This window comes from Megascapheus bottae, chromosome 15 (genome assembly GCF_031878675.1).
Source record: "Megascapheus bottae isolate mThoBot1 chromosome 15, mThoBot2.hap1, whole genome shotgun sequence".
In the NCBI taxonomy this organism is placed as follows: Eukaryota; Metazoa; Chordata; class Mammalia; order Rodentia; family Geomyidae; genus Megascapheus; species Megascapheus bottae.
Genome location: NC_143523.1, coordinates 61062 through 131461, shown reverse-complemented (window position 1 = coordinate 131461; position 70400 = coordinate 61062). Strand labels below are relative to the sequence as shown.

The following is a 70400-nucleotide window of genomic DNA, read 5'->3' as shown; positions in this document are numbered from 1 at the left end:
CTTGAGAAAGCCCAAGGACAGTGCCCAGGTCCTGATTTGCCCAAGGACAGTGGCTAGGCTCTGAGTTCAAGGCCCATAACTGGTTAAAAAAAAAGAAAAAAAAAGAAGTGAGTGAACTTAAAGTAATCCCAAATAAAATCCACACACACCAAAAAAAGGAATGCAGTTCACTGATGTGAGACATCAAGGAGTATGCCAGAGGAAGCTGCTTTCTGCTTCCACATCTGGCTGCAGCTGGCTCTGTAGCAGATTTCACAGCCATTTGAAATTTTGAGCATTCCATACAAGCCTTGTATCCATTTCTTATCATTGACCTTTTTCTTTTGTTATTTTTAGTACTATTGAAGAAATTCATTCTGTAAAATTAGTGAACTTTGCAAAAATTGAACTTGATTAATCCTGAGGACAAGAAACCCTATTCTAGATTTGACTTATTGCCATTAAGTAATGTAACTGTTGACAGTTTTCCATGATTATTCCTATCAATGGGGAAGTCAGGGAGAGGGAGGGTGGGCTGTGGCTGCGTGTGTGCTGGTGGTGGGGGTGCAGTGAACATACTGGGCTTCCACACTCTGACCTCAGGACCACCACAGATACTTCCTGAGGTCACCAGATCTCTTACAAAGAAGGGGGCCCTGTTCCTAACGCTTTCTGACAAGTGAGAGTGAGATGTAGGCCAAATGCAGAATTCCTCTCCTTTCCATTGCCACTTCCTGATTTGTACAAGGCTGCACATCCTCCTTACTGCATCTGAGCATCTTCTTGAAATGTGTTTTCTTTGGCTATGTTTATTTTCAATTCATCTATGACTGTTCAACATGCTTGCAATCATGTCAACATACTTTTAGTTGTCAACACTACACCTACAACCATGTCAAAGCACCTGCAACTAAGCAAACCCTAAGGTCATGCACAACTCCCTCGTGATCGTGCTTGTTCCTGAAGTACTGGGACAGAGCCCTCTTTCAGGGCTAGGGGAAACATCCCTTTACCTGGTTTACACATGAGAGGCCTACACACCTCAGTAGACATATGGCAGGCACTGGGTTCAAAGGACACGTACAATGGGCAGAGGAGATTCAGCTTTATTCTGAAGAAAATAGGAGCCAGAATGGAGAGAGACCAATGGAGCTAGTCAGCAGTCCCAACTCATGCATCCAGTCCTCAATGCTAACCTTCATTCCTTCCAGGACTGAGTCTTGGAGGGATTCGAGTAGAAATGACACCTGGGAACCCTGACATGTCTTTGCTTGGCTCTCTTCTTGTGCAACTACATGAACTTCAGCCCGTCCCAGTAGACACTCCTGCTTTCTGTTCTCACCTCAACTGCTTCTCATAGCCAGGTCCTCATCTCCAACAGTTCAGTGGCTTGACTGACTCTCCTGGCTGCCAGGTGTGTTATAGCCAGTATCTTGTACCTAATACACCCACCTGGCACTCCAAGTTTAGGCTCCATATTGAGGTGGGATCTCATGAACCTTTTTGGTTAGCTGACACGTAGGGTGTGATTCAGACCATCGTTTACCTAAGGCTGGAATTTGAGATAGAGTTGTCACAAATACATCATTTGTGAATGGAGAGAGGAATGGTGGGTGAATCCACTCACAACACTCACTGCACATGTATGTGTGTATATGTGGAGTTTGAAATGAGGGAATCTAAGGGATTGGAATAGACAGGGGTGGATAATGATATAGAGGAAACAATGATCAAACTGCCTAACATTCATAAATTAACATGCTGAGTTGAAACTCCTTTGAGCAACTGCTTGAAGATAACATAAAAACAACACCTCCCCAAGCTCAAAGTGTCAGTTTATTAGACATGTAAGCATTTGTTGGGAAGGTGTTTTTGATAAAACTACTGAGGAGTTACTTCTAACATCTATGGAGAGAATTCCTATTCATGATGGATGACAGATGATGGAGCTTCTAAGTAGTCCATGTCAGAGAGTAAACTGAAATACTAACTATAGATCCCAGATTGTCGGAGTTTTCAGTCCTCAGTCCCTCCTGACCTGTAGAAGGGAGAGGGAGAACACGCCCCGACCAGGACGAACCTAGAAAGGAGAGGGCCAACTGACCGCCCCCCAGCCCTCCCTCGCTGGAGGACGATCAGACGCATCAGGGAGACTCATCAAGGCAGAAACTCGTTTATTGAGGAAGTCCATTCAGCTCATATAGGGTGCAGGAGCCCATCAGCACCAAGGTGGGCAGGGCGGGGGAGGTCCTCTCATTGAGGAAGTAGGATGCCTGTGCTGTCAAGAGGGCGGCAGGGTTCCATCCCAGAGGTGGCCTTGCAAACCACAGCCACACTTTCCAACCCAGCAGCAGGCACCATCTCACCCAGGTGCGGTCCCAAGACCAGGGAGTGAGCACTGGGCCAGGAGTTAGGCCTCCTTTTACAGCACAGGTTTCCATTTCCCTGATGTGACATGCCCCACACCAGATGTAGAGCAGGAGCTTGGCATTTCCCAGGCCTTTTCTCTGGCTAACCGTAGGTATGTCAATTCTTTCTGGAAGGACTGTGTGTGCACATTAACTGACCAACTTTTACAGCTCGGACTCAAGGGATAATGTTTGAAATCATCTTCTGCTGGCAGCTGAAGGAACACAGGATGTAGTAGTGACCCTGGACTACAGTAAAGTGTTGGTATCACATGATTTACAAGTAATTCCGGGGCTGCTAGGCCCTCCAGCATCAGTGCATTTCCTGGTCATTCTTAGAAAATATTTTTTTAATGATTGTGTTTAAACTTTTTATTGAAAAGGTGATGTAGAGAGGGGTTAAATTTACATAATCAGGTACTGAGTACATTACTTTGTGAACAGAATTACTTCTTCCTTGTTTTGTCCCAGTGTTTTCTCTGCCCTATTACACAGGTGAGAGTTCATTTGAGGATCAGGCTCCGATATATCCTACAGCTGGGAATCAGAAGTGCAAAAAGCTAATATCCCATCAGTAAGACCTGAATGGGAGCTGAGATAGTTCTAAAATACTCCTCCACTGAAGTAAAACCAAGTCAGAGGGTTTCTGCTGGGAGGAGTTATAGTTCTCAGAACATTGGGAAGACCCAGCTTGGCTGAAAACACCTTCATGTGGTGCTGGAGAGAAGGAAAGAGTTGTCTCTGCAGGCATTCATGACCTCCTTGCTCCTCAGAGGGTAGATGAGGGTTTTCATCGTGGGGCTCAGGGCTGAATACAGAACACCAGACACTTGGCCACTCTCTGCGCTGTAGCTGGAGGCAGGACTGATGTAAGCACAGAACACCAGGAGAGGTACACAGAGACCACGAGGAGGTGGGATGAGCAGGAGGAGAAGGCCTTGGGCTTCCCCTCAGCTGAACGTGTGCACAGGATGCTCTGGAGGAGACAGCCACAGGACAGCGTGAGAGCAGGAAGTTCAAGCCTCCGCAGAGGGGGGCATTGTCTTAAGGGCACAGACTGAGCCAGGGCAGCCCTTGGCCTGAGGACTCTTCTCTGGCCCCTCTCTCATGTTGAGGTCCCAGTAGTCTCTCCAGGTGGCCTTCTGTGTCAATCACAGGAGAGGAAGTAGATTTGACCATTTCCCATACACATTTTGTCATTAGAGGATCAAACACTGCAAGCACTCAACTGTGAATGGAGCAGTGAGGTCAGAAAGTGAAGATCCTTTCCCTCTTGATCTGATCCCTCTACTGCCTTGCGTCTCCAAAGCCTATGACTAAGCAAGATCCGGGCTAGCATCTGGCTTTCTACCATGTGTAGCCAGAATGCAGCAGCAAGACCCCTGTGATTATCTTTTCTGTCTCTGGGGGCAAGTGGCTTTCTTCACTCTGAAGATGGCTTTCTGAGTAACTCTCTACTGTGGACGTCACAGGCAGGCTTCAAGGCCATCTCAGTGTGACCCCGAGGGCCCGGTTCCTTAGGGCTTGGGTTGCATCACACAGCCAAAACAACCTTATGTAACCAGGATGACCTGCAGCCAGCGGCCTCCTCTGGACTCCACACAGCAGGATCATAGCCCCAGAGCCTGAATGGCACAGGGGGGACATGTGGAGCTGACCCCTGCTATAATATCTGTCCACGCTCTCTCTGGGCAAGTGCATCTGGGCCGTGGCACCATCTGTCCCCTAGGGTTCATCTGGAATAGCTCACATGTCTAGAGATGCACGGGTGTGCTGCTCACAGGTAGGCGGTACGTCTTAGCCCTTTCCTCTGTTCAGTCAGGATGGTCACTTGCTGTTGTAGGCCCCTGCAGGCCCCAGAGGCTCCCATGTCAAGAGGACATGGATTCCATTCTGTGAGGACTTCCGATGTCCAGGAAAAGGGAGCTCAGGGTGCTCTGGTAAATATCACAGGAATATGAGCAGACTCGTGGGCAGTCACGGACAGTCCTCTCCCTAGCCTCCTCCTTGTTGATGCCACCAGGAGCCAAAGCCTATGCACTGCCTCAGGTGGTGGGCTCCATAGTCATGCATTCTACTTGCTTCTCAGAAACGGAGGCATGATGTTTTCTGTAGAGTTTATGAGTCTTTCTCACACATGCCCCCAAACAAGATAATTGCATAGCGTTCGTGACTGGGAAGTATGTGGAGCTGAATTCTACCACAGAAGCTAGACAGGGTGGAAGGGCTCCTGCTCGGGTGGCCTCTCAGCCACACTGTGGCCCCAGCCCCAGCAGTAGCCATCCTCTGTACTTGTTCCCAGGGCATCTGCAAATGTTTTCCATGGCAAATCCATCCAAAAGGTGGACAGGACAGAGAAAGGACACCTCCCTTCCCTAGGGAGGAGAAACTGCTTCTGACATGGCTCACCTCCACCTTGTTAGGAACCCCAAAATGGGTTTGGGGCTGCAGCTTTTGTATAATCACTCTGGGTTGGCAACTCTGGTTTGTTCAGAGAGGTATTGGAGGTGAGTGTGGTGCTTGGGAAAGGAAAGTAGTTGTAATGTTGGTGCTGAGCTGTGGTGATAGCCATTCACACATGGTCATTCGCTTCTCTCTCTCTCTCTCTCTCTCTCTCTCTCTCTCTCTCTCTCTCTCTGCCAACTCTGTGAGTGTGTGTGTGTGTGTGTGTGTGTGTGTGTGTCCTGAGGTTTCTACTCGGGGTCTCAGTGATGTCCCTGAGCTTTTGTGCTCAAGGCTAGCACTCCACCACTCAAGTCACAGCTTCACTTGTGGCTTTCCGGGTAATTAAATGGAAATAAGAGTTTCATGTTAACTTTCCTTACCCAGGACAGCTTGGAACTGTGATCTTCAGATCTCAGCTTCCAATGTAGCTAGGTTTACAGGTATGAGCCACTGGCATCCTGATAGAGAAGAACAGAAGGTGCCTGGTGTGTCTGGGCTCAGATGCTCAGAGAAAACACAGGATGTCCATTTCAAGAATTGCTCTCCCAGGATTTGGGAGAAACTTCTTGTAAAATAATCACCGTAATTACCAGAAATTCAGTTGCTATTTCTGTCAGTAGTGGGCCTTGAACTCTGGGTCTGGGAATTATCCCTGAGCCTTTCATCTCAGGTCTACCCCTTAAGTCATAGGGCCACTTCCATTTTTTTTGGTGATTAACTGGAGAGAAGAGTATCACAAACTTTTTAGTGCCCGGGCTGGCTTTGAACCATGATCCTCAGATATCAGATATCTCCTGAGTAGCTAGGATTATAGGCATGAACCACCATACCCCACTTCAGAAATTCAGGTTTAATTGGACATGTTGCAGCTTATTTGCTGGATCTAGCATAAGGCTTGAAACATGTGGCATTCAGAAAAGCCAGGTGACCAATGACGCGCGGTACTCTTGTGTAATGGAGGGCTGTTAGTGCGACACAGACTGAACAAGAGCCAAGTGTGACTGAGAGTCTGTGGGCTGGCAGTTGGAAAGCCAGTGGAATGAGAAGCAGTTCATGGAAGAGGGTACGGGAGTGGGGGCTGAAGCTACACTGATGCTTTTTATCACTTTGAGCTTTGGATTGCTTGTTTGAAACTGTGACTATAGCCAGTACAATGTAAACAGGTCTTGCTGGATCACCCCGCAAGGCCATTTCCTGGACAGATTAATGGCATGAATCTGGGAGAGCTATGTGACTCTAGAGTTTCCAGTAGTGTGGTCCCAATGGCTGAATCTCCAGGATGGCAGAGGCATAGAGAACCACGGAGGTAACTGCTGTAGACTCTGCTGTCTGTCATCACAGCCTGGGACTGGCTGTTGGAGGTAAAGCATGCCTATGACTGGCTCCCACTTCCCGAAAGACCTATTGCCTATTGACAATTTGACCCCAGTTTCCACCCTCCCCTCAGCCATTTATACTGTAGAGGAAGTATCACAACCAGTTCACTGACTCCTGGCCATCGCTGCCCCACGTGTGGAGTGAAAAAGTGGAGAAAATGTGGCCCTGTTTGCTCAGTGTGTTGAGTAGAGCCCCCAGTGACTGTCTGTGTTTCCAGACAAGTCTCTGTGGAATTTCTCACTGACCTGCCCTTCCCTTTACTTAGAGAACCAGGAGTTGTTTTTTCTTTAAACTTTTTGTCTGATAATTTAAATAAGCAGCTTTTCTACCAGACAGGTGGCTCATTGCATGGGCTTGATTTTTACATATGAAACATTGACATTTAGGTAAAAGCAAAGCTCATCTGTGCTCAGGAAGGAAGCTCAAGCTGCAGACCCACTCTGGTCCTGCGCGGGGTACGCATGGCCCCTGGAAACCAGTCTGTGGTGACCACGTTCATCCTGCAGAGGTTTGTGGAGGAGCCTTGGCTCCAGGACACCCTCTTCTGTGTCCTATTCCTCTTGTTCCTGATGGCTCTGCTCGGCAACGTCCTGATCATTGCAGCCATCCTCTGCAGCCCCAACCTCCATACTCCCATGTACTTCTTCTTGGTCAACCTGGCCCTGATGGATCTCATCTGCACTGTGACTGTCTTGCCCAAATTCCTCCAGAGCCTCGTGGCTGAGAACACCATCTCCTTTGGGGGCTGCCTCATGCAGATGTTTGTCTTCACTTGGGTGCTTGGATCTGAGTTGCTGCTTTTCTCTGCCATGGCCTATGACCGCTACCTGGCCATCTGTCGGCCACTGCACTACGGTACTCTGATGAATGTCAAGGCCTGTGTGTCCCTGGCTGCCTTTGTGTGGTCTACTGGGGCCCTCAACTCCTTGGTGCTCACCTGCCTGGTCCTGCGTCTGTCCTTCTGTGGCCCCAACCTCATCACACACTTCCTCTGTGAGATTCCACCGGTGCTTCTGCTCCCCTGTAGCCCTACCTTCATCAATGATATCATGACCGTTATTGCAGACATGTTCTTGAGTGGCCTTAACTTCCTGTTGACCATGGCATCCTACGGGTGCATCATCACCAACATTCTGCACATCCGCTCAGCTGAGGGCAAGAGGCGTGCCTTCTCCACCTGCTCAGCTCACCTCATGGTAGTCACCCTCTACTACTCCACGGTGCTCTACACCTATGTCCGGCCAGCCATGGGTTCCACTGGGCTCGTGGACAAGGTCATTGCAGTGCTGTACACCACTGTCACTCCTTCTCTCAACCCCCTCATCTATACCTTGAGAAACAAAGAATTCAAGGCATCCTGCAGAAAGCTCCTGTCTTTTGTGAGGTGACCTTAGGTAAGAAAGGAACTTGGAAAGTGGCCGGAGAGGGCCTGACCCTTCTCATATGTTGAATCTGGAATTTGTCGTTTTTGTCTCCTGGGGCTGTCTGTCTGTCTGAGAGCATGTGTAGGTCAATGCCATGTCTTGTGTCACAGAATATCTGATATTTTTATTCCTCTGAAAGTTAGTACGCAATGTGCATTGCTATACTCCTCGTACCTTACAATTTATATGTGTACATTGTGTCCTCTTAAACATTAAGGCCTCTGATTCATTTAACTAGATGTACTAATTTAATCACTTTACTCATAAGTATAGAATCTTTTAATGGACAAGGCTTTTTTTGTTCTTTTTTGTTTGTGTTGTTTCATTTGTTTGGTTATGGGATGTTGTTGTCATTGTATGATTGTTTGCCTGTTTTGATGTTGGTTCTGGTGATTGACTCAGGGCTTGGACACTGTCCCTGGGATTTTTTACCCTCAAGATTATTGCTCTACCACTTTAGCTAAAGCTCTACTTCTGGATTTTTGCTTTTAAATGAAGATGGGAGTCTCATTAAATTTCCCTGCCATATTGGCTTTAAACTGCAATCCTCAGCTTCCTGAGTTCCTAAGATTACAGATGTAAGCCACCAGCACCCAGCTTAATGTACCATTCTTAAGCAATTTCATTTCATATAGTGATTCTGCCATTGGCAGTATTTGAGTATTTATAACATGGTTTGTAGGCCATACAAAGAGGATCCATAGAGGGTGAAGTCCCGTGGCACCTAAGGAGCACATGAGGCGTAAATGTAGCTGTTTCACCATGTACCAGATGATTTTATGGGCTGGATGTGCCCCACCCTGGCTACTCATACTGTATTGTCCCAGTGACTGTGACCCCTGCTCCTGACCCATGCCTCCTGTTCACCCCTGGCTCTTCTCCTGCTACCACCGGAACAGTCTGCATGGTTTTATTTTGTCTTGTTTTGTATGATTGTGGAACTTCATCTCAGGAGCTAGGAGCTGTCCCTGAACTCTTTTGCTCAAGGTTAGCACTCTACCTCATTGAGCTACAGCTCCACTTCTGGCTTTTGAGTGGTTAATAAGAGATAAGAGTCTCGTGGGGACTTCTTAGGCTATGTTCCAACCATGATCCTTACATCTCAGCCTCCAGAGTAGCTAGAATTACAGGTGTGATCCACCAGCACTCAGCTAGTTGCGCCATTTATGAGTACAACATTTTAGATTCTGTACAAAATGAGGAATGTGACATTTGTCTTTTTGAGCTTAGCTCCTTTGACTGTACATAACATCCTCTAGGTTCGTCCTTATTATAATTTGGACTTTCTTCCTTTACATGGCTGAGTAACAGTAAATATATTGTGATATATCTATTATATATGCATACATACATGACACATTTTCTGTATCTGTACATCAATGAACATTTATTGTCTTTTTATTGAATATTGTGATTATTATGTAGTGAATATCAGGGTGGACTTATCTCTTCAAGACACTGATTTCATTGGCCTTAATATATACCCAAAGATAGGGGTAGTCATTCATATGGAGTCATTTTTTAAATTGTTTTATTTATTTATTTTTTGCCAGTCTTGGGCTTGAGCACAAGGCCTAAGCACTGTTCTTGGACTTTCTCAAGGCTAGAGCTCTACCACTTGAGCCTCAGCACCACTTCTGGATATTTTTTCTATGTATGTGGTACTGAGGAATTGAACCCGGGTCTTCGTGCATGCTAGGCAAGCACTCTACCACTAGGCCACACTCCTGGCCCTAAATTGTTTTATTTTTTTAAATTTAATTTTATTGTCACGATGATGTTCAGAGGGTACAGTTACATACATAATGTGGAGAATACGTTTCTTTTTGGATATTGTTGCTCCCTCCCACCTTCTCCTCCTACTTCCTTTTCCCCACCTTGGCCTCCATATTGGTTTGCATAATGATAGTACCCAACCTTAGTTTGCAAATTTCCATTTTTCCCCATCTTCGCTAGCCCTTGTTATTTTTGTTTTACTGATAATAACCTTCTTAGAGATGTGATGTGATATTGACTGTGATGTTAATGTGCAACTTGTAGGTGATTAGTGCTGTTGAGAGTTTTTGTATCAGACCTATTTTTTCAAAATCCATTTCAAGATATTTGTGTCTTTTTGCAAAAATATCCATTGAGGTGTTTGGTCTAGTTTTTATATTTTAGGATATTAACCACTTATAAGCTATAAGGTCTCCTCCTCCTCCTCCTCCTCCTCCTCCTCCTCTTCCTCCTCCTCCCCCTCCTCAACCTCCCCTTCCTCCTCCCCCTCCTCTTCATCTTCTTCCTCCTCCTCCTCTTCATCTTCTTCCTCCTCCTACTCTTCCTCCTCCTCTTCCACTTCTTCCTCTTTCTCTTCCTTTTCTTCCCCCTCCTCCTCCTCCTCCCCCTCCTCCTCCCTCCTCTTCATCTTCTTCTTCCTCCTCTTCATCTTCTTCCTCCTCCTACTCTTCCTCCTCCTCCTCCACTTCTTCTTCTTCTTCTTCTTCTTCTTCTTCTTCTTCTTCTTCTTCTTCTTCTTCTTCTTCTTCTCCTTCTCCTTCTCCTTCTCCTTCTCCTTCTCCTCCTTCTCCTTCTCCTTCTCATCTTCTTCTTGTCTTGGGGATTCTTTTGCAGCTCACAGTGCTACAGAGCTTTTTTTTGTTGTTATTGTTCAAGGGTATTTCTCTATCAATTGAGCCACAGCTCCAACTCTGGCTTTTTTTTTTTGCCATTTTTGGCGTTGAGCTCAGGGCCTGAGCACTGTCCTTGGACTTTCTTAAGGCTAGTAGAGCTCTACCACTTGAGCCTCAGCACTACTTCTGGCTTTTTTCCCCCCTATGTATGTGGTACTGAGAAATTGAACCCCAGTCTTTGTGCATGGTAGGCAAGCACTCTACCATTAGGCCAAATTCCTGGCCCCACTCTGGCTTTTTGGCTATTAATTTGAGGTAAGACTTTCCTGCTTTGGCTGACTTTGAGCCAAGCTCCTCAGATCTCAGATCCCTGAGAAACTAGGGTAATAGGCGTGAGCCACCAACACCTGGAACGTGCATTTTCATTTCAGTGATTGTTTCCACGTAGGTAAGCAGACATCTTTTCATTTGATGGAGTATCCTTGTTTAAATTTACTTTTTCTAGTGCTTTTTTATATTGAATATACAATTGTAGCTAAAAATGTCATGGAGTTATTTCTGTATGACTCCTTTGTGGATTTTTATGGATTCACAATCTACATATTTTAGAGTTAATGTTGTACTTAGTATCAGTTAAATTTCAACTTCATTCCTCTTATCTCTTAGTTTTCCCCACTCCACTCCATGCATTCGAAGACTGTTCCATCTACAGGTTTATTCTCGTCATTGTTGTTAGTGATGAATTCCCTGTGGATGTGTGGCTTTCTGCATTGTTACAAGGGTCCATGTGTGTATTTATACTAGTACCTTATAATGTTGATCACTAAACCTTGGTAAGATAGTTTGAAACTTAAAAGCTTGATATTTCTAACTTGAATTTTCTTCTCAAGATTAGTATTTTGGGGGGATCGTAGGATTTCAAATGAATTTGACAATTTTTTCTATATCAATAAATATTGTTTGGTGTTATTGCAAATGGTGGTATTGATTAGTGTTTGCATAGATGTTTGTTAGTATATACAAATAAAATTAATTACAATGAACACATGGGAAGAACAGATCACATATGTCCATCTAATGCTGGAGAAAGAACAAGAATCTTTTGAACACGTCCTGGACCTCCTTGCTCCTCAGAGGGTAGATGAAGGTATTCGCAGTGGGGCTCAGGGCTGAATACAGAACACCAGACACTTGGCCGCTCTCTGCGCTGTAGCTGGAGGCAGGGCTGATGTAAGCACAGAACACCAGGAGAGGTACACAGAGACCACGAGGAGGTGGGATGAGCAGGAGGAGAAGGCCTTGGGCTTCCCCTCAGCTGAACGTGTGCACAGGATGCTCTGGAGGAGACAGCCACAGGACAGCGTGAGAGCAGGAAGTTCAAGCCTCCGCAGAGGGGGGCATTGTCTTAAGGGCACAGACTGAGCCAGGGCAGCCCTTGGCCTGAGGACTCTTCTCTGGCCCCTCTCTCATGTTGAGGTCCCAGTAGTCTCTCCAGGTGGCCTTCTGTGTCAATCACAGGAGAGGAAATAGATTTGACCATTTCCCATACACATTTTGTCATTAGAGGATCAAACACTGCAAGCACTCAACTGTGAATGGAGCAGTGAGGTCAGAAAGTGAAGATCCTTTCCCTCTTGATCTGATCCCTCTACTGCCTTGCGTCTCCAAAGCCTATGACTAAACAAGATCCGGGCTAGCATCTGGCTTTCTACCATGTGTAGCCAGAATGCAGCAGCAAGACCCCTGTGATTATCTTTTCTGTCTCTGGGGGCAAGTGGCTTTCTTCACTCTGAAGATGGCTTTCTGAGTAACTCTCTACTGTGGACGTCACAGGCAGGCTTCAAGGCCATCTCAGTGTGACCCCGAGGGCCCGGTTCCTTAGGGCTTGGGTTGCATCACACAGCCAAAACAATCTTATGTAACCAGGATGACCTGCAGCCAGCGGCCTCCTCTGGACTCCACACAGCAGGATCATAGCCCCAGAGCCTGAATGGCACAGGGGGGACATGTGGAGCTGACCCCTGCTATAATATCTGTCCACGCTCTCTCTGGGCAAGTGCATCTGGGCCGTGGCACCATCTGTCCCCTAGGGTTCATCTGGAATAGCTCACATGTCTAGAGATGCACGGGTGTGCTGCTCACAGGTAGGCGGTACGTCTTAGCCCTTTCCTCTGTTCAGTCAGGATGGTCACTTGCTGTTGTAGGCCCCTGCAGGCCCCAGAGGCTCCCATGTCAAGAGGACATGGATTCCATTCTGTGAGGACTTCCGATGTCCAGGAAAAGGGAGCTCAGGGTGCTCTGGTAAATATCACAGGAATATGAGCAGACTCGTGGGCAGTCACGGACAGTCCTCTCCCTAGCCTCCTCCTTGTTGATGCCACCAGGAGCCAAAGCCTATGCACTGCCTCAGGTGGTGGGCTCCATAGTCATGCATTCTACTTGCTTCTCAGAAACGGAGGCATGATGTTTTCTGTAGAGTTTATGAGTCTTTCTCACACATGCCCCCAAACAAGATAATTGCATAGCGTTCGTGACTGGGAAGTATGTGGAGCTGAATTCTACCACAGAAGCTAGACAGGGTGGAAGGGCTCCTGCTCGGGTGGCCTCTCAGCCACACTGTGGCCCCAGCCCCAGCAGTAGCCATCCTCTGTACTTGTTCCCAGGGCATCTGCAAATGTTTTCCATGGCAAATCCATCCAAAAGGTGGACAGGACAGAGAAAGGACACCTCCCTTCCCTAGGGAGGAGAAACTGCTTCTGACATGGCTCACCTCCACCTTGTTAGGAACCCCAAAATGGGTTTGGGGCTGCAGCTTTTGTATAATCACTCTGGGTTGGCAACTCTGGTTTGTTCAGAGAGGTATTGGAGGTGAGTGTGGTGCTTGGGAAAGGAAAGTAGTTGTAATGTTGGTGCTGAGCTGTGGTGATAGCCATTCACACATGGTCATTCGCTTCTCTCTCTCTCTCTCTCTCTCTCTCTCTCTCTCTCTCTCTCTCTCTGCCAACTCTGTGAGTGTGTGTGTGTGTGTGTGTGTGTGTGTGTCCTGAGGTTTCTACTCGGGGTCTCAGTGATGTCCCTGAGCTTTTGTGCTCAAGGCTAGCACTCCACCACTCAAGTCACAGCTTCACTTGTGGCTTTCCGGGTAATTAAATGGAAATAAGAGTTTCATGTTAACTTTCCTTACCCAGGACAGCTTGGAACTGTGATCTTCAGATCTCAGCTTCCAATGTAGCTAGGTTTACAGGTATGAGCCACTGGCATCCTGATAGAGAAGAACAGAAGGTGCCTGGTGTGTCTGGGCTCAGATGCTCAGAGAAAACACAGGATGTCCATTTCAAGAATTGCTCTCCCAGGATTTGGGAGAAACTTCTTGTAAAATAATCACCGTAATTACCAGAAATTCAGTTGCTATTTCTGTCAGTAGTGGGCCTTGAACTCTGGGTCTGGGAATTATCCCTGAGCCTTTCATCTCAGGTCTACCCCTTAAGTCATAGGGCCACTTCCATTTTTTTTGGTGATTAACTGGAGAGAAGAGTATCACAAACTTTTTAGTGCCCGGGCTGGCTTTGAACCATGATCCTCAGATATCAGATATCTCCTGAGTAGCTAGGATTATAGGCATGAACCACCATACCCCACTTCAGAAATTCAGGTTTAATTGGACATGTTGCAGCTTATTTGCTGGATCTAGCATAAGGCTTGAAACATGTGGCATTCAGAAAAGCCAGGTGACCAATGACGCGCGGTACTCTTGTGTAATGGAGGGCTGTTAGTGCGACACAGACTGAACAAGAGCCAAGTGTGACTGAGAGTCTGTGGGCTGGCAGTTGGAAAGCCAGTGGAATGAGAAGCAGTTCATGGAAGAGGGTACGGGAGTGGGGGCTGAAGCTACACTGATGCTTTTTATCACTTTGAGCTTTGGATTGCTTGTTTGAAACTGTGACTATAGCCAGTACAATGTAAACAGGTCTTGCTGGATCACCCCGCAAGGCCATTTCCTGGACAGATTAATGGCATGAATCTGGGAGAGCTATGTGACTCTAGAGTTTCCAGTAGTGTGGTCCCAATGGCTGAATCTCCAGGATGGCAGAGGCATAGAGAACCACGGAGGTAACTGCTGTAGACTCTGCTGTCTGTCATCACAGCCTGGGACTGGCTGTTGGAGGTAAAGCATGCCTATGACTGGCTCCCACTTCCCGAAAGACCTATTGCCTATTGACAATTTGACCCCAGTTTCCACCCTCCCCTCAGCCATTTATACTGTAGAGGAAGTATCACAACCAGTTCACTGACTCCTGGCCATCGCTGCCCCACGTGTGGAGTGAAAAAGTGGAGAAAATGTGGCCCTGTTTGCTCAGTGTGTTGAGTAGAGCCCCCAGTGACTGTCTGTGTTTCCAGACAAGTCTCTGTGGAATTTCTCACTGACCTGCCCTTCCCTTTACTTAGAGAACCAGGAGTTGTTTTTTCTTTAAACTTTTTGTCTGATAATTTAAATAAGCAGCTTTTCTACCAGACAGGTGGCTCATTGCATGGGCTTGATTTTTACATATGAAACATTGACATTTAGGTAAAAGCAAAGCTCATCTGTGCTCAGGAAGGAAGCTCAAGCTGCAGACCCACTCTGGTCCTGCGCGGGGTACGCATGGCCCCTGGAAACCAGTCTGTGGTGACCACGTTCATCCTGCAGAGGTTTGTGGAGGAGCCTTGGCTCCAGGACACCCTCTTCTGTGTCCTATTCCTCTTGTTCCTGATGGCTCTGCTCGGCAACGTCCTGATCATTGCAGCCATCCTCTGCAGCCCCAACCTCCATACTCCCATGTACTTCTTCTTGGTCAACCTGGCCCTGATGGATCTCATCTGCACTGTGACTGTCTTGCCCAAATTCCTCCAGAGCCTCGTGGCTGAGAACACCATCTCCTTTGGGGGCTGCCTCATGCAGATGTTTGTCTTCACTTGGGTGCTTGGATCTGAGTTGCTGCTTTTCTCTGCCATGGCCTATGACCGCTACCTGGCCATCTGTCGGCCACTGCACTACGGTACTCTGATGAATGTCAAGGCCTGTGTGTCCCTGGCTGCCTTTGTGTGGTCTACTGGGGCCCTCAACTCCTTGGTGCTCACCTGCCTGGTCCTGCGTCTGTCCTTCTGTGGCCCCAACCTCATCACACACTTCCTCTGTGAGATTCCACCGGTGCTTCTGCTCCCCTGTAGCCCTACCTTCATCAATGATATCATGACCGTTATTGCAGACATGTTCTTGAGTGGCCTTAACTTCCTGTTGACCATGGCATCCTACGGGTGCATCATCACCAACATTCTGCACATCCGCTCAGCTGAGGGCAAGAGGCGTGCCTTCTCCACCTGCTCAGCTCACCTCATGGTAGTCACCCTCTACTACTCCACGGTGCTCTACACCTATGTCCGGCCAGCCATGGGTTCCACTGGGCTCGTGGACAAGGTCATTGCAGTGCTGTACACCACTGTCACTCCTTCTCTCAACCCCCTCATCTATACCTTGAGAAACAAAGAATTCAAGGCATCCTGCAGAAAGCTCCTGTCTTTTGTGAGGTGACCTTAGGTAAGAAAGGAACTTGGAAAGTGGCCGGAGAGGGCCTGACCCTTCTCATATGTTGAATCTGGAATTTGTCGTTTTTGTCTCCTGGGGCTGTCTGTCTGTCTGAGAGCATGTGTAGGTCAATGCCATGTCTTGTGTCACAGAATATCTGATATTTTTATTCCTCTGAAAGTTAGTACGCAATGTGCATTGCTATACTCCTCGTACCTTACAATTTATATGTGTACATTGTGTCCTCTTAAACATTAAGGCCTCTGATTCATTTAACTAGATGTACTAATTTAATCACTTTACTCATAAGTATAGAATCTTTTAATGGACAAGGCTTTTTTTGTTCTTTTTTGTTTGTGTTGTTTCATTTGTTTGGTTATGGGATGTTGTTGTCATTGTATGATTGTTTGCCTGTTTTGATGTTGGTTCTGGTGATTGACTCAGGGCTTGGACACTGTCCCTGGGATTTTTTACCCTCAAGATTATTGCTCTACCACTTTAGCTAAAGCTCTACTTCTGGATTTTTGCTTTTAAATGAAGATGGGAGTCTCATTAAATTTCCCTGCCATATTGGCTTTAAACTGCAATCCTCAGCTTCCTGAGTTCCTAAGATTACAGATGTAAGCCACCAGCACCCAGCTTAATGTACCATTCTTAAGCAATTTCATTTCATATAGTGATTCTGCCATTGGCAGTATTTGAGTATTTATAACATGGTTTGTAGGCCATACAAAGAGGATCCATAGAGGGTGAAGTCCCGTGGCACCTAAGGAGCACATGAGGCGTAAATGTAGCTGTTTCACCATGTACCAGATGATTTTATGGGCTGGATGTGCCCCACCCTGGCTACTCATACTGTATTGTCCCAGTGACTGTGACCCCTGCTCCTGACCCATGCCTCCTGTTCACCCCTGGCTCTTCTCCTGCTACCACCGGAACAGTCTGCATGGTTTTATTTTGTCTTGTTTTGTATGATTGTGGAACTTCATCTCAGGAGCTAGGAGCTGTCCCTGAACTCTTTTGCTCAAGGTTAGCACTCTACCTCATTGAGCTACAGCTCCACTTCTGGCTTTTGAGTGGTTAATAAGAGATAAGAGTCTCGTGGGGACTTCTTAGGCTATGTTCCAACCATGATCCTTACATCTCAGCCTCCAGAGTAGCTAGAATTACAGGTGTGATCCACCAGCACTCAGCTAGTTGCGCCATTTATGAGTACAACATTTTAGATTCTGTACAAAATGAGGAATGTGACATTTGTCTTTTTGAGCTTAGCTCCTTTGACTGTACATAACATCCTCTAGGTTCGTCCTTATTATAATTTGGACTTTCTTCCTTTACATGGCTGAGTAACAGTAAATATATTGTGATATATCTATTATATATGCATACATACATGACACATTTTCTGTATCTGTACATCAATGAACATTTATTGTCTTTTTATTGAATATTGTGATTATTATGTAGTGAATATCAGGGTGGACTTATCTCTTCAAGACACTGATTTCATTGGCCTTAATATATACCCAAAGATAGGGGTAGTCATTCATATGGAGTCATTTTTTAAATTGTTTTATTTATTTATTTTTTGCCAGTCTTGGGCTTGAGCACAAGGCCTAAGCACTGTTCTTGGACTTTCTCAAGGCTAGAGCTCTACCACTTGAGCCTCAGCACCACTTCTGGATATTTTTTCTATGTATGTGGTACTGAGGAATTGAACCCGGGTCTTCGTGCATGCTAGGCAAGCACTCTACCACTAGGCCACACTCCTGGCCCTAAATTGTTTTATTTTTTTAAATTTAATTTTATTGTCACGATGATGTTCAGAGGGTACAGTTACATACATAATGTGGAGAATACGTTTCTTTTTGGATATTGTTGCTCCCTCCCACCTTCTCCTCCTACTTCCTTTTCCCCACCTTGGCCTCCATATTGGTTTGCATAATGATAGTACCCAACCTTAGTTTGCAAATTTCCATTTTTCCCCATCTTCGCTAGCCCTTGTTATTTTTGTTTTACTGATAATAACCTTCTTAGAGATGTGATGTGATATTGACTGTGATGTTAATGTGCAACTTGTAGGTGATTAGTGCTGTTGAGAGTTTTTGTATCAGACCTATTTTTTCAAAATCCATTTCAAGATATTTGTGTCTTTTTGCAAAAATATCCATTGAGGTGTTTGGTCTAGTTTTTATATTTTAGGATATTAACCACTTATAAGCTATAAGGTCTCCTCCTCCTCCTCCTCCTCCTCCTCCTCCTCCTCTTCCTCCTCCTCCCCCTCCTCAACCTCCCCTTCCTCCTCCCCCTCCTCTTCATCTTCTTCCTCCTCCTCCTCTTCATCTTCTTCCTCCTCCTACTCTTCCTCCTCCTCTTCCACTTCTTCCTCTTTCTCTTCCTTTTCTTCCCCCTCCTCCTCCTCCTCCCCCTCCTCCTCCCTCCTCTTCATCTTCTTCTTCCTCCTCTTCATCTTCTTCCTCCTCCTACTCTTCCTCCTCCTCCTCCACTTCTTCTTCTTCTTCTTCTTCTTCTTCTTCTTCTTCTTCTTCTTCTTCTTCTTCTTCTTCTTCTCCTTCTCCTTCTCCTTCTCCTTCTCCTTCTCCTTCTCCTCCTTCTCCTTCTCCTTCTCATCTTCTTCTTGTCTTGGGGATTCTTTTGCAGCTCACAGTGCTACAGAGCTTTTTTTTGTTGTTATTGTTCAAGGGTATTTCTCTATCAATTGAGCCACAGCTCCAACTCTGGCTTTTTTTTTTTTGCCATTTTTGGCGTTGAGCTCAGGGCCTGAGCACTGTCCTTGGACTTTCTTAAGGCTAGTAGAGCTCTACCACTTGAGCCTCAGCACTACTTCTGGCTTTTTTCCCCCCTATGTATGTGGTACTGAGAAATTGAACCCCAGTCTTTGTGCATGGTAGGCAAGCACTCTACCATTAGGCCAAATTCCTGGCCCCACTCTGGCTTTTTGGCTATTAATTTGAGGTAAGACTTTCCTGCTTTGGCTGACTTTGAGCCAAGCTCCTCAGATCTCAGATCCCTGAGAAACTAGGGTAATAGGCGTGAGCCACCAACACCTGGAACGTGCATTTTCATTTCAGTGATTGTTTCCACGTAGGTAAGCAGACATCTTTTCATTTGATGGAGTATCCTTGTTTAAATTTACTTTTTCTAGTGCTTTTTTATATTGAATATACAATTGTAGCTAAAAATGTCATGGAGTTATTTCTGTATGACTCCTTTGTGGATTTTTATGGATTCACAATCTACATATTTTAGAGTTAATGTTGTACTTAGTATCAGTTAAATTTCAACTTCATTCCTCTTATCTCTTAGTTTTCCCCACTCCACTCCATGCATTCGAAGACTGTTCCATCTACAGGTTTATTCTCGTCATTGTTGTTAGTGATGAATTCCCTGTGGATGTGTGGCTTTCTGCATTGTTACAAGGGTCCATGTGTGTATTTATACTAGTACCTTATAATGTTGATCACTAAACCTTGGTAAGATAGTTTGAAACTTAAAAGCTTGATATTTCTAACTTGAATTTTCTTCTCAAGATTAGTATTTTGGGGGGATCGTAGGATTTCAAATGAATTTGACAATTTTTTCTATATCAATAAATATTGTTTGGTGTTATTGCAAATGGTGGTATTGATTAGTGTTTGCATAGATGTTTGTTAGTATATACAAATAAAATTAATTACAATGAACACATGGGAAGAACAGATCACATATGTCCATCTAATGCTGGAGAAAGAACAAGAATCTTTTGAACACGTCCTGGACCTCCTTGCTCCTCAGAGGGTAGATGAAGGTATTCGCAGTGGGGCTCAGGGCTGAATACAGAACACCAGACACTTGGCCGCTCTCTGCGCTGTAGCTGGAGGCAGGGCTGATGTAAGCACAGAACACCAGGAGAGGTACACAGAGACCACGAGGAGGTGGGATGAGCAGGAGGAGAAGGCCTTGGGCTTCCCCTCAGCTGAACGTGTGCACAGGATGCTCTGGAGGAGACAGCCACAGGACAGCGTGAGAGCAGGAAGTTCAAGCCTCCGCAGAGGGGGGCATTGTCTTAAGGGCACAGACTGAGCCAGGGCAGCCCTTGGCCTGAGGACTCTTCTCTGGCCCCTCTCTCATGTTGAGGTCCCAGTAGTCTCTCCAGGTGGCCTTCTGTGTCAATCACAGGAGAGGAAATAGATTTGACCATTTCCCATACACATTTTGTCATTAGAGGATCAAACACTGCAAGCACTCAACTGTGAATGGAGCAGTGAGGTCAGAAAGTGAAGATCCTTTCCCTCTTGATCTGATCCCTCTACTGCCTTGCGTCTCCAAAGCCTATGACTAAACAAGATCCGGGCTAGCATCTGGCTTTCTACCATGTGTAGCCAGAATGCAGCAGCAAGACCCCTGTGATTATCTTTTCTGTCTCTGGGGGCAAGTGGCTTTCTTCACTCTGAAGATGGCTTTCTGAGTAACTCTCTACTGTGGACGTCACAGGCAGGCTTCAAGGCCATCTCAGTGTGACCCCGAGGGCCCGGTTCCTTAGGGCTTGGGTTGCATCACACAGCCAAAACAATCTTATGTAACCAGGATGACCTGCAGCCAGCGGCCTCCTCTGGACTCCACACAGCAGGATCATAGCCCCAGAGCCTGAATGGCACAGGGGGGACATGTGGAGCTGACCCCTGCTATAATATCTGTCCACGCTCTCTCTGGGCAAGTGCATCTGGGCCGTGGCACCATCTGTCCCCTAGGGTTCATCTGGAATAGCTCACATGTCTAGAGATGCACGGGTGTGCTGCTCACAGGTAGGCGGTACGTCTTAGCCCTTTCCTCTGTTCAGTCAGGATGGTCACTTGCTGTTGTAGGCCCCTGCAGGCCCCAGAGGCTCCCATGTCAAGAGGACATGGATTCCATTCTGTGAGGACTTCCGATGTCCAGGAAAAGGGAGCTCAGGGTGCTCTGGTAAATATCACAGGAATATGAGCAGACTCGTGGGCAGTCACGGACAGTCCTCTCCCTAGCCTCCTCCTTGTTGATGCCACCAGGAGCCAAAGCCTATGCACTGCCTCAGGTGGTGGGCTCCATAGTCATGCATTCTACTTGCTTCTCAGAAACGGAGGCATGATGTTTTCTGTAGAGTTTATGAGTCTTTCTCACACATGCCCCCAAACAAGATAATTGCATAGCGTTCGTGACTGGGAAGTATGTGGAGCTGAATTCTACCACAGAAGCTAGACAGGGTGGAAGGGCTCCTGCTCGGGTGGCCTCTCAGCCACACTGTGGCCCCAGCCCCAGCAGTAGCCATCCTCTGTACTTGTTCCCAGGGCATCTGCAAATGTTTTCCATGGCAAATCCATCCAAAAGGTGGACAGGACAGAGAAAGGACACCTCCCTTCCCTAGGGAGGAGAAACTGCTTCTGACATGGCTCACCTCCACCTTGTTAGGAACCCCAAAATGGGTTTGGGGCTGCAGCTTTTGTATAATCACTCTGGGTTGGCAACTCTGGTTTGTTCAGAGAGGTATTGGAGGTGAGTGTGGTGCTTGGGAAAGGAAAGTAGTTGTAATGTTGGTGCTGAGCTGTGGTGATAGCCATTCACACATGGTCATTCGCTTCTCTCTCTCTCTCTCTCTCTCTCTCTCTCTCTCTCTCTCTCTCTCTCTCTCTCTCTCTGCCAACTCTGTGAGTGTGTGTGTGTGTGTGTGTGTGTGTGTGTCCTGAGGTTTCTACTCGGGGTCTCAGTGATGTCCCTGAGCTTTTGTGCTCAAGGCTAGCACTCCACCACTCAAGTCACAGCTTCACTTGTGGCTTTCCGGGTAATTAAATGGAAATAAGAGTTTCATGTTAACTTTCCTTACCCAGGACAGCTTGGAACTGTGATCTTCAGATCTCAGCTTCCAATGTAGCTAGGTTTACAGGTATGAGCCACTGGCATCCTGATAGAGAAGAACAGAAGGTGCCTGGTGTGTCTGGGCTCAGATGCTCAGAGAAAACACAGGATGTCCATTTCAAGAATTGCTCTCCCAGGATTTGGGAGAAACTTCTTGTAAAATAATCACCGTAATTACCAGAAATTCAGTTGCTATTTCTGTCAGTAGTGGGCCTTGAACTCTGGGTCTGGGAATTATCCCTGAGCCTTTCATCTCAGGTCTACCCCTTAAGTCATAGGGCCACTTCCATTTTTTTTGGTGATTAACTGGAGAGAAGAGTATCACAAACTTTTTAGTGCCCGGGCTGGCTTTGAACCATGATCCTCAGATATCAGATATCTCCTGAGTAGCTAGGATTATAGGCATGAACCACCATACCCCACTTCAGAAATTCAGGTTTAATTGGACATGTTGCAGCTTATTTGCTGGATCTAGCATAAGGCTTGAAACATGTGGCATTCAGAAAAGCCAGGTGACCAATGACGCGCGGTACTCTTGTGTAATGGAGGGCTGTTAGTGCGACACAGACTGAACAAGAGCCAAGTGTGACTGAGAGTCTGTGGGCTGGCAGTTGGAAAGCCAGTGGAATGAGAAGCAGTTCATGGAAGAGGGTACGGGAGTGGGGGCTGAAGCTACACTGATGCTTTTTATCACTTTGAGCTTTGGATTGCTTGTTTGAAACTGTGACTATAGCCAGTACAATGTAAACAGGTCTTGCTGGATCACCCCGCAAGGCCATTTCCTGGACAGATTAATGGCATGAATCTGGGAGAGCTATGTGACTCTAGAGTTTCCAGTAGTGTGGTCCCAATGGCTGAATCTCCAGGATGGCAGAGGCATAGAGAACCACGGAGGTAACTGCTGTAGACTCTGCTGTCTGTCATCACAGCCTGGGACTGGCTGTTGGAGGTAAAGCATGCCTATGACTGGCTCCCACTTCCCGAAAGACCTATTGCCTATTGACAATTTGACCCCAGTTTCCACCCTCCCCTCAGCCATTTATACTGTAGAGGAAGTATCACAACCAGTTCACTGACTCCTGGCCATCGCTGCCCCACGTGTGGAGTGAAAAAGTGGAGAAAATGTGGCCCTGTTTGCTCAGTGTGTTGAGTAGAGCCCCCAGTGACTGTCTGTGTTTCCAGACAAGTCTCTGTGGAATTTCTCACTGACCTGCCCTTCCCTTTACTTAGAGAACCAGGAGTTGTTTTTTCTTTAAACTTTTTGTCTGATAATTTAAATAAGCAGCTTTTCTACCAGACAGGTGGCTCATTGCATGGGCTTGATTTTTACATATGAAACATTGACATTTAGGTAAAAGCAAAGCTCATCTGTGCTCAGGAAGGAAGCTCAAGCTGCAGACCCACTCTGGTCCTGCGCGGGGTACGCATGGCCCCTGGAAACCAGTCTGTGGTGACCACGTTCATCCTGCAGAGGTTTGTGGAGGAGCCTTGGCTCCAGGACACCCTCTTCTGTGTCCTATTCCTCTTGTTCCTGATGGCTCTGCTCGGCAACGTCCTGATCATTGCAGCCATCCTCTGCAGCCCCAACCTCCATACTCCCATGTACTTCTTCTTGGTCAACCTGGCCCTGATGGATCTCATCTGCACTGTGACTGTCTTGCCCAAATTCCTCCAGAGCCTCGTGGCTGAGAACACCATCTCCTTTGGGGGCTGCCTCATGCAGATGTTTGTCTTCACTTGGGTGCTTGGATCTGAGTTGCTGCTTTTCTCTGCCATGGCCTATGACCGCTACCTGGCCATCTGTCGGCCACTGCACTACGGTACTCTGATGAATGTCAAGGCCTGTGTGTCCCTGGCTGCCTTTGTGTGGTCTACTGGGGCCCTCAACTCCTTGGTGCTCACCTGCCTGGTCCTGCGTCTGTCCTTCTGTGGCCCCAACCTCATCACACACTTCCTCTGTGAGATTCCATCCGTCCTTCTGCTTTCCTGTAGCCCTACCTTCATCAATGATATCATGACCGTTATTGCAGACATGTTCTTGAGTGGCCTTAACTTCCTGTTGACCATGGCATCCTATGGGTGCATCATCACCAACATTCTGCACATCCGCTCAGCTGAGGGCAAGAGGCGTGCCTTCTCCACCTGCTCAGCTCACCTCATGGTAGTCACCCTCTACTACTCCACGGCGCTCTACACCTATGTCCGGCCAGCCATGGGTTCCACTGGGCTCGTGGACAAAGTCATTGCAGTGGTGTACACCACTGTCACTCCTTCTCTCAACCCCCTCATCTATACCTTGAGAAACAAAGAATTCAAGGCATCCTGCAGAAAGCTCCTGTCTTTTGTGAGGTGACCTTAGGTAAGAAAGGAACTTGGAAAGTGGCCGGAGAGGGCCTGACCCTTCTCATATGTTGAATCTGGAATTTGTCGTTTTTGTCTCCTGGGGCTGTCTGTCTGTCTGAGAGCATGTGTAGGTCAATGCCATGTCTTGTGTCACAGAATATCTGATATTTTTATTCCTCTGAGAGTTAGTAAGCATTGTGCATTGCTATACTCCTAGTATCAGCTGAATTGACATTGTGGTGAACATCAAGATGTAATTTTAACGTATTTAATTAAATATCACTGCTAATTAAGTAGTTTCTTTTGTTGTAAAATGTTTAAATTATTTAAACCTATCCACTAGTGTGAAGTATGTTTTCTGCCTTAGGCCATTTTGATAGATCAAATCCTCAGCGTATGATTGTGTGGTCTCTGGATTACGTTCACATGTACATGAGTGTGAGTAGGTGTGCAAGCATAGGTCTGGTCTGTATTTCTTAGTTATGTCTGCTAAGATTGTTGAGAAGAGCTCATTGTGCTAGTGAGCATTACCAGTGGTCAAATCTCAGAATTTGCTCATCTGTTCGTGTTTTTTTTTTCCATTCATATATTTTTCGTGTCACAGCATTTGCTTATCTTTCTATTCATGTATTTTTTCTTTTCTTTTTTTTTGCCAGTCCTGGGCTTGAGCTCAGGGCCTGAGCACTGTCCTTGGATTTTCTCAAGGCTAGAGCTCTACCACTTGAGCCTCAACACCACTTCTGGCATTTTTCTATGTATGTGGTACTGAGGAATTGAACCCGGGTCTTCATGCATGCTAGGCAAGCACTTTAACCACTAGGCCAAACTCCCAGCCCCTCATGTATTTTTTGTAGCTTGGACTGGCCTGGAAATTTTCCTGCCTCTACCTCCCTAGTTCTGTGATTGATGCCATGTTTCCCCATGCCTGGTTGACTTTTAAATATAGTTATTCATTGAAAGGAGCCCTGGATATGATATGTGGCTATTTGCATGATCAGTGTAAATGTAAGATAGGCCTGGAACTTTACAGCACTGGAGAGTAGTAAAGTGCCCCCAGGAAGATAAAGGTTGAGGGCGCCAATCTGAAAGGGTTTCCAAAAAGCTGAAAGCTAAGATTGAGAGAAATACTAGCCACTAAAGAAAAATTCACATTTTCTGAATGATAATGTGTTAGATGTATTAGTCAGACCTTCTTTGAATAATCACAAGCAGAAACCAATTATGATAAAGCCTTCCAAACAAATTTAAACCATAAAGATAACTGAGGTCAATGATTCTCATACTAGCTGTAGTAGTTTCAGGGTTTGTTTGTTTTTTTTTGATGATTCTGTTGCTTTTTTTATGAGCTAGTAATTCTTTAAAACATCCATTTAAAAGCAGATTGGTAGAAGTAGGACTATGTTATGGAAAGGATAGTGATGTAGAATTGTACTGTGTCTCTACTCCCGGTAGCCTCTGTCCTAGCCTTTTCACAGGTCTGTACCATTCCTACAATGTCATACTCCATGCATCAACTCACGAAACCTGTCCAGTGCCCTCTAAAGGATGGTATATACATGAGCAACATTCTAATAAATAAGAGAAAGGTATATACTGAGAACAAAAATATAAAGGAAATAAAAATCACTGTGAAATATGGTTCTATTGCTGTGATGTTGGTATTACAGATTGAGAAAAACTAAAACTCCACAGACGCAACACAAAGTTGACATATTTTGATCTTTGTCAAATGTGAATGATATATACATTATTGTACTTTTCTCACTATTTTTGTACATTTGAAATCTTTTCTAACTACAATGATGATTTCTATGTATTTTGAATAGTATCTCATTTCTACAGTGTGAATTAAAAAGGATATTAAGGAAACATTTAGAGCCCAATTAATAATGAACATATCAAATATAAAACTTCGGGAAGCATAAAAGTAGGAATTGGAGATGAGGTGAAATAATAAGTGCCTGTGTCTAAAATGTTAGGTGTAAAGAGCAATGACACTAATGCTCATGTTTACAAAATAATGGATCCGAAGAGAGGAAGACAGCCAAATGATAACAAAAATAAAGACAGAAATTGTGAAATGCAAACAATGATAAACAGAAACAAAACCAAACTTGTTCTTTGAAAAAGAGCAGTCAAATCAATAAAGTGCTTATGAAGCCAAGAGTACATGTTCCTGTCCTAACTCAATAAGTGCCCAGTGTTCCCGTGCTGGGAGTCTCTCCTTTTATGTAATTCAGGAGAGGGAATATTTTCAATACTCTGTCTAGTATCTTTCTTAAGTTCATGCCTGGTGTTTCTGATATGATTTGATAGATTTGCCAGTGTAGTAATTTATTGGCATAAATTAAATAAAGTAAAATAAGTAAATATTTGTGTCTCTGAGTTTGCTGGTAATTGTTTATGTGCACAACCAGATGTAAAGCCATTCTTGTTTGGCTCTTACACTGAAAGTGGAATGGCTACATATCACAGTGTAACTCTGAGTAGGCCCAATCTGTTATCATCAGCTGCCCAACTTTTCTGGAACTTTCTTATGCCACCACATATGTCAAATTCTAGATGTAAAACTAATGTTTGCCTTGTTATTTGTTCTTGCTTGTGTCTAATTCTTCCTATAAATGTATGTTGGAAGAATGTGACTTGCTTTAAAGTTAATTTTCTCAGGCATTTTGTTGTAGCAACAAAAAGTTACCGACAGAGTACATATGATAAAACCACAAAAGGTAAAAATATAGGATAATACCAAAATGAACTATGATATATGATAAATTTGAAAGTTCAGGAGAAATCACAAATTTTCCAAAGAATGTAATTTTCTGCAACTGAACATAGAAGATCTATCTACCTATCTATCTATCTATTGCCTGAACAACTGTATTGTCCTTAAATAAGTTTATTTATGAATTCTACGTGTTTCTATTTTTAAAATGTCAGGTTATTTCACACATGGGTTCTTTCAAACTTCCAAAAATCATCCTGATCTCACGCAAACTCTTCTAAAAGATCAGAAATGAATCAGTAGTCATGATATCAGTCTATGATACCTAAATGATCTTGCTATAAAAGCAGAAAATGGTCCTAGATGAAAAGCATGGTCATGTTTTATCTTGAATATAGATGCAAAAGTCCAAAAAAACCCGCATAAACTAGCCAAATACAGCTATTGGGCTGGTCTTCTCTTGGGCTATAGGTTGACCAATATGTGAAAAAGGCAGTGACATATCTAAATTGAGCTTATTATAATTTTTAACATTGGGGATGTATAAATGTTACATACCACATAATATAAATTCTCTATAACTTGGAAAAGTTTTTATCATAAATACAATTCAACATCAACTACAAACTTTGTGTATTAGAAATAAAAGTACTTAATTTAAACCCCCAAAGAATATATCTTCTTGAGTTAGTTGCAGAAAATCACATTTTTGTTGTAAAAAATCTTATAAAAATTCCATTCTTAAAGAAGTGCTTAAAAAACATTTCATTAAAATCTGAGCAACAGTATACTGAGTGTGTGGAAAACACAAGGTAAAACTCTCATTAGTCACATTAATCTTATTAGTGATTAAGGCTTATCTGCTGATAAACCTCAAAAGAAACTTCACAGAATAATAATGATAATAATTTCACAGAAATTATTAGAAATATGTCAGGCCTCTGGGTCAATAATTCAAAACCATTTGTATTGGTATATACAAGTAATAAATAGTTGTGAAAATATAATTAATAAAGAATTCTGCTTAAGAAACATCAGTTCTTCAAGAGTAAATCTAGATGTTGAAAATTATAAAATTTAATTGAAAACAATTAAATGGCCTAAATAAGTGGTAGTGGATATATACCATAAACAGAAGGAGGAGTATTTAAAAGTATTTACTTCAGAGAATAACTCCAAATCAAAATCCCAGAAGTGATTTTGAAGAAATTTGTCTAGAAATTTATATGGGTCAAATCACTCTTGAAAAAATATATTTGGTGGTAGAACTTGGCGTGTTTAACTTCAAGACTTTTTGTAAATATTTATTAATAACTGTTTCCTGTAGGCAAACTTGATCCGTGCGTAAGGAGGAACTGAGGACCATGGATGAAGCCTTAGAATATTCATATCTACATAATTATATCCTTGTCCTCATCATACATGAAAGTCAATTCTACATGGAATCTGGAAATCAAGAAGATAGGCAACTATCAAGAAGATAGGCAATTAATCTTTCTAGGGTACAGAAAAATCTTCAAATTCCCCTCCAAAGTGTGAATCCCGTAGTTAAGACAGGGTATTTGAGACTATCTGATGGAAGGAAGAAAGTTAGGGAGGGAGGCAGGGAGGGAGGGAAGAAGGAAGGAGGGAAGGAGGGAGGGAGGGAGGGAGGGGTAAGGAGGGAAGGGAGGGCACAGAAATAACTGCAAAGTGGAAAAACTCATGAAAGCAACCCTAAAAATCAATAAGGTATGCTCTTCTTTGTTCATAATCAGAGAAATGAAAATACCATTTCACAGTTGCTGGGTGAAACGTGTGAGTGCCAAGTGCTGACAAGGTGAGTAACAGAGAAACACTGATGTCAGTAAGCCAGAGCTACATATCTTACCCTGGACATAGCCTGCAAAGGTAATAATGGGGACATTCAGGTCTTTTGGAATGCAAATGCCATCTGATTAATACTATAAAGAAAGAAGACCACATGGAAGATTCTGAGCAAATTTCAGAATAGCCATCAGCACGGGATGTGATGTAACTGGATCCTGGGGAGCAGGTGCTGGTGCAATGTCAGTGTTGGGCTGGGAAATAGGTGTTTGGTGCTCATTCTGTTCACATTCTTTATTATTTACAAGGGAAGCACTATAGCATTCTGCTTTATAAACCAAGCACGACATTAAAGACTTCAGGTGGCACTTGTCTCACTCTCATGATTCCTGCTCTTGGTAGTCAAGCATCACCAATGTGGTGCTCTGCATTTCTTTTGGGTTTCTCAGTGAACTGAAGCCTGTTTAGAGCCCAGGAGTCTGCTTTCTACACTCTGTGTTAGGCCAGTTCTTGACACTGTTTGTAGGAAAACAATGTTGTTTGCTCCCAGAATGTTACACAGCAGCTCAGACTTGGAGGAAGAACCAAATGACAGATAAGAGGATACATCATGTAATTCTTTGATGTGGAAAACTTGGCTCCTAGGCCAAGCTGGCTTGCTCTTTGGACACTGATGTTGTATATTTGAAGATTTTGTTGTGTTTGGAAAGATTTTGGCTCTGTGAATGCCATTATTTATAATGAGGAATCATATTGAACATTAGATACTGGTTCAACAAATTTTTGTTCTGGAATCTTTTTTTAAAATTAGAAATAAGAGGCCGGGAGTTTAGCCTAGTGGTAGAGAGCTTGCCTAGCATGCATAAAGACCCGAGTTCGATTCCTTGGTACCACATACATAGAAAAAGCTGGAAGTTGAAATTGGATAGGGAAGGGGGGAAAACAAGATGAGGAGTGAGGGTGGGGGGAGGGAAATGGGGACCAAGACATGTGAAAGGATATCAATGTATGGGAATTAATGTACCATCTATCTGGCAAATATCATGTAACCCTTCTATTAATTACAATAATAAATATATGAAAAAAAGAAAAAGCTGGAAGTGGTGAAGTGGCTCAAGTGGCAGAGTGCTAACCTTGAGAAAAGCCCAAGGACAGTGCTCAGATCCTGAGTTCAAGCCCCGCAACTAGCAAAAAAAAAATTAGAAATAAGAGCTTTCCAAGGCTAAACTCCATTTACCATACCAAGCAAGGACATATTCCTAGAGGAGAGTACTCAGATCAACTATTCTGAACTATTTTCAACCCTGACCCTGCTGCTTTTACTCTGTAGCCTTCTAGATGCCCAGAAGTTTAATATTCCTATACCTTCCATCATAACTAAGGCGTTATGGCTGTTGAGTATCTGCTTAGAGAATTTTGGGCATATTTCATACTTCTTGTGAATTTGAAGGAAGGGAGACAATTGACTCTCCTGTAAAAGAACTTGACTGTGTGAAATAAGCCAGGGGGGGGGTCAAGAAAATAAATATTTCCTATGTCTCCTTGTGGTGCTTGTCCTCTCCCCATAAAATCTGGTTCTAAGTGAGAAGAGTCTACATACCTGTGAGCAGGCATCCAAGTCAGACAAGAAATGATGTAGAAGACAAGACTAAATACCAGTAAAGCACAAATAATCACTTGGCTATAAGTATTAATATTTTTGTAAAATGTAATTAACAATGTAGAAAAATATATTTAAACAGATTCACAACTTTTATTCTGAAAATATCTTATTCAAATCAGAAACTATTCATTCCAGTCAATTATGAACATAAATAGTAAAATAGAACTTATATAGTGTTCAATCATACAGTAGTTACTAATAGATTAGTAGAAAGTCGTTATAATTCCAAAAATCAAGAAAGAGAAGGAAGAAATAAAATGTAATTAAGCCAGAAAAAGATAGAGAAGGAAATGTGCTCAGGGGCTCACATGTCTGCGTGTACACACACACACACACACACACACACACACACACACACACACACACACACAAACAGTGCACCAGTTTTACCAGGAATCATGACAAATATGATTGGTTCTGTTTAAAGAAAAAGCTTTCTAGTTATTTCAAAGCTGTCAACATTTACCAAGAAAATAATGTAGGAATTAAGTACAAAAGTTAACCAGAAAAGTTCTAGAAACAGACAACACTTGTGGCTGTAATGATGACATTACCAATGTCATTTTTCAAACAGAAAATGCTGTGGCTATGGTGACTAGCGGTGACAGCTTGTGGCTGTAGTGATTAGTGGTGATGGCTATAATGATCAATGATGATGACATGACAATGTCACTTTTCAAACTTTTGCAGATAAGAAAGACCAAGTTATAACCAATATTTTAAAAAATCGCAGAATTTAGAAGCTTCCTTATAAGTGCTCTCATCTTCCAGATGAAAAGGACAGGCAAGGAAAATCCTTCCAGAAAGGTAGAGGAAGAAGCTCTGGAGTCTCTCCCTCTAGATGAGAAATGGGAACACCACCAACATTTTTTTTTTTTGCCAGTCCTGGGCTTGAGCTCAGGGCCTGAGCACTGTCCTTGGACTTTCTCAAGGCTAGAGCTCTACCACTTGAGCCTCAGCACCACTTCCGGCTTTTTTCTATGTATGTGGTACCGAGGAATCGAACCCGGGTCTTCATGCATGCTAGGCAAGCACTTTAACCACTAGGCCAAACTCCCGGCCCCGCCACCAACATTTTTTAAGTAAAAATAAACCTTAGAACAGAGCCTCAGATTTATCATCTGCTAACTTTTTAAAAATATTTTTTATTATAATTAGTAAGGGGTTGCATGATATTTGCCATATAGAAGGTGCATTAATTCACATACATTGATACCCTTTCACAGGTCTTGGTACCCTTTACCCTCCCCCCTGCCGCCCCCCCCATCTTGGTTTTCCCCCCTTCCCTATCAAATTTCAAATAACCAAATACAAATAAATTCAATATATCAGATAACAAAGTGAGGTACTGTAACAATATGAGATACCCAAGGGACAGCAAAGGAGATGAGAGATAACATAGTACATTAAGGACAACAATCATTCGTTATATGGCTTTTGTTGTGAACGCCATTGCAAAAATAAATAATAAGTTAAAAAAAGAACAGAGTCTCAGAGACCTGAAAGTCCTCAATAATATCCAACCCAAGGAGGAGAGAAAAGAAGAAAATAGAAAAAGTATTTAAAGAATAGTGACTGGGGCCAGAAGTTTGGCCTAGTGGTAGAGTACTTGCCTAACATGCACGAAGACCCGGTTCAAATCCTCAGTACTACATACAGAGAAAAAGCCGAAAGTGGTGCTGTTTTTCAAGTGGTAGAGCTCTAGCCTTGAGAAAGTCCAAGGACAGTGTTCAGGCCCCAGGCCTGGTTAAAAAACAATAGTGACTGACTATAATAGATGAATAATGGATTAAGAAAATGTGATATATATGCATATATATGTATGTGTATGTGTGTAAGTCAGGCTCAGAGAGACAAAGGTTGCAAGTTTTCTATGATATGTGGGAGTTCTAAATTACAAGCAGATATAGAAACATATATGGGTCATATGCATATATGTAAATAAATATATCCTCGAAAGTATGGTATTTTCAGGGGAAAATTGCCATGGGATAATTTCTTTTTACTACTAACTTATGGTTTAACAAAATGAAATGTGTTATCAGGAGGGAGAAAGACAGGGGAGGACAGAATGGAGAGAGGGAAGATGGGCAAATACAGTCATGATTTACATATGTGAAAATGGAACCAGATAACTTGGCAGGATGTATGGGGTTGGGAGAGACAGGAAAGAATAATGGAAGAGGTGACTTTAAGATGGTTTGTATTCATGAACTGGTGTGTTGAATTTAAATCCCTCTGTACACTACTTATAGTTAATTTCTTAAAAACTAAAAAGAAATGGCGCTTGAAACTTGCCACATTTGATAGGAAACATTGATCTATACGTCTAAGAGTCTTAGCAAACCTCACATAGGATAAATGGATAATAGTCAACCATAAGAAGATTAAAAAAAAACTCTGGAAAGAGGCAGAGCAGAGAAAGACATCATGGCAAACCTCATTTCCCACAGCACCATATTCACAGAAGTATTGCTGAGGGAGTCTTCAACTCCTATTTCCTAAACAGAAAGTTATTTCTCTATTTCTCCTTATTTTAAACTGGCTATAAACAAATGAACCCTTATCTTTAAAAACTGCTGGGGCCAGAAGGTAAGGATGATGCACTCAAAACACAGAGAGAAAAGTTTTGCCAACCAAAAAAATCAGTTCACACAAAAAATGCTCCTCAAAGAAGAGAAGTATAGTTTCAGATAAACAAAACTGAGAATACATCAGGAGCAGTCCTGTCTGATAAGAAACATTAAAGAAGTTCTTTGGTCAAAAAGTCACTGGACAACAATTTAACCTGACAATACACAGAATGAAATTACAAAAGAAATATTTTAGAAGGCATACAATAAAATTCAAAGTGGTAGCGAATTAGCAACATACTATTTTTCTTAATGGAGTTTAAATGTGGATGCTAACTCTATGAGGTGAGTTTGGGACTCACTTTGTGCTTCATTCATTTCAGTATTGTTTGGATGCTGTATTTTCCCAATTAAGAGTAACTTTCTAGAGAGTCATAGCGGCTTACACCAGTAACCCTGATTACTCAGCAGGCAGAGACCAGGAAGATCATAATTCAAAAACAACTGGGGAAAAAGTTAGTGAGTCTCCATGTCAACCAAGTCAATATCTGGGTGTGGTTACATATACTTGTCATTCTAGATGTTTGGGGGAGCATAAATAGGAGGACTGCAGTCTGTGCCAGCAAGGATAAATCATGACACCCTATCCCCAAAACAGCTAAACCTGAAAGGACCTGGGGTGTGACTTAGAGGTAAAGTTCCCATGCTGAATGCATGAAGTCAAAAATTCTAATATTTATAAATAATGCATTGTGATGTTTATTTTCTAATGTATGTAAAGATGTATAAAAGCATACAAACTTGATTTATTGACAATAAAGAGCTTAACAAAATATAATGCATACATATATCTATATATATATACCTATGGAGAGACAGAGAGAGAGCGCACGTGTCAGAGCACATGTGTTAGTACTGGGCTTGAACGCAGGGCCTCTCTCTCTTCTATTTTTTCCATTAAGGCTCGTTGCTCTACCACTTGAAGTACATCTCCACTTCTCGCTTTGTTTCTGATCAGTTGTAGGTATGAGTTTCACACATTTATCTACCAGGGCTGATTTCTGAGACCTCAGCCTCCTGAGTAGCTAGGATTCCATTCCAGAGGCAGTAACACTCAGGAAAAAAAATAATAATGAAAAATAATTTCCACCTAATTTTCTACAACAAAATTATGACCTTTACAAGTTTCTTCCCTGTACAAGGTTCTGGTTTTGGTCCTCAGTATATACTCTTTGTCCACACACAAACATTCCTATGTATATATATATATATGCATATATATGCATGTATTTATTCAACAAAAGGCAAATAATTGTGTACCTTTTTAAATAGAAACCAACTCTAAAAGATTAGTCAACTCTTTCTTTGCTATTTTTCTCAATGAATTTTTAAGTTGATTTGGAAAAGTGGAATAGGGATCAGAAATTAATTTTCCCTCCTCAATAATTTCCACATGGCGATCCAAGTTACTAGGGCTGCTTATACAATCCTCTTGATTAGAAGTTAAGTGATGTTTGCACCACTTAAGCTGGAACCTGCTTGGAATAACCAGTACATGGCTAGTGTTGTTTTCCATGAACCTTACCCCCAAATAAAACCATGGAAACATAATCTGAAGGTCCTCACTATATCAAGGATAAGGACAGTCTACCATCCCCAGGCCTGTGGGATGGTGAATGATTGATGTGTTTACTGGGAATGAGCCAGGGAATTTCAAACCAGAATATTGACAAACCCAGTCTTATCACTGCAAGATCACTAGATGAAACTTCTAAAAGGCAGCTACTTTAGGGATTGCACTTTGAAGTATTGTCTAAGGGCAGCTAACAATGAGCCAATATCTGGGGCCAAGGGGAAAAGAAGGTGGCATTGGTTGATGAATCACCCTCCTTCTCAATAATGCATTATAAAAACTTTGCTTTTCCTCCAGATCATCCATACAAGTCAGCCTGGGAGTCCAGATGCATCATGGCTGCTCTTGGCATCACCATTGCCCTGCTGGTGTGGTTTGCCACCCTTTTGCTCATATCTGTCTGGAAGCAGATATACAACAGCTGGAACTTGCCCCCAGGGCCTTTCCCACTTCCCATTGTTGGGAATTTTTTCAATGTGGATTTGAAGAATGTTCCTAAATCCTTCACCAAGGTAAGAGAAATATTGTTATTTTAGGGACAATTCATTGGGGATTATATCTCATATAAGAGTTGTCAATTGTTATTTAATACCAACCTCTTTCTTTTCCCTTTTCCAATACCAACCTCTTATGAATTGACTGAATTAACAGTAGTGTCCAAGAGTAATGACCAGTGGTACACCTCGGGCATGGGGCACCCAGAAATGGCTTTATAAATGGACTGAATTAATAGTAGTGTCCAAGAGTAATGACCAGTGGTACACCTCGGGCATGGGGCACTCAGAAATGGCCTTGCCACACTGGGACCATGTATGGAGTTGAGATGACTGTAGGATGATGAGATAGCTGGCCACTTGTGATATAAAACCAGCTACATCTTGGCTGGTGTCAAACCATAAAATGCCAAAGAAAAGACAACAGTTCAGTGCTGGACTCTGGTGTTTCATCACAATGTCCAAACCTATGTCCTGGGAACGTTGTGTGAGTTTGACTGAAGCCAACATGCCATCAAGCAGACCTGGCATTTGAGGCTTGCTTTAGGGGCATCATTCAGCACTACACACTGGGTACAGGCGTGGGACTAGACACTCTAGGTCAGCTGGCAGCATCTTTCAGTGCATTGCCTTGATTTCAGAAACAAACAGTAGGGTGATGAGCACAAGTGTTGGCAAAATGGCCACAGGGAAGAGATGTGAGGGGCCAGTGTCCCCAGATTCAGTGTCCAGGGTGTCCTCTGATGGAGAGTGTCCCCACATCAGGCTAGACAGGTGGCCTTTCCTGGGATCCCTCTGCAGCCAGTAGTGGTAGCAATGCCTGGCAGTCTAGAGAAGGCTGACTTTGTACTTCCTGACCACTCTGTGTGAGGATCCCCACAGCTGGCAGAGCGCTTTGGGCCAGTCTTCACTCTGCATCTGGGTTTTCGACGTGTTGTGGTCCTGCATGGCTATAAGGCTGTGAAGGAGGTGCTGCTGAACCACAAGAATGACTTTGCTGGCCGAGGAGATGTCCCTGTATTCCAGGAGTATAAGAACAAGGGTGAGTCTACTTCCCAGGCAGCAAGTATGGATAAGCCCATAGAGACGGTGACATGCCCCTCTCAAGTCCTACACAAACAATAAAAGTGACAGTATGGAGTTAGAAGGACAGAAAGAGGGCTGGAGGCCTGGCGCAGTTGGTGGAGCACTACCCAATGAGTGAAACGGAAAGGAACTCGGAAGGTGAGCTGTGAAACCTGGAAAAGGCTTGAGTGGTCAGAACCCTGCCCTGACAGCACTTGAACATGGAGAGCCGGCTATGGAAGGTTAAAGCAGGCAGCTCTGTTAGAGGGTTAGGGAGAAGATGGCCACCCCACCCCACCCCTTTCCTTGACTTGACAGCTGGGCCTGGGCTTGGGATAAATATGTGGATACTGTGCATGGACTTTCCCTGGGCTACACTGTCCTGTCTCAAGATAATAAGGGAACTGGTATCTCTTACAAACTCTTTCAGTTCTGATTGTAATAATAATGTGGATGCTTTGGGGTTTTCTTTGCATGAATCCACTGTAACCGTCCCTGTGTGAACTTAAGATGCTTGCTTGTGGGAAATCAGGGCCCGAATGCCAGAGGACCTTGGGACCCCTGATACCCACGGATGCTCTTCGCTCATATCTTATCTCTCGATCTCTGCCTTTTCTAATTTTCTTTGGCCTGGTATCCTGTTGTGCTGCCTTAGGTTGTGGTTAGCAACATGAAGTATCAGGTAATGACTTTGAGTGCTGGTCTTGGACCTTTTAATGAGAGAGAGAGACAGAGACAGAGACAGAGACAGAGAGAGAGACAGAGAGAGACAGAGAGAGACAGAGAGAGAGACAGAGAAAGAGAGAGACAGAGAGAGAGACACAGAGAGACAGAGAGAGAGACAGAGACAGAGACAGAGAGAGAGACAGAGAAAGAGAGACAGAGAGAGAGAGACAGAGAGAGATAGAGAGACAGAGAGACAGAAACAGAGACAGAGAGAGACAGAGAGAGAGACAGAGAGACACAGAGAGAGAGAGACAGAAACAGAGACAGAGAGAGACAGAGAGAGACAGAGAGAGAGACAGAGAGACAGAGAGAGATAGAGAGACAGAGACAGAAACAGAGACAGAGAGAGACAGAGAGAGAGACACAGAGAGACACAGAGAGAGAGACACAGAGAGACACAGAGAGAGAGACACAGAGAGACACAGAGAGAGAGAATTTTGTCAGTAGGCTGAAAACTGGTTAGTTCTTTAGTTCTTTCTGGATGTGGCTGTGTATGTTTTTATTTAGCATGGAAAAGATTAGTGGCAAGTGTAAAACCAGAGGAAATAAACTGCTGCTATGATGAAGACATCCAAGAGGGTTTGAATGTGGCATGTCCCTTCCCTTCCTGTGGACTTGTTCTATATTTACACATCCTAGTTGGTACCCTAAGGCTATGATGAGGTCACTCCTCAATCCTCCCTGTTTTTTTGAGAATTGGGCAATTGGAATGAATTTTGTTGGTTCTTCTATTTCAGGAGTTGTTTTCAACAATTCTCACACCTGGAGGGATATCCGGCGGTTTTCCCTGAGCATTCTTCGAGATTACGGGATGGGGAAACAGGGCAACGAGGAACGTATCCAGAGAGAGGCTCGCTTCCTAGTGGAGGAGCTCAGGAGTACCCAGGGTGAGTATTCTCAGGCAGACAACCAGGGAGGGGGGTCTTGGACAGGCCCCCAGAAGTCACTGAACAACCTGTAAGTGTTTGGAAGTTGGCCTTTCCTCAAGAGAGAGTTATGTTTATTCTCATGTACAGCTTTCTCATTTCTAATGGAGTAAGAGTGACCACCAAGTGTGGCTGCTGTCCTTTAGATAACACTGAAAAATAAAGACTGTGTAGAAGGAACTTGTAAGGACTCAATGGAGCCTGAGCTGTCGGCTAGAATAGGCTATGGCTAGTGTTGTCACACTCCTCACCCCAACATGGACGCTAACATCTCATCTGTTTTTCAGGCCAGCCCTTTGACCCTACTTTTCTCATTGGTTGTGCACCCTGCAATGTCATAGCAGACATCCTGTTCAACAGACGTTTTGATTATAATGACAAGAAGGTTCATAGGCTCATGAGTTTGTTCAATGAAAACTTCTACTTGCTAAGCACTCCTTGGATCCAGGTAGTTATTTGCCTCCTTTTTCATTACTCTGTGGCTGTACAGTTTATATTAGAAATAGAGGGACAATTTAGGTCATATGGGATAGACAGGCCTAGACAAATCAAAGAACAGGAGCCTGTCAGAAAGTGTTTGGGTGTTTGACTAGATAGCTTCAGTTGCTTTTCAAGAGGTATCTATGGAGCCCTGAGCATCTTTTTCCTAACCTAGACATGCTTTTCTATTCACAAGTGAGCATGTTTTCACCACAGAAAATATAACACCTAGGAGAATGGTACTCTCCCACCCTGTCCCCACAAAGACAATGTTGCACAAAATATTCTAAATTGTATGGTGATCTCAGCCATGCATTTATGTTTGAAGGTTACTAGCCCAGCACATAAAATCATGACACAGTAACATAGTCTTGTTCTTTTTAGCTTTATAACAATTTATCGGGCTACCTACACTTCCTGCCTGGAAGTCATAGAAAATTGCTTAAGAATGTGTCGGAAATAAAACAGTACGCACTGGAAGAAGCCAAGGAACATCTTCAGTCAGTTGATTTCAACTGCCTCAGGGATGTGACTGACTGCCTACTCTTGGAAATGGAGAAGGTATCTGCCATAGACTAAAGGGTAAATGTGATAGGGAACATTCACTTTTCAGATTGAGCCTATGACCCACTTGCTGGCATCTAGACTGTCTTGAACTCAGGCCTGGGTGCTGTCCCTGAGCGCTTCAGATCAAGGCTACTACCCTACCCTTGGGCCTGAGCATTGTCCCTGATCTCTTTAACTCAAGGCTACTGCCCTATCTCTTGAGCCACAGTCCCACTTCCCATTTTCTAGCGATTATTTGGAGATAAGAGTCTCATGGTCTTTAGTGCCTGGGCTGGCTTTGAACCGGGAGTCTCAGATCTCAGCCTCCTGAGTAGATGTGAGCCATCACGCCCAGCTAGACAGTCTGCTTTTGTTGTTGTTGTTGTTTTTTTTGATGTCTTGGATTTATAAAGACACGTTTTGGTTCAGTATGACCACTGAACTCTTCTCTCCACTCATGGGAAGCATGGAGAGGGGTGGATCCCTCCCTCAGTTTCCTCCAGGCCTGATAGGGCTGTATCCCTTTCAGAAGACCTTAGCATCCTGGCTGGCACTTATTCCCCAGTAGTGCCAAACTTCCTGAGGTTCTGGTTCTCCCCAGTTTTATGTCTTTGTAACCCACTAGGACTGCTTCGGCTCAGACTGGTGAAGACTCTAGTACACTTCTTACAACATGTACATTTTTGCTAATTCCCCATAGCTGGATTCTGGGGCAGAGAATTCCTGTTGTTAGTTCAATCCTCCCTGCTCAAGGCTGAAGAAGACTTGCCCCAGCCCATGAAACTGGAGGGTCATTAGCAGAGGAGACCAGGTTGACTCAGTGCCCCCAGGACAGCCCTAGCTTTATTGATGGAGACTGATCTGTGGCCTTGATGAGGAGCTTTGTCCTCCTAGTAGTTTATTTTCTTGGAGCCTCTGTTTGCTGAGATGATCAAATTCCAGTAGAACCATAAGATCCTGATACACCTTTGGCTTTACTCTGATGAAGAGCAGAAGATATCACTTTTCATCAACTGGAGACATTTCAACCAGTACCTTTCTGTTTCCTACTTCACAGGAAAAACATAGCAAAGAGCCCATATACACAATGGAAGATATTGCTGTGACCTTGGCAGACATGTTCTTTGCAGGGACAGAAACGACCAGTACCACTCTGAGATACGGTCTCCTGATACTAATGAAATACCCAGAGATTGAAGGTATGTACATAACAAGCCAGAAGCCTGTGTGTCAAGGATGAATCTCCACATGGCTAGCCTTATTCATTTAGACCTCAGTTGTTAGTCTACGGCTGTTTGTTAACATTCTCAGGATCATGGTATTACTTCCTTTAAAGGGAGATGTCCATGGGCTGCTTTTGAACACTGGTTATCCCATGCCCCACCAGTGCCTGTGGTTACAAAAAAGAGAAGTTCATACAGTATGATGCCAAATGAAAGGACCTCCAGGATATAGAAACAAAAGCCATATAACCAGTGATTGTTGTCCTTAATGTACTATGTTATCTCTCATCTCTCTTTTTTTTTTGCCGGTCCTGGGCTTGAGCTTAGGGCCTGAGCACTGTCCTTGGACTTTCTCAAGGCTAGAGCTCTACCGCTTGAGCCTCAGCACCATTTCTGGCTTTTATCTATGTATGTGGTACCGAGGAATCGAACCCGGGTCTTCATGCATGCTAGGCAAGCACTTTAACCACTAGGCCAAACTCTCTTTTGCTGTCCCTTGGTTATCTCATATTGTTATAGTATTTCACCTTATTATCTGATATATTGATATATGTATATTTGGTTATTTGAAATTGGGTAGGGAAGGGAGGAAAACAAGATGAGGGGTGGGGGCGGAGGAGAGGGAAATGGGGACCAAGACATGAGAAAGGGTATCAATGTATGTGAAGTAATGCACCCTTTATCTGGTGAATATCATGTAACCCTTCTGTTAATTACAATAAAAATATATGGAAAAAAGAGAAGTTCAACACTGAACAGGAGAGAGGCCACAGGCTTGTATGTTGCATAATAAATAACCTAGTTATGATAGCAATAACAGCATTCCAACTGCCTCCAAGGGAGCCTGGGCCTAGGCATAGCTGGGTCAAGGCTGGAGTTGTCTTGGAATATATTATTCCATCAGGGTCTGAAGGTGGAACCTAGAGAGAAGCAACCCAAAGCTTCCTCAGAGCCACATTATTCCACTGGCTTCCCAACTGCACATAGGCAGATAGGACTTCAAGTCTGGTGCAGGCATGGTGCAGGCATGGAGGCCTGGGCTTGGTGTACAGAGGGTCATGCCTGGGCCAGGTGGAAGCAATGTGAGGGCACGTCAATGTAGATAGCTTGTTGGTGCTAACCTCCAAGTTAAAGAGACAGCAAGGGGGAACAGCAGCCCGGGGTGAAGGAGCCCACGGATCTGTAGCTCTGTCACTCGTTAGCCTTGGTGCAGTCTCTATCCAGAGCACTGCACCAGGCACATACTTGCTGCTGACAGGAACTGCCGGGACTGACAGGCAAATAGCCGTCCTTCAGTGTTCTATGTTCATCCATTCATCAGTTCTTGAGAACCAATGTGCAATGTGAAACAATTTCCCTCAAAGAAGTGGTTGCATGACTGTGGTTGATTACTGTGATTACTCTCACCTTCAAGAAGGTGAGACCAAGGTCTTGTTGACATTTGTGGGGAAATTATCCAGATTGTGAACTACCTGGGGTAACAAATTTAAGATACACCATAAGTGTGACCCGTCATAAGCTAGGTGAATGGGTGAGATGGTGATTGGATAAATGTGTGAATGAATGAGTGGTTCATAGATAGAGGGATAGGTATATATAGATGAGCTGGTAGATGAGCATGTGGATGAGTGAGTGGATGTCAGGTAGATGAATGGAAACATGAGTAGGCAAATGAAAAGGTGCTTAAACACAGGGGAGGATGGTGGCTAGAAAAATCAACTACTTATTCATCTATTCCCACCTTTTTTTATTGCCATTAATTAATTGTACTGAGGGATTTCATTTAGATATGTCCATATAGGCATACAATTTGCTTTGCTCAGGATCGGCTCTTTAAATCAATCTCTTTCTCTTGGCAGAGAAACTTCATGAAGAAATTGACAGGGTTATTGGGCCAACTCGCATCCCTGCTGTCAAAGACAGGCTGGAGATGCCCTACATGGATGCTGTGGTGCATGAGATTCAGAGATTCGTTAATCTTCTGCCCTCCAACATTCCCCATGAAGCAACTCGGGACACCATGTTCCGAGGATACCGGATTCCCAAGGTCAGTCATGAGATGAAATGCCTCCTGTGAGCATTGTCCTGATGAAGGGCTCCCCCTTTTGACGGATGGAGGCCAGACAGGAATTCAAGGACTTCTCTCTGTTTAGCTGGGTGACTGGATGGTGGGTCTACATGAGCATTTCCATCTATCAGAGTGCCACTGCCCTGAAGGAAGTTCTTGCCTGACCTGTTGACTGAAGAAACAGGCATACTAGGAGAGTACATCCTTAAATGAAGCTTAGAATTTGTAGCACATGCTAACACCAGGAGGCAAAACCAGCAACAATCCTGTGAAAAGTTTAGGGCCTTTTTTTGCCAGTCCTGGGGCTTGAACTCAGGGTCTGAGCACTGTCCGTGGACTTTCTCAAGGCTAGAGCTCTACCACTTGAGCCACAGCACCACTTCTAGCTTGAACCTCGGGCTTTGTGCATGCTAGGCAAGCACTCTTCCTCTCGGCTACACTCTCAGCCGAGGGCCTTTCTTTCACTTAGACTTGACCCTTTGTTGTTTTCCATCTAGTCCTTAGCCAAACAACTTTTCTAACTAGATAGTTAATATCTTGCATAATAAAAATCAAATAATCTTTTTTTTCATTGGTGCTTCCAGGAGAAGACCATAGTTTGTGAAATTGACTGACCAAAATGTCTACTTTTTCTAGGGCACTGTTGTAATTCCAACTCTGGACTCACTTTTGTTTGACAGCCAAGAATTTCCAGATCCAGACAAATTTAAGCCAGAGCACTTTTTGAATGAAAATGGGAAGTTCAAATACAGTGACTATTTTAAGCCATTTTCTGCAGGTAAGCAGGGTCCCTGGATCATATCCTTCATTGCTCATTTCTGCTCTTTGTATGTTTTGCTATCATCCCAGACATGGACCACACCCAGTCCTGTCGTGAGCCTATTTGTATTTGGAACAAATATCTGGTTCTGTTCCTCCAGATTGGGAGAAGTTAGATTTCATCATTTTTCAATGGGATGTTCTGATTGGAATTTTTTTCTACATTCATTGTTAAACTGGACTTAGTAAGAATATTTCAAAACCACATTTTCTAATTCCTTATCATTTTAAATGAGGATTAATAATAAAGAAAAAATCCTGTAGTCTTTGGTTACCCAGTCTCTTTTCGGGAAGCAACAAGGCCTTTTCTGATATGACTCCGGGGCTTTTATTCCCTTCCCAGTGCTTCCTTCCTTGAAGGAAGCGCCTACAACCAACTTGATAGACAGACACTTGACATTTGAACAGACTTTAACCTCATCTCATTTCCTCTCCTGAGGAAAGCACTGGGTGTTTCCTTCTTCACTGGTTGGAAGCCAGTTCCCCAATCTAACACTAGGTTATTTGTTTTTTTTTAAATTGATCTGACAAATATTTATTGTGATTTACTATTTTTTATTTTATCTATCAATAACATATGCACTTATTTATTCCAACACTAGTTCTTGCAGCTGAGTTCTGCATGACTATTGTAGCATACAAACTGTTCTTTGAATAAGTCAGTGTTACTAATATTCTTGGGTTTTGTAAATATGTCTTTTGCTTTTCACTGGGCTGGGAGGGTGCCATCTGCTTTAGGGTGTAGTTTGCCTACCACCTCCTCTTGCTCTCCTCTTGAAGCCCTACTAGTAATAGGGTCTCTCCTTGTCTCATCAATTATTGTTGCTTCTAGGAAAGCGAGTATGTGTTGGAGAAGGTCTGGCTCGCATGGAATTGTTTCTGCTCTTGTCTGCTATCCTGCAGCATTTTAATCTGAAGTCTCTGGTTGACCCAAAGGATATCAACCTTAGCCCTATTACAATTGGCTTTGGCAGCATCCCACCACACTACAAACTGTGTGTTATTCCTCGATCATGAATGTGACAAATGTGCCCCAGAGACGACCTGTCTGGACTACAGTGTCAGGAAGATGGTTCTTAGTCAAGACAGGCACCTGCAAGGGGATGAATTTGATCAAAGGAAATGCTTTCCAAAGTCATTCCACAAACAGTGATACAAAGTCCAAGGTAGATGTCCTTAAACTAAATTATGAATATACTTGAGGCTGTGTTGAACTCCTAGAATCAGGTAGTTAAGAACCCGTCACTGTAAGTTAAGCTCAGTTTTCTGAAAAGGAGGAATATTCCATTCATCACAGTCAATTTCTACAAAAATTTAACAAAAAGGAAATAAGGACATTCTAGGTTGCAAGGGGAAAAGTAATATGGTTTGGGTAGAATTAGTTCACCTTGTCAAAAGCCAGTCATTTTGCCTTAGAATGCAGAAGGTATTCCTTTGGCTTCACTGTGACTAATACTCTCTCCTACATCCTAAGGTAAAATATGCATGAAAACTCAATACAACCACTTGCAATGATCCCTTAATTCTTAATATATGACTTTGTGGTTTGAAAAAATAATTCTACCCTGTAGTTCCCTCACATGAAACAATAAAAAGTAAAATGAATAAATGCTAATGTGAAATTGAAGAATTGTTGGTAATAGGAATCTTGACCCTGTTGGGTAGCACATATAGTGTTGCAAGATGAGAAAACAAGCAAGCCACAGTTGAATCATGGAGATTTTATTAAAATGACGGTGATTACATGGTGGACTTCTGTCTCAAAGACCAGCAGCCAACAAATACACTTTGTTAGGAAAATGGGGAAGAAAGGAAGGAAACAGACTAGACTCAGTCTTCCACAGGTAAGGACTATTTATTGAGACATAGCAATGAGTGATGCAGCCTTCCCAGGGTCTTGGAGACTGTGTGAAAGAGCTGGGACAGGAGATGGGTTTTTCTGAGGTTTGAGCAGGAGCAGAGGTTAATGAAAAAGTTAAAATAGATGAGGGGCTTTGAGGTTGGGCCCCTAATGGAATGTTTACAGCCAGACTTAGATAGATTGCCTTACTCCACTCAGGGAGTCCACGCTTACCTTTAGTGGCTTGCCTCGTATCTGTATGCACCTGGGAAAACAGGAGGTGTGTGGGGGACAATCCTTCATATTCCATCTTCGGATACATAGAAAGAATTTGGTAAGAGAGGAGCAACATGGAGTTATGCAAACAAAGCAGATTCCCATCATTCGAAAGCCTGAAGGAGCATAAAAAGTTGAAAGGCGTTATGGTCTTTTCTGGCTACTTCTTGCTGATATGGGGGCATCAAGGAGTTACTGAGACTAGGGTCTTCAGGGCCCAGGTCTGTACCGGGCAGGGCAGGGCAGGGCAGGGCATTGTAAGTGAAGCCTCTAGTTGCAGTAATCAGAAGGCCTTGATGTGCTCCCAGTTAGTGTCCCAAGTGAGGGCTGTTATCCTGTTAAAGAGAAACTTGAAAAGAGTGAGAGCAGGGAAAAGGTGAGACCAGGCAAAAAGCTGACAAGGTGGCAGGACTAGTTGATATGAATGACACAGGAAGACAAACCCTGGGCACAAGGCAAAAAATTTTTAATTTGGAGCATCACAGGTAAAGAGGAATGTCCATATAATTGGACTATAGATGTCTAGTATGGATGGAACATAGAACCACATGGTCAATGCTTTAAAAAAAAACAGGCAATGTCAACTAGAATATAAGGCAAAACTTAAGATTTAGATGAAAACAGAACTTACCAGAATCTCCATGCTTAAAAAACGTTGATCACAAGAACAGAAAACCTTTCAAACAATTTTGGTAATGAGGCATATTAGTATATGGATTGATCTTTTAACACCTAGAAGAGTGAGCCACCTTGATAATTCAAGGTGATCTCTTGATCTTAAGTTCTTGAATTTAGTTACATATTCAAAGCAACATATTAATAGGTTCTTGGGAGTAGGTTATGGACATTTTGGGGGGAGACACTGTTCTGCAGACCACACCTTCCAGCTCATCCTCTTGAGGGTACTACTGAAGCTCAAAGCTAACAGGTAAATTTCTCAACAGACTGAAGGGACAGTCACTCCATGTATTTGTCTTTATTGTATCTCCACAGCACAAGACTTCTTTCAGAAGAGTGTGTATACGAACGTATTTTAATTTACTTTGGGTCAGGGAACCTTCAACTTCATAGATTACAAGTAGCAAAGTTCTAAAGGGTGATGGGGAAACGCTAGAGTTGGGAGTGGGAGCTTTTGAGGGTCCCTGTTTAACTCACTGAAGCATCTTCTAAGTACTAGTTGTATGAGTAGCTTGGAATACAGAACTGGAATGGTGTGTTGACTCATCTCTCAGCACATACATTCTAATCCTGTTTCTATTCTGTACTCTGTGTCAGGCTTCACTTGTAGGCAACAAATAGGAGTGACCAAGGCTGTGGCTCCAGAATTTCATCGATATCAATGTTCTTCCTGGCCATCTAGGAGAATTCACAGAGTAGTCTTTGATTATTCTCTCCTCTCCCTGCTACAAACCTGTAAATATCCTATACGACATGTATTTACTGGTCCCTGGCCACTAGACCCTCCCAGCAGGCCAGGCCTTGATTCCTTCTGGTTCTGTACTACTAGTAGCAGTGTCTAGTAGGAAAGACCAAAGCATCAAGGCATGCCAAAGTAGTCTCAGTGTCTTCCTTTGAAGAGGAAGGGCATAATCGAGAGCTCAGAGGGCTAAGCAAAACAAGAATGCCATGCTTTGCTGCACTAAAGTTATCTCCCATAGAAGATGTCCAAAACAGGCAGCTCCCTCATATTCTCTGTTCTGATGCTCAGAAGATTCACTCATTTAAAGTATTATTCTAGCCATTAAGAATACTCCTGCTGGGTGCGTTGGCTCATGCCTGAAATCCTAGCTACTCAGGAGGCTGAGATCTGAGGATCGTGGTTCAAAGACAGCCCAGGTACAAAAGTCCATGAGACTCTTATCTTCACTTAACCACCAGAAAACTGGAAGTGGCACTTTGGTTCAAGGAGTAGGGTGGTAACCTTGAGTTGAAGAGCTCAGGGACAATACTCAAGCCCAGAGTTTAAGTCCCCCAGCCGCCACCACCACCACCAACAAAAATGCTGCAGTGACTTCAGCTCTTTGGACAGTATTCAAGGGCTTCTATCCCCAAGACAAGCCCACTTTATTACCATATTTTCCCCCTTTTCATGAGCATTAATGATGTGTGATTATTATAAATAATAAAAGTAATCAGTTTTAAGTATATAATGAGATAGACTTCATAGGTATACTATCATGAAGATGTCACCATAGTCAAGATAGCATATTTCTAGGACCTCAGGATTTCTTTACACCTGTTACAGTTAGGATGTAATCCCCACCTTCAAGCCTTAGTCACCAGCTTGATCTGTGTTCTGGAAGGTGCATGTTCCCTGATGCCACTTAAAAAAAAGCCAGTAATTTTCCATATGCAATATCTTTTGCTTGTAACCCTAACCTGAGAGACTTGGTGAGATTGGGGGAATTATAGTTCAAGGCCAATTTGGGAAAACAGTTTGTGAAATTGCCTCAACCAATGGCAGTGTTCCATGGTACATGGCCGTTACCCAATGACACAGGGAAACACAAACGGGAAGTTTATGGTCCATACTAGCCTGGACATAAAGCAAGACTATCTCAAAATTCACAAGTTAGAAAAGGACTGGCAGCATGGCTTAAGCAGTAGTGCCTGCCTACTAAGTAGGATAAAGCTTTGAGACCAAATCTCAGTTCTGCCTAGGTTGGCTAAAGACAAGTTGTTGGAGTGAGGAAAAAAAATATTTATTTGGAAAGCTAGAAAATCAAAGATGATGAGACTATTGCTGGCAAGGACCATCCTGTTTTGGAGTTTAGGGTTTAAGGTTATGTATGGATGTGTGGGCACATCAGACAGGCAGTTACAAATGTCAAGTGGTCTGTTGCTATCTGTATGTCACTACATCTTCTGGATCTGTAGAGCTAAAGGAAAATCACTGATTATAACGTTTTATGACACATGTCATTTTAGTACTTTTTCCTAGGAATACTTAATTCTGTATTTAATCATTAGTCAGTCAAAAACATCTTGTTCCCCAGAGAACAAGGGACAATAGCATATAGCTAATTTCTCCTTAGAGAATAGGGAACAATAGCAAACAAGTAATTTCCTCCAAAGCCTTGTGGGAGAGAAAATTCTACATTCCTTGTGAGCACAGGGGAGGTAGCTTTTGCTGGATAAGAGTTTTTAACCTGTTCAGTGGCTTTAGTCAAAGGTATATTTGTATTCCAGCCAGTGGGAAATTAATATCCTATGCAATACTTTAGGATCTCCAACATTAGAAATTTAAAATTCACTAAAAGCAAGTAGAGTTAGAGGGTTTGTTTAGCTTTTTCATTAGTAATACTCTTAGTGTTAACTCTGTAAAAATGTGATGCAAATTGAATTATATATTGTGTAGAGGACATGTCAGCACTGGCTTGGCTTTGTGGTGAATGGTGGTGACTGGATCTGGAGGGCTGGGGAGAAAGTATCATTCACCACAAATCCATTCGAGGTGGATTGTTGCTGGTTTCATGTCTCTTCTCAGGGAGAGGACACACTCTGTGCTCCTTGAATCTGGTCTGTCTTAGCACTATGATACATGGACACTAAGCCTCAAAGGACTGCTGGTGGTAAGATTTCAACTTTGGGGGATGATTTGGAGGTAGAGGCAGATTTCAGGTCACAGATGATGGCCTCCAAGAACACAGTATGTCTGCAATCAGAGTATGAGTCAATCTGGCCTTAGATTTTACATCACCTTTTGCAAATGGCCCTTTCTGAGTGGCTAAAATCTGCAGCATGGTAGGTACCAACCAGACACAAAAATCACCATTTTCCCATCACAGGCTACCTAGCCCACTAGCACTATGCCTACAATTCACTGAAATCGTTTCCCCCTTTTCCTCTGTCCTTTTACATTTCTTTTCCCTAAATATATTGACTTGCCTGGATTCTGAGAGTGAAGGAGATCACCAGCAAGCCTGAAGGAATATATATATATATATATATATATATAGTTATGATGTGGGGTGGGAGATTATAAAACACTATTGCATGGCAGATCAGGCTTGGTTTGGTAATAAATGCTGAGAGTCTTGTTACTGTATCTGACTTTGGTGCCTGGTATATTGTATATACGTTTGTTTGTTTGAAATAGAGAAGGGAAGGGGAAAAACAAGATGATTGGAGGGGGTGGGAGGACGGAAAGTGCTTGCCTAGCATGCATGAATACCCGGGTTCGATTCCTCGGTACCACATACATAGAAAAAAGCCGGAAGTGGTGCTGTGGCTCAAGTGGTAGAGCTCTAGCCTTGAGAAAGTCCAAGGACAGTGCTCAGGCCCTGAGCTCAAGCCCAGGACTGGCAAAAAAAAAAAAAAAGAAGTAATGTATCTATTACCTAATGAATGTAACTGTAATCCCTCTATACATTACCCTGACAATAAAATGCAATAAAAAGGAAGTTGAGAGTATATAGAAAAAAATAAATGCTGACAGTGTGTCAGCTAATCACACTCTCTAGTGTCATTTCTTCATCTTTGAGGATGATAATATTTTACTTCTTTCTGGTATTTTGTGAATATTTTTATTAGCATCTATCAGCTGTGATATATCCAGATATGTTTATTTCCTCTTGATGATACTCACCCCCTGTAAATCTCCCTTATAAATTCTCCTCCTTCCAAAATAAGCCTATGGTATCATTTAAGTCTCAGGTTTCTTTGCTGATTTTTCATCTGGATGACCTATCGATTGGTGAAAGCAATGTGGCACAGACTTCTACTATTGTTGTCTTGAAGCCTATCAGTGCCTTTTTCTATGTATGTGGTACTGAGGAATGGAACCTAGGCCTACATGCATGCTAGGTAAGCACTCTACCACTAGACCAAGCTCCTGGCCCTATCTGTGTTTTTAAGAACAATAATGTTCACTGAGGTATACCGATATTCGGTGCATATATGTTAATAATTACATTAATAATTATTTCTCTTGATAGATTCTTCCTTTCACCACAGCCAGTTTGCTTTTTGTCAGTACGATGCCTTTCTTGTAGGCAACAAGTGATCAGGTCTTGCTTTTTAATCCGGCTGGAGGGACTAGTCCTGGCTCCGTTCTGCACCCCTCCTGGAGGAACTGCAGAGGGCCCCATCTCTCCTGAGGAAGGGGCTGCCTGGCCAGCTGGTGGGCCCGGTGGGCTCCGCTGGGCCTGGGGAGGGGGTGGGTGGAAGGTGTCAAAGCCTGGATTAGATTCTGGGTCTGCCCCTCCATGACCTTTCCCCGTGCTCGGACTCCTCTCTCGGTCCGCTTTTTTAAAACGCTTAGTCAGTGACGAGTCCTGCACCCCGTGGGCGCATTTGCTGGGGACGGGGATGTTCCAAGAGCACTGGCAGGGCTGGCCAAGCTCGGGAGGCAGCTGAAGAGAAGGGGGCTGGCAGCTGGGGTCCGCCCGGCGCCGCAGGGCGGCCGGAGTGGGCGGGGGACAGAGCGGGTCACCGTCCACGTCCTGGCCAGCGCAGGTCCGTGAGCCCCTCGTCCTCCACGGCCCCCTCTTCCAGTCTGAGGTCAGGCAGAGAAACGTCCAGGCCATGGCCTTCCTGAAGGGCCTTGGGGAAGCACCGACCCCGTCCACTGGACGCCTTCCCGAGACCACCCCGGGACCCCGAGACCCCGGGACCCCGAGACCCCGAGACCCCGGGACCCCGAGACCCGGGACCCCGGGACCCCGAGACCCGGGACCCCGGGACCCCGAGACCCCGGGACCCCGGGACCCCGAGCTTGCCGGCTTCTCACGGGCAGGCGTGACTGGACCTGTTTACGTGCAGGCTCCGGGCCGGAGCGGGGCGCGGGGGTCGCGCGCGGCGTGGGACCTGCGGCGGGCGTCCTCCCGCCGGCCCCGCCGCTCTCCCCGCCCCGTCCCGCCGCCCGCCCGCCTCCGCCGAGGCGCCGCGGACCGGGACCCGGCGCGCCGAGCAGCGAGAATCTGCGTCCACCGCGGCCGCCCCGCCGCCAGGCTGCGCCCAGCACGGCCGGAGTCCCGGCTCCTGCTCCCCGCGCGGCCCGGGTCGGAGGATGTTTCATCCCTTTCAGTTCACCATTTGCCTACCTACTCGCCTTATGAGATTTGTGTTTTCCCACCTGTTTTCATGGTCAACTCTATCTTCCTCATGCGTTTTAATTATAGTTTTGTGGAACAAAAAAAAGATACAAAACAGTGGATTAAAATGTGCAGGTCGAGGAAGCGTCACCCAGGGAGCCGCGACACCCCATCGCCTGCCCCAGAAGCAGCGCTTCTGGCTTCCTTTTCCCACCGTTTTCGTGGCCTCACGTCCCCGCCCATGCACACCATGGAATTACTGATCTACGCAGCCAACCACTCATTTTCAAAGTGGCCCCGTCAGTGGACGCTGTCACCACTAGTGTGTCCCAATTCTAAATCACTGACTTTTTTGCCAGCCCTTGTTAGACTGGTTTTTTTTGTTATTGTTTTTGCTTCTATTAACATTGTTTTTGCTATTCTAGTATGTAGTAATAATATTTTTTGCTTTTAAAGTTCGGTTCAATGATGACTATTGAATCTGTACATCTTTGTAAATTTGCTAGTTAACTGTCCCTTTACTTATGAAGTGCTGGCTAAAACCTGTAAGTGGATAGTTTTTTTTTTCCATTTCATTGTATAGTTTTTCTTCATATACCTCATGTACATTTTAAAGGTTCGTTTTTATAAATATGCACCACAAAAATCTATTCACAGTCTTACCTTGTACATTATTAGTGACATTTTCTTGGTGTTGGGGACCGACTGTGGGGTCAATGACTTTGGACCTGACCTTGGACCTACACAACTGTATACACAAGGAAGTAACTCTTATCAGGATAACTTCAAGCAATGTCAATCAGTTCTTATCAGGATAACTTCAAGCAATGTCAATCAGTTCTTATCATGATAATTTCAAGCAATGTCAATCACATCTTATCAAGATGACTTTGGGCAATGTTAATCACTTCTCATTTATCCTATTTGTGACTTGATTAGTATTATGTATGAATGTAGCCTCTGGCAGTTCCCTAGTTTTAAGAAGAGTATTTAAGGTCAGAACTTGAAATAAACTGGGCTGCAGTCTTTACCTGGGCTGCAGACCTCTGAACCCCATCTGTTTGTCTCTCTTCTATTTTTTCCTAGTCCCTGCCCCCTATTTCAGGAATCCCAATCTGCAAACCCTGGTTTGCTGCTGGCTGGCCCCGGCATCTTGGCATCCTTTAATTGTAGAAAACAATGAATTCCATTGTGAATATTTCATAGATGTATACCAAGTATATTAATCATATTCACCCCCCCCATTTACCAGACTAATTTACCATCCCCCTTTCCACCAGTCATAAACATTAGAAATATAACTTCCTTAATAGTTCCAATTTCTACTATCATGTTTCTTAAAAAATCCACATATGGGGGCTGGGAGTTTGGCCTAGTGGTAGAGTGCTTACCTAGCATGCACAAAGACCCGGGATCAATTTCTTGGTACCACATACATAGAAAAAGCCAGAAGTGGTGCTGAGGCTCAAGTGGTAGAGCTCTAACCTTGAGAAAGTCCAAGAACAGTGCTCAGGCCCTGAGCTCAAGCCCAGGACTGGCACAAAAAATCCATTTATGAGTGAAGTATGAGATATATGAGTCTGGGCTTATTTGCTTAACATCAGGCTTACCAGTTCCATTTATTTTTTCTGATGACAGGATTTCATTCATGGCTGATATTTCATTGGATGTGTGTGTGTGTGTGTGTGCCCTACAACCTTGTTTTCCTTGTCCATTTATCCATTGATGGGCACTTTGGCTGATTCCATGACTTGGCTATTATAAGTAGTGTCATGATAAGCACTTGTAAGCAAGTATATTCCTTGTATTCTGACTTTTATTCCCTTGTAGATACCTGGGAGTGGTATTGTTGGATCCTGTAGTAGTTCTATTTTTGTCTCTTGGAATAATCTCCAGACTGTTCTCCATAAAGAATGGGCTAAATTATATTTCTTCCAAAAGTATATAAGGGGTATAGAAGAGAAATTTCTAATTCTAATGTAGGCTTTACGTAAATTTATCAGCTTTTTTCTTTATAGTTTATCCTTTATCTGGGTGCTGATGGCTCCTGTCTATAATCTAGCTCCTCAGGAGGCTGGAGTGTTAGAATTGCAGCAGGGCAAGGGAAGCCTGTGAGACGCTGATCTCCAGGTCACTACCAAAAGTCCAGAAATGGAGGTATGTCTCAAGTAGTAGAGTGTCAGCACTGGACAAATAAGCCTTAGGGATAGTTCCGAGCCCTGAGTTCAAGCCCCAGTACCTGCACTAAACAAACAAGCCAACACATGTTTTAAAAATTACAATTTAAGAATGATCTAATAATAAATAAAGTTTCTTTTCAAAATTACTGTAAAATGTTAAATCTATGGCCCTTGGGTATGGTGTAAGGGACAAATGGTGTATCGCCTCCTTAAACTATTTGGCCCAGCAATGTTGATGCAAAAATTGGAAATAAGCACTGTGCGAGGTGGCTCACACCTGCAATCCTAGGTACTCAGGAGGCTGAGATCTGAGGATCTGGGCACAAAGTCAGCCTGGGCACTAATGAACGTGAGACTAATCTTCAGTTAACCACTAGAAAACCAGAAGTGGCACTGTGGCTCAAGGGGTAGGGTGGTAGCCTTGAGCTGAACACCCAGGCCCAGAGTTCAAGTCTCCCTACTGACAAAAAAAAATAGAAAACAGCTCCTTTAGGCAACCTTCCTCATTCAGTAGTCATGTAGCATGTACCGGCCTCTTCTTAAACTTTCTCTGTGTGCCATTTGTCCATCTCTCCATTGATACTACAAAGCTTCATTCACCATTCTTACGTTTAATGTAATGTTCTGATACCACACAGAAATGTCCTCTCATCTTGTTCATTTTTGTATTTCCATATTTTTCTAAATGGGCTGTACATTTACATAAAAGTAACCTGCAAAGTGTTTACTGAAACTTTATAATAAATTTGTTTGTCATGTTGGGCATAAATGTAATACAAGAATTTCTAATTCATGACCATAATGTCTTTCCATTTATGTGGTTATTTTTAATTTCTAATTAAATAGTTTCTTTGGGAGGAATTAAATGTCAGTAATACAAAATGTGACTTGTTTTTAATAGTGGAAGAATCTACATACAGTTTTTGCTATTTCTTTTATACTGACTGTTCAAATCTCAGATGGAGTGGAATGGGCTAAGTTATTGGGGTGGCACTGAGGTATAAAATATATTAACAGTGATCTGAGCTGAGTGTGGGTGTGGTTCATGCCATCTTCTCAGTATTGTTTATTGATATACACAAAACTGATTAGTCAGGTTCTCATTTCATCTGGGTGAGGACACAGGAGAACTTTCTGTGGAGTTCTTTTCTGAAGTTACAATCTGCCCATATGATCTGCAATTGTGAGAAGTCCTGCCTGCTCTCCAAATGGAGATTCCTGTAGAACATGTCCAAGGAAGAACATGTTGTGGTATAGCCCTACAGAGAGAAAAACCAAAACCTGCCTCTATGGACCACACTCTGAATTCAGCCTGAGGCTGAAATGCTTGTACTTACCAGATGCATAGACTGATTTCAATGATATTGCTGGATTGGTCTCTTTTTGTTTAATAAACGTCAGAATCATAAGCATTGTCATTTTTGGTCCTGGACATTAATATGCATAGAAATTTTTGAAAATGGATGTGAACTCAGTAAACTAACTTGTACTTTTATTTAGTCACTCTGCAATTTATCTGTATTCTTTTATAGCTCACACATATAAATATCTTTATTATCCATTTCACTGCCAAGTACTCCCAATATGATGAATAGTATTTGAGTATAGGCTAGACATTATTACTAACAAAATGTTTTAATCATGTCACCAGTATTTACAAAGTTAATATTCATTTTCTATCTGCAATTTCTGAAAGTTTTACATGAAGAGATACTGAATATCAAAAGCCAATATTTATCAAATTTTTATTTGCAGCAAACTGACGGAAGTTACTAAGTTCCTACTATTCATGAGCTTATCTAAATGCACTTTTACATGTGGTATTTGATTACCATATAGTTCAGTTTGCTAATTTCTATTTGACATGAAAGTCATTTTGATAGTCTATCATCAGTTCACATATACCACAAGTATGAGTAACCCCATTTTACTGTTAAAAGAACTAAAGTAGAGCTTTGAGATTTGCTGCTGAAGATTCTGGACTGATTGTACACCTTGCCATGTAACTCCATTCTTCCACAGAAACAGTGCTATCCAGTTTGGGTAGCTCTATAAACCTTTCTCCCCACTGTGTGGTGTCACTGATCTGTCCAGTATGTTAAACAGAAGGAATCTCTATTAGTTATTGTATATGGATCCAGGAGCCAGAGACTACAGCTCCTATCACTGGTCTTAATTGGTTGGGTGCACCTCAGTGGATCTGAAAAAGTCCTAGTAACTGACCTTATACAATGAGCATTTATAACATAGTATGTTCCTGTCAGTGATTGGTCTGGTTATATATTTTGTGTCCATGATAACATAGAGTATACAAATCTCAGATATGTTTTCCTCCCTCCCTCTCTCCCTCCTTCCCTCCCTCCATTTCCTTATCTTTGTGGAGGTATGTGTATCACATGGAGTTTGAACTCAGAGCCTGGGTATTGTTCCTGAGCTTGAACTCTACCACTTGAGCAACTGCTTCACTTCTATATTTTTGGTGGTTAATTGGAGATAAACATTTCACAAACAGTCTTGCCTGGACTGGCTTTGAACCATGATTTTCAGATCTCAGCCTCCTGAAGGGAGGGGATTATAATTGTCAACCACTGGCATCTAACCACACTACTTTTTATAAATGATAGTTAAGTATACAGTATGAAACTGGCTAGCTTTAAATCCTAGCTGATTTATCTTCATTTTTTTGATGAACATCTGAGTAGTCCAGGTGTACATGAAGGACTTAAAATTATCTACATGGAGGGGTGGATTTCAGATCTTCTCAGCCTTTTGAGAAGATCCATATTTGTATCCTCCCTGGAGCTCCCATTCCCACCCTTCCATCTAGCATAGACTCACCTTAGATAGGTTATACCAACATTTTTATTTTATGTATCCCTGTGGGATAAGATTGAGGTGAGATGGATCTTCATAGTTCAGAAGGGCATCAGGCCCTGCTTGGTGAATGGCTCCTAGTCTTTCTCCTCACAGATTTCTAGAGACTTAGGACTGGCCTGTTGGAGGTCAGAGTCCAGGGTGAGTATTCCATCCTGGAATGCTCTTGCTCAAGATCATCCTCTTTGAACTCCCAGTACGCTTCTTGCACTCCTTCCTTAGCCACCCTTCAGGAATTGTCTCTACCCTCTGTCACCTAATGGCAGGACTCACCAACTTTTGTGTAGTGACCCCTTCTTGCATACTCTGGGCTTGAGCAAGGATCTGAGGTCCATGCTTTTCCAAGTCCTCCTTCATCCTATTAGGAAGGTATAAGAAGAGGAAAAGAGATGCCAGGTAGAACAGAAGGATGTTGGGAGACAGAAGGAGGGAAGGAGGGAAGGAGGGAAGGAGACGGAGGGAGAGGGGGAGGGAGAGGGAGAGAGAGAGAGGGAGAGGGAGAGAGGGAAGGAAAGGGAGGAGGGAGAGAAGGAAGGAGAGGGAGAGAAGGAGGGAGAGGGAGAAAGAGGGAGGGAGAAGGAGGGATAGGGAGGGAGAGGGAGGGAGAGGGAGAGAAGGAGGGAGAGAAGGAGGGAGAGGGAGGGAGAGGGAGAAAGAGGGAGAGAGAGGGAGAGGGAGGGGGAAGAGAGTGGGAGAGAAACACTCATCCTCCTTGGGTTGGGGGTGGACACAAGGGTTCCATGCCCACCTCTGCTGCTTCTGTTGCAGATGCTGACACCTCTGCTGCAATTGCTGGTGATTCTGAGCTGCAGCCTCCAGGAGCTCCTCAGCTTTCTTGTTCTCTTCCTTAAACATTTCCCTGAGGGTTGGTATCAGTTAGTTTCATGCATTCCTTCCTCCTGCTCCCCCCTCTCTTGCATATCTTACACTGCTGCTGCTGCCTCCTGGCTTCGAAGGAAGAGTCCCTCATTGAGGGTGGAGGGCCCCTCATGACCACACAGAGAGAACAGTCGATGCTTCACATCCTCCAGCTTCACCTCAACCAGCTTCTCTGCAGAAGGAAGGGGAGGTGAACAGCCAGGGCAGGCAATATCAGGGCAGGGCTGAGTCACTTTCTTGTCCTGGCCTTACCTTCTTTTAGCAGCTGCTCCTTGTTGCTGTCCAGGGCACAAATCTCCCTTGCTAGATGCTCTGGTCTCTGAGGAGGACAAAACCAAAGTCTGTCCATACCTCCTAGCTTCCCCATATCTCAGAGATGCCTGTCTGGATCTGTCCATTTGGCCCCTTAATATCTCAGTTCTTAGTACTCTGGCTCTTCTGTGCACACCAACCAAGCCCCGGCTTTAGGGTCTTTTTTTTTTTTTATTACCCCTGACCTCCACCCTTACCCCATGGACCTCTCATGTGCAAAACAGCTGCTGTGGCAAGTATTTAATTACAGAAAAATCTAAAGATTCCTCAACTCTGGTCTGTTACCCAGAGATCCCTTCATCAGCATGGCACTATAGTTCCTATCTTCCTCCCTTCCCTGTGATGGCCTACTCACTAATCTCATTCTCCACTGGCACTGGTTCTCTGGCTTTTTTTTTTCGTGACTGAAAGGTCCAAAGGTTCACTTATTCCCTGCTGTTTCCCCTGTGCCTATGTTGGTCCCATCACATCCATGAGTGTTCTGGAATGGTGGCTCCAATCTTGGTGTTATTAGAGTTCCTCCTGATCACTCAATTGACACACAGGGCAGCAGAGGTACATGTTCAGATCAGCAATGTGGACACTTAACAGAGGAATGAATTCAGGGTGGTAGTGATGATAGGTGACTAAGGCTTGTGAATGGACAAGATACGGGAGTTAGGGAACATGAATTTGAATTACTCACATGAAATTCCCAGAGGTCCTTGTGTTGGCCCATCAGAGACTCCAGCTGTTGCTCAAAGTCCAACCTGGAGGCCAACCACACAGGCATGAAGGTTATGAGTTGGCTCCTTGGTTTGAGCATGGCATCTTCATGCATGAGGGACTTTATTCATACCCTTTTCTCCATGAGGAGCACCGTTATCCCCTTGACTCTCCAGGGCTCAGCTGGACTAGCTCCTTTAATATATCCTAGATATTATTTGTAGCCTCCTGCCTCCTGTATTGCAGTTTACCTCAGCTGTCTCTGTTTGTTCTTCTCTTCCTCAATCTGGGAGTTCAGAGAAGAAATCCTCTCCTTGCACTCTTGCAACAGGGTGTGTTTCCTGGGAAGAAAGGCAGTCGTTAGCCATTCTCTGACTGATTCTTGGAGGGGAGCTAGGGATTGTTTTCCCTCTCTAATTTAGATCCATATCTGTAACATGGTTGTTGTGAAGATTTTGGAGACCAGTATGTGCTTAGTCTCTTACCTCTGGGCCTCATTTTCCTTTTCTTGGCAATGTAGCCGATGGATTCTCAGGGTTTCTACAGAGAGAGAGAGCAACAGGGTCCCGGTAAGTGTTTGACAAGGCATCCAATTTAAGGGGAGAGAACAGGATCAGATCCTGTCAGATTGTGGACACCTGTCTGTTCTATTCCTGAGAAAGGTTGCAACCTGAAGAAGTTTCAGGCCCTTTCTCAATTGCAGAAAGAGGGGCTTTCTGCACAATGGCACAAGTAACAGCCTGACGATGGAGGAGGTCAAAATACCTTGTTTTTTGCTCAAGATCTCCTTCAGTCGTACTTTCTCTTCATACACTGGAAAGCATGGTTAATGTTTAGTTATCAGCAATCACCCATGGCACTGACAGCCTTGACTCTAACCTAAATGTGGAGTTCTCCAGGTGAGCCTCTTTCCCTATGTGCTCATACTCCTTTGTAAACAAAAAGGACCTTTACATTTGTAAAAAGTTTGTGAGGATCCTGTGTGATGCCCATTAGGGCTCAGAAGCAGTAGAAAATGCTTTATGACCAGGATGGGGGCAGGGTGGTGTCTTTATGTAGGGTGACTGGGGAAGGCATCTCTGAGAAGGAGACATTTAAGCTTGGCGATAAATGGTAGTATAAGAGAAATGTGGTAAGAGAACACAGGGAGCAGGAGTGTACGCAGAGGGCAATCCCAGAACATCACCACTAGGAGAGGCAGGGATGGGAAGAGCAGAAGGCTGGAAAGATAGTAGGACCCTTGACCATGATGAAGATGCTCAGTACTTGGAATATTGGGTTAGGAGAGGCCTGAGACATGGCGGAGACCTCTAGTGAGTCCCAGCTCACTTACATGAGTCCAGTTCCTTCTGCAGAGCATCCCAGACAGTTCTAGCCTCTCCCAGCTCTTCACTGGCTTTCTTTTTTGCTTATCAAATAGTAGAAAAGACATTGTATGAGTGGGGCCTCCAGCTGCATTATGCTTTTTCAAACAATATTTCACATTTTTCTTCAAGTACCTGGAGGGGCTTAAATTTTATAGAACAGGAGACCAGGCTTTCTGAATCCCAGGATCTTCCTGTTGGGTTCAAGTTGTATCAAGACTAGGCTCACCGACTATGGTGGCACTTTCATGCAGACATGCAGAAGAGTTCTATATTTACATTTTTGTGGCCTATCATTGTTGTTGAAATGTCTAAGGGTATTTTAAACCAAGAGCTCCTGCATTTTCACTTTGCATCAGACCTAGCAAAGCATACATGTGTTCCTAAATAGCAGCCAAGGTCCCTGAGCTCACCTTGTTGAACCTCATTAATTCGGTTAATCAGGACCTCAATCCGTGGCTCTAGAGTTCCTACTGCAGAGAGCAAAAGAAGTTGAATTGGCAAGCTAATAGTTCACATTTCTGCAGATATCATTCCACACAAAACCACTGAGCATCTGTGTACAGGTGTTACATCACAGGCTCACAGTGGGGAGGAATAGAAATGAGGCAATTTGTGGCAACTTCATTCAAGAGACATAAAGTGGGACAAAGGTTTGAAGAATGAAGGAGTAGGAACTTATTCTTGGGTATGGAAAAATGTCTTGTAGGTCCCATATCACGTGGGGCATATAAGCTTTGCAACTCTATGGGTGAAATGGGGTACAATCAGTACAGAGGGCAGCCTGGGATGGGAATGAAACCTCAGGACCTAAGAGTATTGTGCAAGCCAAGTAGGTTGGCTAGCAAGGACCTTGGGACAGGATTTTATGAAAATATTTTCCTTCTATCTGCTTATGCCTCTGTAATTTTGATTATCATTACTTTTGGCTAAAATAATTAGAATTTAAAAGAAAATGAAAGTTAAGGGTATAGTTTCCCAACTTTCTGACTTGTGGGGGTGTAAATGAATCTACAATGCCTGACTCCAACCCTCAGAAAGCCTCATACACAAAGGAGACACAAGACCTTTCTGCAACTTTTTCACCATTTCCATCAAGTCTTCAATTTTCTGTGTGTACATGTCCTGCCCTGTGGAAGAAAATCAAACATGTCAAAACCCAACAGGTTGAAATGACAGGGGAAGGATTCAACTTCTTTGGGTGGGACTGGGGTGAGCTGAAGGCATTACTGTATCCGTGAAAGCCAAGGCGATGGCTGGTGCTTGTGGTCAAACTGTATTTACAAAGTAATAATATATATATATATATATATATAAGAAATTGCTGGATATGATGGTGCTCTCAGGATACAGAAGCAGGAGGATGGAGAGGAGCAGAAGAGTGTACAAGGTGAGACCCAATTTTAAAAATAATAATGAGATATATCTCAGCAAAGCACAACCTTTTCCTAGCATATGCAAGGCTCTGGGTTCAATAATCTAGCATGGAAAAAATGGAGACAGTATTAAAAGCAATGAAAATATATTGAAAGTCACTGCACTGGCAGATGACATCAATTAGGAAGCTCTTAAAAAGTCTTACACAAAACAGAGAAACCAGTAACAATATAATCAACTGTGGTTAATTAATATAAATATCTTTCCTATGTATAACCAATGCTAACTGTGAAACCTCCACTTAAAGTATTTCATAGAAATTTTCTGTAGTCACTACATGCACCTATTTTAACTCACTAATGAATTGGTAGGCATAGGAAATTATATTATTATGATATTATGATATTACTTATGATATTAGCATTATAATCATAGAAACAAGACATCATGAACCATCCAATATTAGAAAACATTTTAAAGATGTCAGAGGCTCACATCTGTAACCCTAGCTATTCAGGAGGCTGAGATCTAAGGATCATGGTTTGAAGCTTGCCTGGCAAGGAAAGTTTCTGAAACTCTTATCTCCAGTTAGCCAGCAAAAAGCTTCAGTGGAGCTGTGGCTCGAGTGGTAAAGCACTGCCTTGAGCACAAAGGCTCAGGGAGAAGCCCAGGCCCTGAGTTCAAGCCCCAGGACCAACACAGAAAAAAAGAAATATAAAAAACATTATTACCTACTAATAACTTGCTGAAAGTGATACTGGTATTTGCTAGAGCTAAATTCAGAAAATATTCAAGGGTAGAGCAACAGTGAATGGCACATGAGGTTGTATTTGCAACATCAAATTAGACAAGAAAGATAACTTTAACAAATACATCTGACGGGAAAAGGGAGTGAGAAAAGAAGACAACCAAAAGAAAAAAGGTACCCTAGGAAGTACAAACAATCTCTGCAATTTAGTGTTGATGGAGAAAAAAATGTGTTTTAAAATTTAAAGTCACGATCAACAAACTTTGTAAATTGACTATTTGATGAGTAAAGGAATTATTGCTTCTACTATATAAATGTAGCCAATGGTATCACTTTTTGAAGAGCATTTACATTTAAAGATATACGTGGAAATATTTATGGATAATTATGAAGTTGTTTATAATCAAATAGAGAGTAGATGTTAAAGAATAAAAATATTGGCAATAGTTGAGAACTGTGAAAGCTGAAGATAGACTCATGGAGCCACTGTAGCTTATTCTCTATTTTATATATGATTAAGTATTTGGAAAGCCCTGTGTCAACAAAGACAAGATAATCTTCCCACTAAACAGAGAACAATGGGTGCTGCTGGCTGACCATCCTCAGCATGCAGGCTGAGGAAGAGGGGCCTCTACAGCTCCTATCACCTTGCATGGCTGAGCATCTTCCTCCTGGGTGTGTGTGGGGGAGGGTGGTGATCTCCTTCCCTGAAGGGTTTTGACCCTGGACAACTCTTCTAGTCTTTTTTCTTTTTTCTTTCTGAGGGACTGGCTGACCCTTCCATCTCCCCCTGGGGTCTCCTTCCTGGGGACTGGCTGACCCTTCCATCTCCCCCTGGGCTCTCCTTCCTGGGGATGTGCCCCAGCATGGCGCGCCTCTCCGGCCCCTGCCCCCACCCGCCGTCTCCCTGTCCTCTCCAGGACCGTCCCACGGGGAGAGCATATTCCCAGTTCTCTGGAACAAGCCCAGCGCAGACAGGGCGGGAGGCCTCGGCGAGCCCCGCCCCGCGGCGCCCAAGACCCAGGCCACCCACACCTGGGGACGGAACCGCGGTGCCCTCCCCACACGGGGCCTCCACGTCCTCCCCACACGGGACCTCTGCGTCCTCACCACGCCGGGCCTCCGCCGCCCTCCCCACGAGGGATCTCCATGTCCTCACCACGCGGACCTCCGCCGCCCTCCCCACGAGGACCTCCGCCGCCCTCCCCACGAGGACCTCCGCCGTCCTCCCCACGAGGACCTCCACCGTCCTCCCCACGCGGGCCTCCGCCGCCCTCCCCACGAGGACCTCCGCCGCCCTCCCCACGAGGACCTCCGCCGTCCTCCCCACAAGGACCTCCGCCGTCCTCCCCACGCGGGCCTCCGCCGCCCTCCCCACGAGGACCTCCGCCGCCCTCCCCACGCGGACCTCCGCCGCCCTCCCCACGAGGACCTCCGCCGCCCTCCCCACGCGGACCTCCGCCGTCCTCCCCACGCGGACCTCCGCCGTCCTCCCCATGCGGACCTCCGCCGCCCTCCCCACGAGGACCTCCGCTGTCCTCCCCACGCGGACCTCCGCCGCGCTCCCCACGCGGGGCTCCGCGCCCGCACAGCCCCACGGCTGTCCAACCTAGGACCAGAAAACAGCTGCTACCTCCGGTCCCCTCGCGGCCCCCGGGTTGGTCTGCAGCTCCTGTGAGCTCTCCGCTAGCCAGACTGGGCCCGGCCGCCATGGCCCCTTCACGCCCCGCGTCGACTGCGGCCCCTGGCGGGAAGTCAGCGCTCGGCTCGGCACGGTGGCGCGACCGTTAGCTCTGGGCCAGGCGCCCGGATGCAGCTACTGCGCATGCGCACACCCCACCCCTGCAGACCTGGCCTGGAGGCCACGCTGGTGCAGCTTTCCAAGATTGACCTGCTGAGCAGGAAGAGAAGAGGAGGAGGAGGAGGAGGAGGAGGAAGAAAGGAAGAAAGAAGACGACGACGGCGACGGCAGGCGGTGCGTCTTCGGGTTCTGAACTGCGAGCATGGCCTCCGGGTGGTGTGCAGCCCCGCACCCGCCTTGGTGGACCCGGCCCCACTTGGGCCTCCATCACCTTTCCTTTCGGTACCCGCACACAGCGGGGTGAAAGTATGCCTGGGAAGGGGCGGTGAAGCCCTTCCTGCCTGGTAGCTTGTGAACTGACTCGTCCCCAGCCCAGCCCTCCGCCCTAGCTCTGAGCTCGCTCCAGTCCACCGGGTCACCGCGTCCCCACCGCCCTGCTCACACCCCTGCCAGGCACGCACGGGGGTGCGGTGGGGACACTGGGACCAAAGAGGCCACCTGGCCCCAAGCATGCGGGGCGCTGGGGGTGTCAGGTAAGCTGGGTCGGGATGTAGGTTAAAGAATTAGGGTGTTAGTTGTCGGGGGTGGTGGTAGGGGTGAGAGTTGTTAAGGTTACTATCGTTAGGGTTGGTATGGTTTAAGTTAGGGTGCAGAATAGACTCGTGGATGTTCATGGTGCAGAACAGACTCGTGGATGTTCATGGTGCAGAACAGACTCGTTGTTCATGGTGCAGAACAGACTCGTGGATGTTCATGGTGCAGAACAGACTCGTGGATGTTCATGGTAGGGTCAGGCTTCGTTTAGGGGACCCATAAGCTTAACATGTATCATAAGCCACCCACCAATCCCAGGCCTTATCCTAAGCCATTTTCTAACTCAAATCTCTAAAAATAAGTGTGTTCCTAACATTTCAGCAACCCCAACCCATGCTTCAAAGCTAGGGGAGGAGCAGTAGGCTTAAGGAATAGAATAGTGTTTTTAGTGTCAGTGGTGGTGTTACATGGTTAGGGTTGTTAGGGCTACCGTGTTCTGGGTTGGTATGATTGAGGTTAGGGTTCAGGTGTAGGGTTGTTGATGTGAACGGTAGAGTTAAGGTTGGGTGTTGTTTAGGTTACTCAGCATAGGAGTTAGATTGAACTTTGTAATTATGGTTCAGAAACAGGTTCGAGCAGTGCCGGGGCCAACCGGCAGCAAACCAGGGTTCGCAGATTGGGATTCCTGAAATAGGGGGCAAGGACTAGGAAAAAATAAAAGAGAGACAAACAGATGGGGTTCAGGAGGGCTACAGCCCAAATCAGGAGCCACAGCTTAAGAAGCCTGTAGCCCAAGACCGTAGCCCAGTTTATTTCCAGTTCTGAATCTTAAATACACTTCTTTAAACTAGGGAACTGCCAGGGGCTACATTCGTACAAACAGTATCAAGTCTGAAATAGGTTGAATGAGAAGCTATCAAGTCCCAAACAGGTTAAATGAGAAGCTATTGACACAGCCCAAAATCATGATAAGAGCTTACTTCCTTGTGTACTCAATTGTGCGGGTCCAAGGTCACTGACCCCACAGTCATGGTCACTGACCCCACAGTCAGTCCCCAACATCTCCCCCGTCTTTATTTTAAAAGAAACACAAGTGCAATTTTTTCTCTTTTCTATACCCCTAATTTATCCTGTCACATTTTCCAAAAATGACTTTGGTCCCTTGGTCTAACGGGGATTGATGGGCGGAGATTCAACTTCTGTGACTTCTTCAAGCTGACTCAGGGGTGTTGTCTCTGTGCTTGACCAGGGACCTTAAGAAGCCTAGCCTGTTTTATCAAGGGGTTGCAAGGATTAGATATTAGGAACAATAATTTACTCCAAACTAGAGATCATATTTGACATTTAACAACTGCACAAACCATCTTTGGCTACAATAGTGTAGCTTACATAGCACCCATTTGCAAAGGCTTTTTCTTGATTGTCTGGGGAACTAAATTTCTGCAACCTTAACAATGCTTCAGTTGTCAGATCTAAACAGATTAATAGAGACACAAGCCTCAGATCCACAAACTTTTCCTGAATTTGTGGCTGGTGTCAAAAATAAAAAATAAAAATTTGCTCAATTAGGACTTTAAACTACCCACTATCACAGAAGATTGACAAAGTGCTGACCCCCTACTACGAATTGGTAGCTAATCTGATACATATGTGCCGAGTGGATTCCCGTAAATATTTAGGTCAGGAACCTCATTTTATATGTGTCCCATATAATCTACAACAACAAGATTGGCTATTCGCCCATTGCGATCCTTGGGCCATTGCTTGGGCCAATTATACGGGAAAAATTTTGCATCACTACCCGTCTAACAAACTTCTCCAATTTGCTGCGTGTCATACGTTTCTATTTCCTTCCATAGTACAGGCCTCGCCTTTATCTTCTGCGGCTTTGGTATTTACAGATGGATCCTCTAATGGAACGGCTGCTTTGACCATTAATGGGAAAACTCAATCTTGGGTTACGGGTTTTTCCTCCGCCCAAGAGGTGGAATTAGAGGCTGTTTTACAAGCACTCGTCCTGTTACAAGACGAGCCCTTTAACTTATACTCAGACAGTCAATATGTAATTCGTGCTCTTCAAGTCATAGAAACTGTTCCCTTTTTTGGAACTACTAACTCCAATATTCAGACCCAATTTCGCCAAGTACAAACTTTGCTTTGTTCTCGCAACCACCCTTGTTTTTTTTTGGCTTTGTTCGAGCTCACACTAATCTTCCTGGCCCTTTAAGTGAGGGCAATGCGGTTACTGACTCCGCCACCAGAGTTTACTTAACTCAGGTTGAACTTGCTAAGCAGTCACATGCCATCCACCATCAAAACAGTCGAGCCTTGCGCCGACAGTTTAAATTATCTAGAGAAGCAGCACGACAAATAGTTAAGACTTGCTCCAACTGTGTCCCTTTTCCACCAGCCCCCCATTTAGGTATAAATCCACGAGGACTGCTTTCTAATCACATTTGGCAGATGGATGTCACACATGTTCCATCATTTGGCCGATTAAAATATGTTCATGTTACTGTAGATACTTATTCTAATTTTATCTTGGCCACCCCCCTTGCTGGGGAAGCCACTAAACATTGTATTTCTCACTGCATTCGATGCTTTGCTATGATGGGGATTCCCTCGCAAATAAAAACAGATAATGGCCCTGGCTATGCAAGCCGAGCATTTCAATCCTTCTGCCATTCCTATAATATCACTCATATTACAGGCATTCCTTACAATCCTCAAGGTCAAGGCATCGTGGAGAGAGCTAATGGATTATTAAAACATCAAATTGCTAAAATACAGAAAGGAGAGTCGTATCCCGCTACCCCTGTGAATATACTTAATCATGCTTTATTTGTTTTAAATTTTTTGAATTTGGATTCAAATAATTTATCTGCTGCTCAGCGATTCTGGGAAAAAAGAGAGCAGCATGCTTTTGCCTTAGTAAAGTGGAAGGATCCCCTAACTGGTGCTTGGCATGGACCCGATCCTGTTCTAACCTGGGGTCGAGGGCATGTATGTGTTTTTTCACAAGGAGAAAATGACGCCCGCTGGCTGCCTGAATGCTGCGTTCGGATCGTGGAGAGTGACAGTGGCCATCCAAGCAGCGACTCACTGGGCCTACACCCCCAACCCTCCAGTGGTGCATCCTGCGACGTGGGAAGGACCTGAGTTATTTGTGCATGTCAATTGGGACTGCTACTGATCCAGTTGTTCCACACATTCATATGAGCTGTGTTTCTCCTCCTTTTACTATTATGTAGGGACCTTTTAACATATTCATTGACTCTACACAATTTAATATGTGACATTATTTTGTCTTTACCATCCCTCTTCTTAACAACCTTTTTTGTAAAAGATGCCCAGGTGAAAAGCAAAGGCCTCCAGAGGTAAGTAGAAGTCGGCCGACCCCCCTGTATGTCTGCGTTTTATTTTATTTTATTTTTGTTTGTTTGAAAAGGTGCACTGTGGGCCTAAAACAGAGGCCTGGGTGGTCAAGGGACGCCTTGACTCCCCCTCCCCTTCTGAGTTTCTTGTCAATAACAAGGCATACCTGAGAGTCCCACCAGCAAGACATGTCTAAATCTAAAAATAACTGTTTGGTGAAAACATTCATTTGAGCTCATTTTTTTTTGTGTTAAGTGTATCTGATTGAGTCCAATTTTCTTGTTATATGTCAATGTCTGATTATTTAAAAGTCTCCGTTTCTCTGTCTTGTTCGTGTTACATATTTTTCCTTGTCCAGTTTTGTCTTTAAAATTGGTACCATTTCTAAGTATGGATCCTTATGGTTTTTCTGTGCGTACTCAAGCACACATCCTTGTTATTTTTTTTTTTGAACATTTCTGGGCCTAGCATGGCCGCTCCCCCATGTCTGCAGTTGTAACAAGCCCTGGAAAAATAAATTCCAGCTAAGTTGCCTTGCAAAAAGTTTTGTTTTGAACCTGGTTCTCACCTGTAAGAGTAAAATTGGCAAAACTCTCTTGACACAAACTCCCGGAAATTGAACGGCCGATATTAATTTTGCGCGCTTTATGATCTTTGAGTATGAATGTGTGTGAATGAGTGAGTGAACATGTTCAAGGTTAAATTGTCAGCATGCTGTATAAAACAATGGATAAATTTATACTTAAACACAAAGACAATTGGGTAAATCTAAGCTTAAAACTTCAACAAAATTATTAGGTTTGAATGTTTCCTATGTCTTAAAAGTATTATTGCATTGTTTTAAAGAAAAACTGGTAAAAAGTATTTTTCTAAAGATCCTGAAATCTGCATTTTAAAAATCTGGTATTGCAATACATACAGCTGTTTACATTGCAAATATTGTATCCTATTTAGCACAGAGGTATTAGGGAATTTGGGATTTATTACCTTAAGTTAAAGTTTGGAGACATGTATTAGAGATTTAAATGTAAAATTGTTCATTAACGTCAGAAACTTTGTCTGTCTGTCTTTTCTTGCAAACTGACACTAGAAATCTAATGGTAAAATGTGGATAATGTGATTAGTATTTTAAAGGAATGTTTAAAGGTTTATCTCTGTATGATTTGGTTTCATGTTACTGGATTGCAATTGGATGTATTTTAGAAAAAGGAGGAAACTAAGTTCAGACTTAGATTTTTGGTGCACTGATGATGTTTGTAGTTCTTGCATTAAGGAAAAACATATTTGGGTTTAAACTGTGGGAGTTCTAGGCAGCAATCTTAACTGCAAAAAAAAATGCCTCTTCTAAAAGGAGGCCTGAAGGCAAAGGGCGTTCCTTGAGCCCAAGGAGACCTGGAGAAAAGGGAGTGCCTTGAGCCCTTAAAGGTTTTTCAAATGCAAATCAAGACTAAAATGTTAAGTGTTTAAGTTAAAAAGTGTAAACGTTTTAAAGAACATTAGAAATGGGTTTCTGAACAATATTTGAAAGTGAAGTTGTCTTAAATGTTTAAAGAAAGAGAAAAAAGGAAAATCAGGACTACCAAAGTAATTGCTTAATTGCTATTTCAGCTTGCTCTTGTAAGTTACCTTATAGCAACTTCCAGCTAGCCCATGGAGAAGGACAGCAATCCTTATTCAGATGTAACTTTGGCTTTTACCAGGTTCTAGGTAAGCTCATGCTTAGAGACTATTTCTGTGTTGACCACCTTGTTGCTTTAATTGGAGTAACGTGGCCTTTTGTAGGACTCACTGATCTGAAAACTGCAGTTCTGAGCCAACCCCGGGCAAAGCAAAGTCCCTGTTCAGGCGCCAGATGCCGGGGCCAACCGGCAGCAAACCAGGGTTCGCAGATTGGGATTCCTGAAATAGGGGGCAAGGACTAGGAAAAAATAAAAGAGAGACAAACAGATGGGGTTCAGGAGGGCTACAGCCCAAATCAGGAGCCACAGCTTAAGAAGCCTGTAGCCCAAGACCGTAGCCCAGTTTATTTCCAGTTCTGAATCTTAAATACACTTCTTTAAACTAGGGAACTGCCAGGGGCTACATTCGTACAAACAGTATCAAGTCTGAAATAGGTTGAATGAGAAGCTATCAAGTCCCAAACAGGTTAAATGAGAAGCTATTGACACAGCCCAAAATCATGATAAGAGCTTACTTCCTTGTGTACTCAATTGTGCGGGTCCAAGGTCACTGACCCCACAGTCATGGTCACTGACCCCACAGTCAGTCCCCAACAGAGCAGGTGTTGGGTTTTCTGTTAGCCTTACGTAGCAGGTTAATAAGTTAGGGTTAGTGTTAAGTGTTATAGAAAGATAGGGAATTATGTTTAGTGAATGGGTTAGTGCTATGGATCTGGTGAAGTTAGTAGTTATGGATTACGAAATGGGTCTGGTTTAAGGTTAGGGCAGAGTGTAGGGAATATGGTAGAAAAATGTGAGGTTGGGGATGTCGTGGAGGAAAATGTTCTAATAAGGGCTCAGGAAAGGTTGAAGGTCAGGGAGCGTGTGAGGAAGAACTTTATGGGATGGGTTAGGGTTTTGGATATGTTAAGGAGCGGTCTTCAAAGTGTGTTAGGGAACAGGTGAGGAGCAGAGGACTTGTTAGGAAAGGGGTTATGTAGGTTTGTGGAGTGGGTTAGGATTGTACAAAGTGTGAGTTATGCAATTACATATAGATTGGGGCTAGCAGATGGTTCACGGTGAGGCATAAGATTGGCGAGTGCCTTATGGTAATTGTTAGGGTATGAGTTTCAGTTAGGGCACATGTTAAGATGTGAGTATAGCAGAGTTAGGGTGTAGAGCAGGGTACATGTTAGGGAATATGTTAAGATAATGTTTGGTTTAAGGTATTAGGGTATTGGTATTAGGGTTAGGGTAAGTGTTAGGGTTTAGTGTACATGGTAGGGCATACATTGGAGTAGGTTTTGGGTACATGTTAGGGTGCATGTAAGGGAATCTATACGATTTAGAGTATGTGTTCAGGTACTTGATTCTGTATGTATTTAATGTTTAGGATATACATTAGGGTACATGTTACAGTTATGGTACGAGTTAGGGAATGTTAGGATTAGGGATGGGACATAGAGTATTTGTTAGGGTACACTTGAGGTACACATTAGGGTGTATGTAAGAGTGGTTTTGAGTACTGCTATGATACTTGTACTTGTTAGGCTACATGTTAATATTTAAAGTACAATTTAATGTTATGGTACATTCTGAGGTACATGGTAATGTATGGATTAGGGTACATGTCAAGGTGTGAGTATGGGCAAGAGTTAAGA

The 70400-nt window shown here is 44.0% G+C and overlaps 5 protein-coding genes across 7 annotated transcripts; 4 read left to right on the top strand and 1 right to left on the bottom strand.

Annotated features, from left to right (window-relative positions):
* Nucleotides 1–5887: 5887 nt before the first annotated feature.
* On the top strand, nt 5888–7841 carry LOC150053636 (olfactory receptor 13G1-like). Its single transcript, XM_090346834.1, has 2 exons — nt 5888–6193; nt 6596–7841. The coding sequence occupies exon 2, from the start codon at nt 6671–6673 to the stop codon at nt 7595–7597; it is 927 nt and encodes a 308-aa protein (XP_090202960.1). The 5' UTR covers nt 5888–6193; nt 6596–6670; the 3' UTR covers nt 7598–7841.
* Nucleotides 7842–14101: 6260 nt separating this feature from the next.
* Nucleotides 14102–16055, top strand: LOC150053635 (olfactory receptor 13G1-like). The gene is made up of 2 exons (XM_090346833.1): nt 14102–14407; nt 14810–16055. The coding sequence occupies exon 2, from the start codon at nt 14885–14887 to the stop codon at nt 15809–15811; it is 927 nt and encodes a 308-aa protein (XP_090202959.1). The 5' UTR covers nt 14102–14407; nt 14810–14884; the 3' UTR covers nt 15812–16055.
* A 6282-nt stretch (nt 16056–22337) lies between these two features.
* Nucleotides 22338–26371, top strand: LOC150053634 (olfactory receptor 13G1-like). The gene is made up of 2 exons (XM_090345550.1): nt 22338–22643; nt 23046–26371. The coding sequence occupies exon 2, from the start codon at nt 23121–23123 to the stop codon at nt 24045–24047; it is 927 nt and encodes a 308-aa protein (XP_090201676.1). The 5' UTR covers nt 22338–22643; nt 23046–23120; the 3' UTR covers nt 24048–26371.
* An 8240-nt stretch (nt 26372–34611) lies between these two features.
* On the top strand, nt 34612–44396 carry Cyp2e1 (cytochrome P450 family 2 subfamily E member 1). Its single transcript, XM_090345549.1, has 9 exons — nt 34612–34946; nt 35811–35970; nt 37457–37606; nt 37933–38093; nt 38510–38686; nt 39729–39870; nt 41754–41941; nt 42599–42740; nt 43614–44396. Exons 1-9 carry the CDS (start codon nt 34701–34703, stop codon nt 43796–43798), a joined length of 1551 nt encoding a protein of 516 aa, XP_090201675.1. The 5' UTR covers nt 34612–34700; the 3' UTR covers nt 43799–44396.
* Nucleotides 44397–55975: 11579 nt separating this feature from the next.
* Nucleotides 55976–63104, bottom strand: Syce1 (synaptonemal complex central element protein 1). Of its 3 annotated transcripts, none has more exons than XM_090346830.1 (13): nt 63005–63104; nt 60314–60376; nt 59660–59719; nt 59216–59290; nt 58648–58695; nt 58368–58422; nt 58134–58223; nt 57863–57926; nt 57118–57184; nt 56914–57037; nt 56735–56845; nt 56260–56344; nt 55976–56105 (listed from the first exon to the last, which is right to left on the bottom strand). In XM_090346830.1, exons 1-13 carry the CDS (start codon nt 63081–63083, stop codon nt 56064–56066), a joined length of 963 nt encoding a protein of 320 aa, XP_090202956.1. In that variant the 5' UTR covers nt 63084–63104; the 3' UTR covers nt 55976–56063. The 3 variants fall into 3 exon arrangements, with proteins under 3 accessions (XP_090202956.1, XP_090202957.1, XP_090202958.1); XM_090346831.1 differs by having other exon boundaries at nt 59660–59716; XM_090346832.1 differs by lacking the exons at nt 58648–58695; nt 59216–59290.
* Nucleotides 63105–70400: the final 7296 nt, after the last annotated feature.

Bases quoted from the DNA above. Each gene is read 5' to 3' on its own strand.
- Syce1 (XM_090346830.1), bottom strand. From the start codon at position 63,083: ATGGCGGCCGGGCCCAGTCTGGCTAGCGGAGAGCTCACAGGAGCTGCA. The intron at 58,423-58,647 runs GTATTTTGACCT...CTCTCTCTGTAG, and splicing joins GATCTTGAGCAAAAAACAAG to AAACCCTGAGAATCCATCGG. The intron at 57,185-57,862 runs GTGAGTAATTCA...TGTCCTCCTCAG, and splicing joins AGGACCTCTGGGAATTTCAT to AGACCAGAGCATCTAGCAAG.
- LOC150053634 (XM_090345550.1), top strand. From the start codon at position 23,121: ATGGCCCCTGGAAACCAGTCTGTGGTGACCACGTTCATCCTGCAGAGG.
- LOC150053636 (XM_090346834.1), top strand. From the start codon at position 6,671: ATGGCCCCTGGAAACCAGTCTGTGGTGACCACGTTCATCCTGCAGAGG.
- LOC150053635 (XM_090346833.1), top strand. From the start codon at position 14,885: ATGGCCCCTGGAAACCAGTCTGTGGTGACCACGTTCATCCTGCAGAGG.
- Cyp2e1 (XM_090345549.1), top strand. From the start codon at position 34,701: ATGCATTATAAAAACTTTGCTTTTCCTCCAGATCATCCATACAAGTCA. The intron at 37,607-37,932 runs GTGAGTATTCTC...TCTGTTTTTCAG, and splicing joins GGAGCTCAGGAGTACCCAGG to GCCAGCCCTTTGACCCTACT. The intron at 42,741-43,613 runs GTAAGCAGGGTC...TGTTGCTTCTAG, and splicing joins TTTTAAGCCATTTTCTGCAG to GAAAGCGAGTATGTGTTGGA.